The sequence below is a fragment of the Lutjanus erythropterus genome, chromosome 1, assembly GCF_056507025.1.
Source record: "Lutjanus erythropterus isolate fLutEry1 chromosome 1, fLutEry1.hap2, whole genome shotgun sequence".
Lineage (NCBI taxonomy): Eukaryota > Metazoa > Chordata > Actinopteri > Lutjaniformes > Lutjanidae > Lutjanus > Lutjanus erythropterus.
In genome coordinates, this window is record NC_139317.1 from 41,475,094 (window position 1) to 41,547,182 (window position 72,089).

Below are 72,089 nucleotides of genomic sequence, written 5' to 3' on the forward strand. Positions count from 1 at the left end.
TTGAAGTTAAAGTGAAAAACCAAAGAAAAATACCCCAGATGCCTCCATACTGCTTGTCTGGTGTAAGGCACACATGAATGTGGCCCCAAGCTAAGGATCGACAGTGAAGATTTAGACTGGAAACATGGTGGGGATGATGTCTTTCAAGTCAACTTGGCTAGTCAGAGCTTTAGGAGCATTACATCAGAGTCGAGTATGGAGGCATTTCGGTTTTTTTTTTTCAGCTTTTTTTTTTTTTTTCATTTGAAAACTGGTCACTATTCACTTTAATTGTTTGGGAGATTTTGCAAAACTGTTTTCCTGTGAAACTCCAGCAGTGTTTTGTGGACTACAACACCAAACCTGACCAGCTAGCATGAGGGTGAGCAGACAGTGACTGAATTTTCAGTTTTGGGTGAACTGTGCCTTTAATTTCACTCTATTGTGATACTGCTGGCTTACTGTTTTGGTGCACTACCAACGATCACAAAAGGTTGTGTTCACCTGTAGCAGGCAGAAAAGCTCTAAAGACCTACAATGCAGAAGCTAAAAAAACAGAGCTAAAAGAGGTTGAGTACTGGTATTACATTTGCAAACATGACTCCAGATGAATGCTAACTCTGCTCTGTAAACTGTCGGATGTGTAAATAATCAATTACTTGCTACAAAGTCAATTTTTATCAACTTTACAAGTCAATGTTATGTTCACAAATTGTTTTCACTGTCTGCAATGTTAAAAAAAGAGAAAACAGTTTAAGTCTGACATTACTGTTTTATATATTTAAAAAAATGTCCGCAGTTGAAGGAATTGAGGGGTGGTTAACTTTCTGATAGCACAAATTAACTGATACAAGCTAATATCTGTCTCACAAGAAATAATTTACCACCGAAGTCTCAGGGAGAGTAATTTTTAAGAAGAAGAAGATAATAGATGAGCATTAAAAAGACTGATATTTCTGTATGGTTTTTAATGCTAAATGATTTGAAACATAAAGTCACAGAGTTATGTTGTCAAAATGCTACAAAATTTAGGTTTAGCTGACAAAAAAATCTGGAAATATGAAGAACTTCTTGCAACCACATTGACCTGCATCAAAATAAAACAAGAATATTCAGAAGAGACTTTTGAGTGTTGGCACTTTTTACAGACTGGCCACAGAGCCTCTTTCCAGATAGTAAAAACGTAACTAGGAGCATGTTGAAGGGCAACTTTAAAATACCACTTTATAGATAAATTTGGACAGCTTTCACTACACTGGGATGTCACTCTGAAATATATTACCAACTGAAATCAAATTAATTCCAGATATAAAATCCCTTTACAAAAAAGTTGGGTACTGGAGAAAGGCAAACCCCAGCTGTACCCATTTCAGCTCATTTGTACTTTAAATTATGGGCATGTGCATTGTTGTATTGTGGTGTTTTATTATATCATTCTTTGTATTGCAGGTGATTTTATGATATTGGAAACATTATTTTAATCATACTGTACATGTGACAGCCAACCAGAGACAAGAGCTGAAAATTAGCAACAGCTATAAAGTCTCTGTTCTGTCACCGTTCTGTTCAGAACATCAGTTTCATGTTCTGTACTGGCATTATGTTAAATTGCATAATTCCATGCAAATCCAATTCCAATAAAATAAAAGAACAAATTACTGAACTAAGTAGTGCAAAAGGAATTTGTGACCAAAAATAGTGTTTCTTCTTCTGTGGTTGCATTCCATGATGTTTTGTTTCAAGGTAACAGGTTGGGTGCACCACCTACACAGACGACAGCCAGATTAGGAGCTAACATTCATCATAATTTCTTGACAGAGTGAAGTCAAACAGATTTCAGTCAAACCAGAGTTGAACCTCAACATAGAATGAGACTTTCATCAAAATCAAAAACTGAAGTCTCCTCAGTTTTCTGTGTTACATGATAGTTGTGCCGTACATGTGAGGACAAATAGATGGTCCATGTAAGAAATCAGTACCACTGCATTTTAAAAGAAGGGTCCAGTAATAGTGAAATGAACAAATAACCAGCTGGCACACTGCAGGGCTCCACTTGTCCACTTATTTATTCAATGAACCGCAGTGATGTTTAGAGCATAACTGCTCTTTATAAGACTACAGTGACACTGTATGACGACATTTACATGCACATGATACAGTCACATGAGTCTCTAATGTGATAAAATAGTATATAGATACAACATGTGTGTATACACATGTGTATAATCACTGTATAAATACACATACACATGGTAGTGCACATAATCCTTCATTCATAAAGTGTCTGACTCAATAGATTACACTCAATAAACATTCTCTAAACAACTATTGAAAAACATATATGTATATATATATATATATATATATATATATATATATATATATATGTATATATATATGTACACATATATAAACAAAATTTGATATAAAATAGGAGGAAGACACTCAATAGGGTGTCCAGAACCACCGTTGGGCTTATAGATCATCATCAAGTGCAGGAACTTACTAAAGAAGCGGAGACAAATAGTTAAAATATCACAGATGACAAGTAGTCCAGAGAGAATATTATAATGGGTAATAATGGGTTTAGGGAGTCAAAAAATAGGTGAATGTCCATTTCCCCATGGAGGCCCTTGGGTGACATTGTCTAAACTTGAGGGGGGCGAAAATATGTTTTCCTCTTTCCCTCTTTACACAGAGATGCATTTATTTAGAGTAACTATATTTTAACATGCACATGCCCTTGATCAATACAAATCTGTTTTTTACTTTCTTTTATTTTGGACAAATGGGTTGAACACAGTCGGACCAGAAATCGATGATGCATATTGGTACTTTTGCCCCTCTCTGTCGGGATGAAGGAAACAGGTGCAGGACAAATGTAATGGTTTAATAAATCGATAACAAAACAAATAAATGAAAACAAAAGAAAACCTACTATTTCTGGCATATAACAGGCAATAATGCTTCAGTTAGTCCTACAAGCAAATGACCATGTTACTCTCTCATGTGAATCACTTTATGTGGGTTATGTCAAAAGTTTCAACTTTATGAAATTAGTCCAAAGCGTCAAATTCACCTCAGAGCATAATCACCTCTTTCAGACTCTGACTCTCTGACATAGAAACAGCCTGACATGCACACATGTCTGGACTAATGAGACCTCTGTTGGCCCTCCTCACACTTTACCTCACCAAAGATAAGCTAGCATGATAAATAAAACCACTGATACACAGCTATAGATAGGTCTAACAGATGATATACATTTATAATTCTCAACTAATAAACAGAAAACAAGTTCTGTTTTTTTACTTTGCAATTTCAATGTGAAAATCAGTTTTCTACTATAAATGGCATAATTGATCAAATTGGGCTGATTTGTGTCTGTAGACTCAATGACAGGGGTTACTTCCTTACTTCCTTAACGGCATATTCTTGACATGGGTGTTAGAAGAGAGAACGTCCATGTTGCAACCTTCCCATCCCAGTCTTTTATCACTGCTTTTATCTTATAGATCCAGAATAGCATTGATGAATTCAAGGAGGGGCAAGGAGGCCAAAATGTGGCAAAGTTCCCTCTAAGGTGCACTTCCAGTGGACGAAATGTGGTAAAGTGCCCGTTAAAGTGCCTTTCCAGTGGCCTTTCTGTATCTTTAAACATGGTCCCTGTTTGTGTTTTTATTACAGAATTGTAGCGGCTGTTTTATAATAAATCAATTTTAATTTAACCCAGGAACTGGAACTTTTTCACCTGAAATGTAGAACAGTTTTCGGTGCACTTGTCCCCCACCAGGTACAGCTGGTGCCCCTTATTTGTCGCCCCTGCCCCTCAGACAGCCTAGGTCCACCACTGCAGAACAGTTGGAATTTCATGGGGGATCACGGTTTCTAATGGTGCTTGTGTTCTATAAAGTTCCTCAAATAACAGTCCCTATAGGTCACTGAGGGGTTATGAAAGTGATATTTCAAATAAAAGTGATTAATCAGGGTCAGCAGGACACATTCCAACACACATGCACACAGTCTTCTAGTAGCTAAATCTATTTGACATTTACCCCCTGCTGAATTTTTTCTGGTGGTCTACGGTATGTGTGTGTGTGAGTGTGTGTGTGTTCGTGCGTGTGGCCATGTGACAGGCCGTCCAGAGTTGTCCAGCCTCCTTTTTTTTTTGACTCCCTTGCAGTTGCGTGGATCGTATTACTGGCTTGCTCTCCCCGCACCGCTGAGCCCACCGCCTCTGCACCAATCACAGCCTGCCGTTACCTCCGCGCACACGCATGCACGGACGCAAAGGCACAGACCCTGACACACACACACACACACACACACACTCACAAACACACACGCGTACGCGTCGATCCATCGCTCCGGTTCTCCGCTGCTGCTGCTGCTGCATTCACATGCGTCCCCGACGACTCCGCGGAGCGCTGCTGGCTGCGCCAAGATGAGCGGTGATCGGCCCGGTACCGCCTGAACGCCTCGCCGCCGCCTGACTGAGCCACAGCCGGGGACAGACACAGACAGAGAGAGACCATCTTTCCTCTCTCACAACCCATCTTCCCTCCGCCAGGAAGAGAGACCGCAGCGCGAGCCGTTTCTTTCGGCATCTTTTCTTTTTTCTCCTCCACCCCTCCTCCTCCTCCTCCTCCTGTTCTCGCTGCATCCCTCCGTTCCTGCCGCTCTCCCCCGGTTTGAAGGAGAAACCGGAGGAGCACCGGTGGTCGTGATTTTGTGGAAATACATTTTTGTATTTTTTTTCCTGCTGGGTGTTGGTAGCGCGCAGTTGGTGCGCGCTTTTGCAAATTCCGGTGAATGGTGGATTTGGCAAACATGGAGACCGTGGAGAAGGAATGCGGGGCCCTCGGGGGTCTGTTCCAGGCGATTGTCAACGACATGAAGGTAAATAAAAGCTGTTTTTTACGTCTCACTGGATCTGTGATGGTGGTTAAACACATGTGCTGCTCCCTCCATGAGAATAACCACACAGCCTGATCATCATGGAGCTGCTGTCTCGCTTTATAATTTAAGATGTCTACACACACACCTCTGCTAATAAGCTGGTTTCGGTCACATTTCGCTTTGAGATGGAGCGTTGGCACCGTTTATCTGACAGGGATGCTGCGGCCCGGCGGGTTGCTGGTGTGAAACCCTCCTCCTCCACCTCATTCTCCTCCTTGAATATCGGCTGCGCATGTAAACGTCAATGCATCCTTTATCGGACATGCTTGACATGATGCCCCCATGCAAAAACAGGACTGGCACTCTCACAAAATAGTCCCTCCGCTGCTTTCACACAGGTTTATCGATGCGTCCTACGATAACCTGCGTATATTTCTGTCTGTTTGTCTCACTGAATAACCTATGAGAGCGCTGGAGCTCCTATAAAAGCCCCATGTAGGTGAGCAGTGCCTAAATGAACTTGAACTCCATTCATGAGGCAAACTGGCACATTAGAGAGGCCTCCAATCACGTTTGTGTCCGTCGATGGAGCCATATGTGCATTAGGCTGCAGCTTTGACACATTCCGTTACACATGTGGACCTGAGTAGAAAGCCTAATTGCCTGAGATGCTTCATCGTCATCATCATCATCACTCTCACCGCCGTCTTCTGAGCTAAAACGTGCGTGTGTGTGAGAGCAGACACAGACATGACTGTTGCATATTCAGCCTCGCTGGCTCGTCCTCGCCTTTTTCAATGTGCGTCTCCATCAGAGTGCAGCGTCATTGATTTTCTGTCAGCCTGATCTGGCAGCAAAACATGAAGGCGTGAGAAGCCGCGCAGCCGTCAGACACCCAGCTTCCCTCCCTGTCTGTCGGTCTGTTTTCTCTGCCCTCCCGTCTGTCTGTCTCTCTGTCTGATCGGTCTCTCTGCCTGATGGCTCCAGCATGGCACTGCCAGGCTTCAGTGGTCCAGTGCCCACCCATGCTAAATGTTCACTCGTGCCGCTGTGAAGATGCTCTCTGGATGAAAGCGTCCATCAGATGCTTCATGATACAGTCTCTGTCAATATGTCTGCCTGTCAGACGCCCATGCAGCTCTGCACGCCTCTCTGTCTGCCTGTCATTCCATGTCTCCCTTCTCTCTTTGTCTCTCCCTTTCTAAATATTGAGCATTTCTGCATCATTAATGGGGGTTCTGTGACATGAGTAGTAAGATCTGTAGTTGTTATGTCCATTAGAGATGAAATAGACAGATGTGGTTGTCCTGTTGCCTGCATGACTCCCTTCTGTGAAAAGATGAGGACTTTCTCTTCCAAATTCTTCTATCTGACTCTGTATGACCCCAAATGTTAGAGGTCGTGAGCAGTGCTTTATGTTTACTGTGCCATGAGGAGAGATTATTGGCTTTCTGTTGTTACAGTGAGACATGTAGGAGTAGGAGAAAGCATGATCCTGAATATCCAGTCAATACTAATCCAAACCATGACACATGGGTCAAAGAATATTTCCAGTGAGAGGCGTAAGAAAATATCGGAACATTTGAGTATCACTAGGACCGGGTACCATTTAAAAAATACCTGTACCCAATAAAGTACTTAATTTGATACATTTTTATTAAAGCCATTTCTGTCCAATAAACCACGCTCAACCTCACCTCACCACACCACAGACTGTCGGGGCTGTATCTACTGTGGTAACGGGCCAATCACACATCACATTAAATCAAACAATGCTGGCAGAGACTGGCTGTGAGAAAGAAAAAAAACATACAAGAAGTAGTTTTTTTTCTCCCTGATCTGGGGACAAATTGTTTGAATGCAAGGATTGTTTGACTGGAGAAGTTTTGATAATAATAGTTGGTAATGGGTTATTTCAGTTGATCCCTTATAGATATGTATGTATTATTAATTATACTGTATCAATTCTCAAAACACCGTATCGTGAAACATGCAAAGATTCATGGCAGTGGTTCATTTTGTGTTGTGTGTACACCCCTGACCACTAGATGGCACTGCTTTTATCTATCTTCACTGCCCTGATCGGCTGAAAAGGTGAACTTTTTAAACTCAGATAGTGCCACAACTAACGATCATTTTCATAGTCGATTACTTTCTCTATTAATCGATTAATAGTTGTTTGGTCCACAAAATGTCAGATGATTGTGAAAATGTTGATCAGTGTTTAGCAAAGTGCAGGATGACGTCCTCAAATGTCTTATTTTGTCAACAGCCCAAAGTTATTCAGTTTACTGTTACAAAGGAGCAAAGACACCAGAAAATATCCACATTTAAGAAGCTGGAATCAGATAATTTAGACTTTTCTTTCTTAATAAATTACTCAAACTGATTAATTGATTATCAGAATAGTTGGCAATTAATTTAATAATTGATTAATAATCAATTAATTGATGCAGTTCTACTCAATATATTGCATTAAATTGAACTTTAACTGTACCTACCTGTATCATGATACATATCGTATTGCCAGATTCTTTTCATTACACAGCCCTCTTTCCAATAGTACAGTAAATATAGAACCATTTCTAATCAGATCAATTGTGCATTGAGAAATGACTGACAAGAAAACAAGAATCCAAAATTAAGTTAACGTGAGCAGTCTGAGCCAGATTTTAAAAGACTAAACTTGTAATTTTCCAACTGGTCTGGTTTGCAAACACAAATGAAAAACTCCGTCCAGAAACCTGTGGAAATGCTGTTAAATTATCGGTTACACTGTTGGCGTGTAATAACAACCACATCATATGATGGACCTAATGTAAAATACTTATTGTAGCCCCAAACTTCGGTTTATCCGGAACCTACCCAAATAGCTTTTGTGCTGACACCTACCCAAACTGTTTCACAACAAGAACTACATGTTAAAAGTGCTCTCTGGCAACATTTGATACAGCCACCAAAAGGTACAGGTGGGTGGGTCAGTAAGTGTGTGCCTGACGTCGAGGGGCAGTAACAAAAGCCATGTTTTCATTTATTTGTTAGTCACAGAATAAAAAAAACCCCACCTCAACCAGGAGCTGTTGCCTGGGTATTGTTTTTTTTTTCTGGTGCACTGCTGCTAACTGTGCTATAGCTTCCATATGCAAGTTAGCTCAGTTAGCGGTCCTATGGGATACAGCCTCTTAGGTCAACGGACAGGGAACACAGCACCTGAGGAGATTTAACGTTACAGCGGCTCTGACTGACTCTGGGGACGATGTAGACATGGTGGGTTCAGACAGGGACAGGAGGCACGCAACGTCAGAGGAGCAAGTTTGTAACTTAGCATTTTAATTTGCAAATACACATTACCCATAGTGCTGATGAGTTGGAAGTTATCGTAGGCTTTGGGAATCACTGATTGATATTTTTCATAGTTTGCTGACATTAAACAATAAAATAATATTAATTGATTAATTGAAGAAATAACCAACCAATCAATCGACTATGAAATCAACTACGAATCATCTCAAGCTGATTGTTCTAAAACAATCCGAGTCATCACCGTATTTAACAGGCAGCTGGCTTTGTGCCCCAGAATTAAATTAATATAAGAACAATGCAGCGACTTGTCAACTGTTGGCTTAACCTAACAGCTACTGGTCGACTAGGAAAAACTTAAGTCAGGGGCAACCCTAATCTTTTCTTATATCATCCCTGCCTGTTAACTGCCCTCATCTTTTAAGCTCAATTCCACCAGTTTGTATCACACACTTTCAGTTAAAACCGTGTACAAGCAAAAGCCAAAATAATTATATTACATAACACATAATTTTTCCCCAAAACTTGAGAAAAGGCTACTTATTGCAGTATGAACAGTCATAGTGTATGTATTGTAGCATAGGGATAAAGATTTTGGTTGTTAATCAACAGGAAAAACAAGATCCATGAAAACACAGGTCATTAAAAATGACTTTTGTAAAGGAAATGTGCAAAGAATTATAGGAATCAGCACTCACAACACTCAGAGGTGGAAAGAATACTGGAAATCTGTACTCAAGTACAAGTACTGTTACATTTCTAAAATATGACTCAATTACAAGTAAAAGTACTGGTGTTAGAAATATACTTAAGTAAAAGTAATATTCATAGTAGTAGTACATAGTATTTGTCACAAACTACTCAGAGTATTAGTTACTTTGAACCTCTCAAAATAAAGGTTGCAAATTTTGTGAAATTTCCTTTAACGTATAGTTGAAAATGCTAACAATCAATTGATCATTAATTATTTAAGATACAAAAACTATTTTTTTTTCCTGGTTTTCATTTTTTCCCCCATGTTTTTGTCATTTTAAGTCAAAGTTTTAGTTTCCTTATTCAACAAACAGTTTTGCTGCTTTGCCCGGCGTGTAAGGTTTAGGGTATCTATCACCACCACTAGATACTGCTAAATACACGCTAATCCTTTTGTTTGTTTTATATGATTGTAAATTGAATATCTTTGGGTTTTTTTCTGTTGGTTGGACAAAATAAGCATTTTCATGACGTCATTCACAGGCTCTGGGAATTTGTGAATGGAACTGTCCACGACTACAAGAAATCAGATTAAATGATTGGAATGATTTCATTGGGTGTGACAGCGTCTTCGTGAAGTCTAAATGAAGGTGTGCTCAGTACCAGGGGTGTCTGCCGTGCCTGGACTGTTGACATGGCAACGATAGAGATATTCAGAATCGCTGGCCCTGTGATTGGAAATTAGTAGTGTCAGCTACCTTGGCCATTCATCTGTACTTTGGTAAACATGGAGGAGATTCCTCTGAGGACTGTATGATGGGAAGCACCATCATGCAGATTATACATCAAGGCTGTTTTAAGGGTTCCCTCTATTTCCAAATGAGTGTTTTGCCAAATATAACAATTTTGAGATGATAACAGACACAAAATGCAACAGCAAAAAAATGTTCATTCCTGTGAAAACCATCTGGACTGGTTGCATAGCAACATCAGCACCTATGACACAGCATCTGTACTGCTCTTTAACCGAGTGGAGGATAAAGTGAGAGGCACACAGACATATTGCGGTACTGTGAGATGTCAGATTTGTTTCAGCACACCACATCTCAACTGATTCTCGTCAAATTACCTTCAGTAATGGTGGATTCTCAGCAGTGGTGGTGTTTTTGATAGGCAACATTGCACTTGCTGAATTGCCCCCTGGGTGACAGAGCAGCATGATGTCACGCTGTATTAGGGGTGTGCGATATGACGATATTAGATCGTGAAGGATTAGAAAGTGTAGAGATCGTATGGATCGTCTAGGTCACATTCTATAAATTGCAGTTCTATGCTGATGCACCGACGCACCACACGTATTACGTCGTCAACCTGACCGACCAATAATAGCGAATTATGGGCAGTGATGCAATTTCTTACCCACCTCCTTGTTTGTGTGTGTAGTGGTAGCCGCATGAAGAGCCGTGGCTGAAAGCCAAACGGAGGAGTTGGTCGCTAAAAAAACTTCACTTCCACTATATGGAATTGGTTTGGCTTTTTCCCAAATGACAAAGCGCAAACAAAGGTAATTTGCAAAGTTTGCACAGAGACAGTTCGCACATCGGATGGCAACACGACGAACTTGTTCAATCACTTGAAGAGAAAGTACCCTAAACAGTAGCAAAACAGCGAGGGGACCACCGGCTGCACCACAGCCAGAGGCAGCAGCTAGACCCAAACAGACAACATTAACACAGGCATTTGATAAAGGCACTCTGTATGAGAAGACAAACAAGCAGTGGAAAGAGGTAACAGAAGCAGTTACCTTTTATCTTGCAAAAGATATGGCTCTGTTCAAGACTGTTTTACATACAGAAATGGTTTGGTTGCACTGACCAGAAACTTGCAAATTAGTCTCAAAAATACACGTAAGTTTGTGATAAAATAAAAAAAAAAAATCATGATATGATATTTTTGCCATATCGCCCACCCCTACGCTGTAGTTTAAAGAAAGCCATAGTTTCAATTGACTCTTTGACCTTCCCAGAACTGGCTGTTAGCACGGTTATAGCTAGGCCTTCTCCACATAATCCTGTTCATTGTGGCACATCTCATAGGCAAATATGTTAAGAACAATATCACCAAAGTGTCCAGACTAACAGACAATGTAGAACAAAACTGGATAGGAAATTTTCAAGGAATACCACTTTAAAGGCATGTCCCTGCTTCCCCTCCTCTTACACTGTCTCTGTTCTCATCTATTATTCATTTGATTTCTAATGGTCCCGTTGTTTATGTTATCCAGGTCACTCTGAAAGATATGGGTCACTACAACCTGGGCCAAAAAACACTCCTGCCCCAGTCAAGTCTGGAATAGATAAATTCCTAAATCCCTGAAGAGGCACTGAGTGAACATCACTGAGTGGATGAGAGTCATTGAGTCATCAGCCCCCAAACTCACTTTGACTCAACAGGAAACAATGTGGTTTAATAGACGTTTATAGAAGAAGCCATTTGTCAGAAGAAACAAATGGATAAATAGTTTTTTTCTTCAGTGGTTCTGGGAAACAGGCTGGTTTTGACAGCTTTGGTTAGATGCAAGACTATCACACTAGGGTTGGGCTTCATGTTAAAATTCTCCAGCCGACCATCATCAGCACATCCAATGGCGGCTGACAATATCTTCGTCCCCTCCTCCCACCTCCCCCTGTCCTCTCGAGTCTCAGCTGGGAGATGTGCGCAAGCGGTGAATTCATTATGTTACAGACGCTGCATACGTTCACTATGTCCAGTAAACAAAATAAACTTACAGTGTCAAGAAATGAAATATTCTCACACCTGTTTGTCTTTTTAAACAGAGCACACCATCTGAATCTAAGTTTCTCTCTTTTACTGAACTAAAATGAGCTTAATTGGCTTGTTAACTCCTCATAAAACACACTTCACTCAAACTCGACAGAAAAACATGTAAAACTCACCCAAACCATCTACGTTAATCTGTCTGCTCTCCCAACAATGACCAGCTCTTACTCCTCACCCAGCTGAGCGCACTCGTGGTCCGGCTGAGATGCTGTGCAATGTGCCACTGGATGAGAGTGCAGCACGGAGCAGCTGCTGTCACTCTGAAGACCATTACATTAGCAAAATAAAATTATAAATACCATCCTGAAAATCATCCAAAAACAAACAAACAAAACAACCGGTGATAAATTTAGCCCATCGTCGATAGGTAATAGATTCGTCCAATCACGCAACCCTAAATCACACAGAAACTACACAGGATACATCTTTATAAAACCATTTGTGCACGGCACAGTCCACATGATCCATGTTCAAATGCACTATGTAATGATAATGGCTACAAAGGCTGACAAATGCTGAACATGCAGACTTGACAGTGTGGTAATTCATGATATGAATGTTCAAATATTTATCAAATCAAAATCTTTCATATTTAAACTGTTATACTTTAGGTCTTGGTTTGTATATTCTATATGTGCAGAAATGATTCGAATCAGTTTAATTTCTCCGTAAACTGACTGCATGTTATCAGTAATATTGACGTCAGTGTCATCAATGACATTAGGCTAAAATCGAGGAGTTGGCAGCTGAAACAACTGTTCCATTAATCAATAAATCAACGGACAGAAAACCAGGCAACAGACAACCATTTTGAATTTTTGAAAAAAAATCAATCTTATCTTCAGTAGTTCTAACTGAATAGAATGGCTTGACTTTAAAAGTTTTAATAGTTTAACAGCTGCTTCCATTTTCTTAATTGTTATTCGTTTAAGCTGAACTTCCTTTTGGTCAAAGTAGTTTTGACACACACAGTCCACTCAGCTGTGAATGTTAAATCAAGAACATTAAGAGACCTTGAAATCAACACCTTAATGGTCCAGTGTGTAAGATTTACATTGATTTATTGGCAGAATATTGCAGAAATTGATTCATAAGTATGTTTTCATTAGTGTATAATCCCCTGAAAAAAAGGATTGTTGTGTTTTATATATACAAGGGGCTGGGGTCCTCTTCCATGGTGGCCACCATGTTGCACCGTCATGTTTCTACAGTAGCCCAGAACGGATAAACCAAATACTGGTTCTCGAGGGGGCCTTTTGCATCTTTTGTGACTTCCACGGCCACCGTAGGTTCTTCTACACAGATGGAAGGGGAGGGTTAGGGGAAAGTGCTTCCAATCTGCAAGCTCACTGCTAGATGCCACTAAATCCAGCAAAAGGGGTTTATCCCAACTTCTCTTAATCAATCAACCAATCAGACTTTATTTATATATTAAATATTAAAAGCATGTTCAATCAATTTAACACTGAACTCTTATAACATTGTTGGACTAGAGATAGACAGTGTAAATAAACATTTTTCACCATACATTTTTCCTTGTCAAAACATCGCACCTACATCGCCCACAATGCAACTCAACTGCCAACAGTTTGGTCCAATATTTGGACGTGTTGTGTTAGTACTCACTAATGTAGCTTCAAGTTGAGACAAGGCTTTACACAGCCTTTTCACACGTGTAGTCGTACTCTCCAAGAGCTGCAGGCTCGACTTCCAGACAACAGGAATGATCAACATACTCTAATACCAGGACTATTTTCTCTTCGGGGGTGGGATGCAGGATCAGCCAACTAGTCAACATTCTTGCTGCATTTAGCAGTGAACTGTCTCATTCACTGATACCATAGACATTCTGTAGCCAGTTTGCCACCCAGTCATCCCATCTTTATTATATGCTTTCATCTCTGCTAGTAAACCTACTACTGTACTCGGTGCTTTGAGGTGTTGTGCACACTCATGTTCACAACAGGAGCCAAGCTAAATGCTGCCGTCTGCCAGTGTCAGCAGACTGAGTCCACGCTGTTAAGAAAGCACTTTTTCTTCCTCTTTCCCCATCACCTTCCTCTTCCTCATCCTGCTCCTTGCCAGGTCCTCCCTTCCTCTTTCTCTCCTCAGCAGATCCTCCACCCAAGGCAACGGTTACTCCTCGTGTGTCCGCTTTGTGTGTGGGATCTGCGTGTATGTGATATATGCAAATTGACCTCGGTCTGTTTTGTGTTGCACAGACCTCATAATTGTAAATGAATAATAGTGCACAGTGGGAGTTGTAAAGGAGCGTATAGTAATATTCTTGAAATTTGGTGGATGCTGTTATTCCTCCTTACTGTGATTTAAAACAAGGATATTTAGCATTTATAATATACCTACAGTGTGATATATTCCCGTATGCTCATGCATTAAATTGTGTAATGTGTGTGTGTGTGTGTGTGTGTGTGTGTGTGTGTGTGTGTGTGTGTGTGTGTGTGTGTGTGTGTGTGTGAGGGCATAATGTAGTTGTCTGCCAATGTATATCCCTGCAGGCTATGTCTCGCAACTTTCTAGTGAATTACACAGCCGCACACACACATACACACACGCAGGTCACAGCGTAATATGACGAGACGCAGAGGTCATGTTTACGGTCAGCTGGCTATATGGACCAGTGGTTTCTGGGTAATAGGATGGAATAAAGAAGAACATGATTTCCCGGCGCTTTAAGGAACAGGACAGGAAGGTTTTTAAAGGCTTTTTAGTTTGTTTTCACCTTGTTGTAATCCTGTTCCTTCATCTTCATACTATTAGTGCATGGATTTGTACTTAAAATGTCAATAGGCACTTTGAAAAGGGATCTTATTTAAAAGATGCACGTAAAATATATAATGCTTTGTCTTGGTTGTTAAACACTCCAGGGCTGCACGATACAGTAGAAAACTCGTATTGTGATTATTTGACTGAAACTGTGACTGAGATATGCAATACGATTCGTGGAAATGATAATTTTTGCATTACAATTTTCATTTTGACTGAAAAAAATCGACATGTGTCAGTACTAAACTCTTTCATCTGGAGAACAAGATTTTATAGGGCAGAACTACAGTACTTTAAAACAAAAAATTGGCTCAGGTTCTGCTATTTGGATATTGCACTTGGCCATGCTGCGATTTTGATAATTTTGCGATTAATTGTACACTGGTGCGTTTCTTTGACACAGCAGAACATACTTAGATTTCAGCGTCTAGGCACTGATCTCATCATTCCTCACAGATTATGTTAACATAGAGATACTGAGGAGTGATGAACACATATCTTGGACCCCCTGTCGGAGCCTGCTGGTGGATGCTGGGGTGGTGGAGGGGCTGAATGAACAGGCGGTGACGCTGATGCAAACCAGCAATGGCACTGACAGACAGAGGGAGAGATGGGAAGTTTTAGTGGTTTAAATAGACCGCCAGATCAGAAGGATGTGTTTGGTATGTACATGAGGTGTGTCACGTGTGATTGCAGCGCAGCTCGAGGTGACTGCCTGAACTAGCTCGCAGGTGTCGCTAAATATTATTAAAGTACAATATACAACAGTGAAGTTTCATTTACAGGCGATGACACGTGTTATAGAGGCTATTTTGCACAAATACATGTGTGCCTTGAGATTTTGTCTTGCCTTTTGATGTACCTTGGGCACAAAAGAAATGCTCTAGCATTGAATAGTTATTATCGTTGTTTACTGTGTGTCCCCAAGGATGGAGTTGTAGCAGCGCAGGTGAGGCACATGTGCAATTTTATTCCCACATGCATGCTTTTTGTTCACTTTAAATATGCACCCTGCTGGGAGGGTCCTATGTATCTACCGGCACCGGAAGGAGTCTTGAGACCTACAAACAACAGTAGGCCTTCATTTGTGCACAGTAATGAGCAGGGAAGAAAATCATGTGATTTGACAAACAAGCAATTTGTTTCTGTGTGACAGTCTCACCACCTGGGTGACCGTTTAAATTCACTGGGTGTGGATGTGAACGGGCGCAGACTGGAATCAAACCCAGAGCTGCTGCTGAGGACACAGCCTCTGCCCATAGGGTGCACACCCCACCAAGGGAGCCACAAGGGTGTCCCAATTATTCATTCTTAACTGCCCTTTTTATCAATCATTGTTAATTTACTCATATATATACTGTATGTAATGACATTCAGAGATTCATGATAAAATAACTTAGATTTCTGATGTTTCTGTAAGGGATTCCTTTGTTACATTAAGTAGTATGGCATACAGCGAAAATGAAATAAAGCTACTGTTTTATGTTCTTCATGTTCACTCGGTGATTCATAGCGAGGACTGGTGCTGTGTAAAATTATGGGATATAAGCATTTCAGCAATTCCTTGGACACATATCAGCCACAGAGGCCAGCGGCCTTGTTTTTGCTTTGAGTTCAGTGGTGCTCAGCTCAGTGATGGTGGGAACCAGGAAGAGCCTGTGGCTTGTGTTGGTCAGCCACATCTGCTTTGCTTATATTCTCTGGCCATGACCATGCTTCACACCGCGGTATGTGTAAACTTACCGCATAACAACACAAAGCATAAACACAACACAATGTGTGCATGTGGATTAGTGTTCTTACAGTTAAGCTGTGTCCATGAATGTTTCATACTGGCCTTATAGCAGTGTTTTCATATAGATGACTGTCCTGTGTCATGACCTGTACTAAATTATTGCCTTTACAATTACTATATGACAAGTTCAGTTCCAAAAAGGAACTGAAAACGGGTGACAGGAGCCTTTGTTGCTGTCATACCCTCCTAACTTTCTGTCTATCACAAGTATCTGTCTAATAAAGGCAAAACATTTTCTGAAACGTTTTTGCAATGCATTGGAGAATTGAACATATACTTTGAAGTTTTACATCTTTCTTGAACTATCCAGAAAGACAGTTGATTGTTCAGTCTCATTTCCAGAACATCAAATACTGATGTTTTGAGTTGGTAAGGCATCCCAGGCATAGTGATATAATGAGAAAATAGGATGGGTAGAGGGTGGGGTCTCTGTGGACAAAGCTGCTGCCACTGGTGGCTTGTGGGTGAGGATTGAGACGGATTATTTTTGTATGCATGTTACATGCATGCATGTATTGTTTTTTGGGGGAAAATACTGCCTTTAAGGCTGGATTAACTTCAAAACAGACATGGACAGTGGACATGCATGTGGTTCTGTTTTTACTGCTTCAGATGTCTGCATAGGCAGATGTTTTCACATGTGTGCAGTCTGCATTTTGGCTAACTGTGTACTGCCTGTCTTAAATTCTGGCCTGCATGTGGACGTTCCTCATGCACCTTCGCTCACAGGGGCAGAGGATGAAATTTCTGTGGAGCTGCTGACCCTGACAGTACAATCTGCTCATCAGGTGTGCCTCTACGAGTGTAACATGCCTGTGTTTGTGCAGTTTTTCCAATTTGTTTCTCTCAAACCCCGTCAAACTGGTTGGCAGCATCACTGCATTGGAGCTGCAACAAACGATTCATTTCATTATCTATTAATCTAACAAATATTTTTTTCAGTTAGTCCATTGATAGCATGTTGTCAGTGAAAAATGCCCATTATGCTTTTCTGAAGCCCAAGGTGACATATGTTGTGACATTTTTAAACAACCAACAAGCAAATTGTCATATTTGAGGAACTTATTATTGATTAAAAAATGACTTCAACATTTAATCAATTAAGAAAACTATTGGTGATTCATTTTATGTTGATCCGCTGACCAATTAATCAACTAATAATTTCACCTGTACACTGCATTGTCATTTTAAGGTCTTTCTTGTTTTCCTTGCTACTACAAAAAATAGGGGAGAACTGGCATGAGAGTAACATTTTTCAGAAAATATCATTTTAAAAGATAACATCACAGGCAGAAAGTAATGCTTGTTGTGATCAGCAACTCACATGTGTGCTCTATCAATACACGGTACTGTTTTGTATAAATGTGAAACATCTTTAGTAAAATTTAGTTTTACACAGTAAGCACATCAACGGTGGGGCAAAAGAAACACTTGTTACTGAAGAGGGACAAAAGACACAACCGTTACTTCCATCCTGACAATGACTCCTGACTTGCTTCTATGCTGAAAAACTCAGACATGGCAAACAAAGTGCTAAACAATCTGGTGAATCTGTGCACAATAAACACAATTTATTATTAAAAAAACATGCCAGCTCGAGTGTATTTGAATACCGTCATCCAAAACAGTCTTGTGGATAAAACTCTGCAACAGTAGGCTCTGACGAATCCACAAGGTTTGTAGTGGCTCTGGTTAGTGTTGCATGCTGCATGCGCTGACACAGTTTGGCATATCTGATTTGTATGGGATTGGATTATAATCACCACGTTACTTTTGGACCCGCTCTCCCCTACTAAACATTAAAGCCATATTTGCTCATATGGTAATATCCAGGTGATCAGTGGCACCTTTTTTTCTTTTTTTTGTTTTCTTTTAATAAATTCACTATACTGTAGCACCTGGCATTCAGCCCACAAGCCTGTTGCCAAACTCCAGGTGAGCTGTCAAATGCTTTTTACACCATCCTAAAGGTTTAGCTGCTGCACAGTCACCCTGGTTGTCACATTACTATGGAGTTTTAAATTAGGCTGTTGAAAAAACATACAAAGTAACCAAAGAACTTGTTGCAAATGCATGATGCATTGTGAGCCTTCATGTCTCAATTCATTTTAAGAATGTAGATCCTGCATGTTTTTGAGTTGAGTTCAGTGTCCGAGGCTCTTTTGCCGCCTCATTAAAGTACTAAACTGGAAAAACAACAACGTCAACAAACCAGGAGAACTGGAAGTAAACCGGTCAGTATCCTCACAGAGACTGCTCATTGTTGTCCAGCCCTTTAAAGGCCTGAGACAATTAAGTCCTATGACTCTGGGCCATTCTGCAGAACTGAAGATTCTCTGTGGAAGCGTATCATTAGTCCAATCTGTGGTGTGTTTGTGTCTGTGTGGTCCAGGGGACTTCCCACCACGGTGCTGTTGTTTGAAACGGAGACTGGGATGCGTGTCAGTGGGAAAAAGGAAGACAAAGACAGGGACAACTCTCTCATCATCACGGCTCCTGTATGTCCATCAGATGGACATTTAAATTCATTCACTCTCAATGTTTATGTTTTTCTTGTAACAAATGAAAAATTCAGAGAAGATGATGGGATAGTTTACGGTCTAGTCACTTTACATCCAATTTTTGAGAATAGGTCTTTTCCACAGCACACATTTTCACTTGTCATGTTTAAATTTTATTTACACCTGGGCTTTTCCTACTGTGCACTAACTGCTGCATTCATGCGGTGTTGAAATAATGGGAAAAAAACAAGATCCCGGCTGGGAAAAATTCATGTGAACGCCCCCCTCAAGTCAGAACAACAACTCAGAAAGTGGCCAGAAAATTTGGTACATGACTTGCAGAAACACGGCAGACAAAAGTAATGCTTGGTTTGTAATTTGTTATTCATTTAGTTTTGGGTCACACGCAAGTTGTAATATTTTATGAGGTTATAACTATTTTAGTGGTTTTAGAGAATGTACTGGTGTGGCAACAAGTTCTGGGACAAAATCACTTTGTATAGCAACATGAATCTGCACTGGGACGCTGGTCTCAGCCAACCCATCACTCAGACGCTACAACAAGCACAACAACAACCCTATCCTACCATTTGTAGTATCTGTTTTGTTTCCACATTATGACTTAAAAGCTCATGAACACACTGAAGTTGGAAGAATGAACATCCCAATTCAGGAAATGGGCCCATCCAAGGAGCACATGGAATGCAGCCTTTATCATGTGAGGGTGTGCATTTGGAAGATTGTTGTATTTCTGCAGTCTTTTAATGCTAAAATCTTTGCTTTAGTAACACAAAAATGATTTCAGTAAATGTCTGCTGTGTACAAAATCTTCATGTATAACAATGTCCATACCAAATGTTAAAGCTAAGTTTCTGTTTGGCACCCACTCAGACCGGTGTTGTAGAGAAAATAATTTGTGTATCCTTGCAAAGTGAACTGAAGCAGAAGCTTGCTGATGTAGTGACTTTTTGCACGGCTAGTTTGCAAGGTACTGTGGAGGGCAAGCTAACCAGTAGTCACAGCCTGACAAACCAGCTGGCCTAGTATACTGACAGTAAGAGATGCAGATAACGGACAATTTTAAGTTCATTCAAATATTTGTAGTCTACCACTGACTTCTATCACATGACTGTCTGGTAGGGATGGGGATCGAGAACTGGAACCACTGAGAGTGGGTTCCAGATTGTCCAATTCATCAGAATTGTCTGCATCCAAGCTGATCAGTTCTTCTTATCAGTGCTGGCATGTTTTTCTGACAGTTGTCAAACTTGTGCATCTCATGCTATGGTTGAGCAATGCCTACTGAATTGGCATATGACGATGTCCAAAGTGGAACATTGTGATGGACAGTAACTTTGTACTTCATTTTGTACTTTTTACATGTACGTAAGCAGGGTAGTAGTTACTATTTGGACAGTAATTCATGCTGTTTTTCCTTTAGTAAATCAGGGGCAAGGTGCTATTATAATAATTAGAATAAACCCATCCTTTGTTTTTGTGTTCCCTGGCTGACACATAGTCACAATACATAGTCCTTCTTTCTAAGACACAATCCCAATGTCTCAATGGTAGAGGGCTTAGTGGTCAATGACTGTCAGCCATCGGTGATGTACATCCCTAATCTATGTATGCTACTGGAAACTTGTAACATGGTAGAGAGAAAGAAACAGTCCAAAGTGTGATTTCATTTCACAAAGAAACATGACAACAGTGCTTGATGTAATGTCTGTAAAAGGATCATTTCAAGTAAGGGTGGTCCAGTGATGCCATGTATTTGACACTCACACCCTACCTAGCAGCATGTATGTAACAGAGGGTAAACATCCTGTGTTATTCTAATGTAGAAGATTTTTTCTTTAACAAAGAAAACCTAAATGAAAACAATCACTGTACTGATATTTCCCCATTTCATCCATGATAGAGAGACTTGTTCTTAGGCTACAGGCAGCTTGACTAAAATTGATCAGGAATCTATATGTCAATTGATAAAGAATGGGACCAATAAGCAGAATTGATGATTACCTTGTTTTAAATGAAATGGAAATTGCCATCCTTAGTAACTGCCTGTTTTGTAGAGCTGTTTGTAAGGCTACTCTTCAAAAGAAGGATGATATATTACACATTATATACACTATTAACCTGAGTGGTGTGATCCAGCTTATATGATAACTTTCTCCTTTTTTGACTTTCTGTTCTTTCAGCTCTTAGTTTGCTGTGGTCATCCATGCAAATGTGGCTGTCAAATTTTACCAAATTCTAATTTGATGTGTAAAAATAGTATGTAGATTTACATCACCCCCTTGGCATTTACATTGATCACAGTATCCATTGAAATTAACTGAAAAAATTAAACTACCTTGCTACTGTAAATGTTGTGGTTTTGTGCCCATAGGATATTTTGACTCTGATACCCCCTTAACTTCCTTGTAGTTCAAGAATTTCCTCAGCAAATTAATTTTGAAGCTGAAAGTTGGATAAAAAAGTTGCAAGTGAAGGTGAGGACACAGTCTAGTTTTTAAAGAAGCTGATTATTAAAGTCACAGAAGAAGATGTGTCGTGTTTTGTGAGTCTTGCAGCTTGAGGGACACGCATGGTTTTGTATTTACATGATTCACATGATTTTGACCTTGAAACATTTTCATTGCAAAAACAGGTGCCAACGTGCCGACCGCATCACAGGGACGCGCAAAAGGAGCGCTCCCTCGTTAGAGCTCGTTAAAATCTCCGAGGTCGTTTGGGCCCCGGGGCTCGTTAGGGCCGGTAGAGATGAATGGGGGAGGACTGGTCGTGGGAGGCATGGAGGCTGCTGGGAGCCAGCCAAGACAGCCTCTCTCACTGAACCCTTTGTCAGAGCTGTCAAAGCCTTCTCATCACACTCAGCTGTTCACTGTAAAACACACTGATCATTATGAACAGGCCAGAGACACAGAATAACAATGACTGAGGCAAATCAATATTCGCTTGTTCATTTCAAAAAGATACTACAGAACGAGCAGAAAGTTGCCGTCACGCTCTATATATCACATCGTAAGTTTAGAAAGATATGTTTGTTTTGGATTTAACACTCTGCATGTGTCAGAGGAGGGTCTTGCATGATTATGGACAGTCTCAGACTGCAGATTGAGCAAAAGCTAATTTATCTTTATATAAAAATCAATCGTCTTTCCCTTTTCATGCCAGGAGCTTCAGAACTGAGTAGAATGGTACAGCTGTAGAGAAATTCAGAGGGGGAAAATTACTATGCAGCATCTGCATTCGGCCATAAAGAAACTCCGCCCCTCCTCTCCATCACCACTGACAGCCTGTGCATCTCACAGCACACTGTAGATCTGTGCAGCCCTGCCTGCTTCCTGTCAAATGACTCCATGCTGGAACATCTTTCAATGCATTGCACAGTGGCCAAGGAAAACTCAAGTAAGAGCAAAATCATCTCTGGAAACTGTTCTGAGCAGACAGCAGAAAGATAGTTATGTCTGAATTTATGGACTGATAAGCCACGGCGATATGTCAGTTACCACGTTGCAGATATATCGGTGTTGGTGTGAATGTCGGCTAATAAGTACCAAAAAATGTTAAGTACAGAAATTAGATGATTTTAAAAATGTGCTGTTTGAACCACAGAGTTGTTTGACAGTTCTCTGTGGGTCCGTCACTTGCAGCAACTCCTTTCAGATTGCAAATTTGATCCATTTCAAACTGTACCATTAGCGTTTTTAAGTGTGCTGCACAGGGCCAAACACCTCTATAGGCCCTCACACCTGACGCAAATGGGATGAAAATCAACGTGAATATACTCCAGCCTCAGAGTGTGCATAATCGAATATTTGTAGTGATAGTGGACCCTCCTAACACCACTTCTTAACTGGAAGTGATTGGAACAAGCAAGCAAACAGCTGATTGTTTCAGGGTTTTTTTCCATGAGGATGTCCTAATCAGCTCCGTGCATCAGCGAGTAGGCTGAGCGATGCGTTGCATGTCTGGAAAAACACTCGCCCTGGCTCTGTTCAAGCAAAGTTTCATGCTCTTGCTTTACCTCCAACATATTTTATCTGGTCAAAATTGATGCTGGCACCCTTGGAGTTTCTCTTTTTGCTCATCAAAGCAGTCAGCAGAGAGGACTTGATGATGTTGAGAAATGGCACCTTTATTATGGGAATATCTTCAAAAAAGACCAGTTTAGGAAGGAAAACAGGGAGCTGGTGGGAGTTATGAGTAAGTAAACTGTCCTCCAACTATACAGAAACAAGACTCATCTGCAGAGGGACAAATTACAAGCTGCGCTGCTGCAACATCGCTCTTATTAGATCTGGACAAACACGTATTTCACCGAGATGACACGTGCCTGGGGCCTGCAAACCAAGGTTGCATGTGGCCTCGCATCGCCCCCTGCAATAGCCCTGGATCCATTGGTATTATGAGACATTTTCACTTTGATTTGAATAGCCTTTTTTCACAGCAGCCATTTTGACATGACATAGTAGGATAAACACAATTACCAATGATACTGATTAAGGTTCAGTTCCATTCAGGTCAAACAGAGTCAGGGTGCTGCTATTGTGCATGTTGGCTCACTGGAAAGTCTGCTGCAGTACACTAAAAGGAACTGGACCTGAATTAGTATCATTGGTAATACTTGTATTTAATCTGCTGTTTTATGTTGACATATCTTTCATTAAAAAAGATATATTCTACCTGGTAGGAACGTATAACATTCCTATGTACAACACACAGTACTTCTGGAGGTCAACATCAACATCATCATTGCTGCAACCACTATTAAATCAGGCTCAGATGAAGCTTTAGTTCCTCATTTTGTATTTCAACTAAATCTGCTCAGTGTTGAGATTTTGGGACACAGTCAATTTCATCTGTTCTGGGTTTCATCTAGGGCTGCACAATTAGTTCAGTATTAATCGTGATCACAATTTTGGCTTCTCATAATTAAATTAATATGACTGACTGTTCACCACTCATAGAAAACTCTGCTGCATATCAAATCAAAGCCAGCCGCTGGATTTTGCAGCTGCAGTCTGGAGCAGGAGGACAAAAGCGAGTCCCTCGAAACAGACCATCATCTGTTATTTGGAAGTGTTTCAGATTTGGGGCTAGTGACGTTACGCAAGATCAAGTCATATGCAAAGAGTGCATGAGACGTGTGTTTGCGCCAAAAGCAACTTTCCAGCCAGTGGAAAAAACACCACAAACTGCAGTATGATGAATTAAAAAAGGACAAGAATAATAACACTGCTAATGTTACTTCAGTGTATCCACATCCTTTTTCAGCTTCAACTCTGACATCCATAAGAGCAACGCTCTACAGTACATTACTGTATCCATCCAGCTCCCAAACACAGACTGAAATAACTAATGCAATTGCATTCCATTTGCCACAGATGTGTCCAATAAACACTGCATATCCATCTTTTGTTAACCTATATTCTGGGTACAACTTTGGGTACAATATGTCTTCTAGCAGATGCACGGAATTCACGTGAAGAAACTGTATTTTGATGCAAAGATTTGTTGATTAGCAGGAATGGAGCACAATGTAAAAGTGGAAGCAGTGCTCTGTTGATTTAATTTGGGCAAAGCGTTTTGGCACAATTTTACTGCGCAATTTTATTTGAGATTTTACAATTTTATGGTGCCATCAGACAGAAGATACAGAATTATCAGCTGCCGCTCCTCCAGTGAAGAGCAGCTTTGTCCCTCAGGCTGTGACACTGCTTAATTCATCCCCAGCACTCCTCCGTATAAATTATTTTGTTCTAGATTTCTATTTATCTCCTCCAGTTCCAGTCAATAAACCAATCAAATAAGAAAGTTTCAGCTGGTAAAATTTCACTATACAACTTTGTTGTAAATGATGTATAATCACCTTGTATCCTTATTTATTGGTGTGTTTTTAGGAGCTCCACTGTGAATAAGGACCGGTCTTATTTTGAAGCACAGATTTGTGCATTAGCAGGACGGTGGAAAGTGAAGGCAGTGCTGATTTAAATGTTAAAGTGCAATAAAAATGTTTTGTCCCTAAAATTGTGATCAATAATCTCCGTCTCAATATTGATCAAAATAATCATGATTATGATTTTGTCCATAATCGTGCAGCTTTGTGCAGTTTCATCAGGATTAGCCATCAAAGTCAAGCTCCTCCCCTCCTCCTTATCTCTGCATACATATCTCTCTAAGTGCTGAGGGTCACAGTAACGGTTGCCGTCACTTACTCTAAGTGGTCTGATGGACGCACCTCCAGCGAGCATCAACAGCCCTTTCATATGATTGCAGCAGCGCAGATAATAATGACTCTCAGCCCGGCAAAAGGGAGGAAAGAAACAGCTAAGTGACATCTTTATACCTAAGAGTCTGGGTGATTGATGCCTGCTTGTGAACAGACCATCCAACGATGCAGATAGCCCTGCTTCTGTCCTGTCTTTTATCAGTGTGCTGTCTGCTTGGTGTGTAAATCTCTCTCTACATGTCATGATTCATGCCTGAATATTAACGTTTATGTATGGAACACTGTTTAGGCCTGAAGGCTACCCGAAAGGACAACTCAACATTAAAGTCAGTTTTCATGAAAATGGTTCTATGATGCTGTCTGTAGCTCTGGAGGAGCTTTTTAAAGCCTGAGAAAATAGCTGATGATGTCATTAGGTTTATGTCGAATGGGACATCTGTGTTTCAAACTGGAGGCATAGAGTTTGAAATTCACCAGGCAGGCAGCGCCTAACAATATACAGTATGTTGTGATGCATTGTGGGAAGTGTAGGATCCAGTATTTTTGGAACTTGACTTGATACTAGGACCAGAATGAGGCCTCTGCTGCTTTGATTTTGACCTTTTCCCCCCACTTTTTCTTTTTAATTCGTCTTTTGCAAAGCACCCAAATTAATAATGCTAAATTACTGAAGTAGTGTTTTTCTAAGCTGCAGTGACTTTTTTCCCATAACTGTGGATATAATGGGGTTATGTTTCTGTGAATTGTTACATGACTGTCAAATTGATGTATATTCTTATTTGATGTTTCAGTTAGGTTGTTACATTTTCATTCTTCCTTGTCTTTGGGTGGTGTATCAGTCACAGTGAGCCAAGTGACAACTATGTCAGCTTCAGTCACAGAACAGAGTCAGCAGGTGGATTTCAGCTCTTTACTGCAGATCTGTGACTTGTCATTGACAGCCTGCATTAGCTAAAAGTATTTAAGGACTAAAATGAGATCAGCACACACTCTGTGTGAATACTAAACAAGTGCTGCAGTAAACACGTTTAACTGTGCACTCACATTAATACAGTTAGCTTATCACTGGGCAAAGCTAATTTCCGAACAGGCTAATTACTGAAAGGAGTCTTTGCGGACAGCACATCAGTATAAATACAATACAATAAATACAACTAATATTGACAAGACAATGCAATGCACAATGCATAAAATATAGAGATAGATTTGAGTTACTGTGCTTCATGAACCTGCACCTGATGGCAACCTGACTTCTGCAATGTAACAACAGCAGAAAGATAGCAGAGAACGAGCAGAGCACAGGAAGCAGTGACAAGCTTGCAACTTCAAAGTAAAATTTCAAAATTAAAGTTTGAACATAAATGTCTGAGTAAAATAAATAAAACATTAAACAGGAGGGAGACACTGGAAAGTCATTCTATCATTTAGATAGACTTTGAGAATCATGATTGGTTAGACTGACTTATCTTCAAGGACAAAGACTGCTGGGTCTCAGGCGTTTCACTGTAACCAGCCTCTGTGCTCCTCAAAGTTTCCAAATACTGAGCTGAATGATCTGCAGCTTCATCAGGGATTAATGTCAAAAACAGCAGAAAGACTGACACAGTATGCATTTACTGGACACACAACATCTATGGGTCACTAGCCTGCTAGCTGAGTAGAGCTTCAAATCAGTGATACAATAACTACAGTAGTACAATACTAACCATAAACATAGCCTAAAATGACTTTGTCCTCAAATTCTTTGTACTGTTCATAAACTGCTGGGTGCAGCCCGGTGCAGCTGCAACCGTCCTTCCCCAGGCACTTGACCAATGAACATATACATGTATCTTTTCAGTTTCAGTATCAGCTGAGTGTAGAGCATCTCCCTTCTGGACCGTTGACTGTATATAAATATTGTCTCCATTCCCTCCCACTGAGCAAAAATGAAGCCAAAATATCCCAGGTACATCCTGTCTTGGTGACATCATTTGGAGCCAGAGTCTGTGCAGTGGTGATTAGGGTTGGAAACGTGGCATCAAGGTCCTTGTCAACTCATCTGTGAGCAGAGCTCAGCTGTCAATCCCAAAACCCCATTTTACAGCATCAAATAACTAATTAAAACCAAATGTATCTGAGAAATGAGCACTTGAACAAACTTCAGCATGATAAGAACTACCTAAAATGACAGAAACCACTTTATTTATTTGATGTGTATTTTGAGTTTTTAATTTGGCCGTGTCCCATCTGCTAAAATAGATGGGGTGGGGTTTATAACCCATACTGCAGCCAGCCACCAGGGGGTGATAGAGATGTTTTGGCTTCACTTTTGGGGAGCTGCCATGTTGTCCATCACATGTCAGTGCTCTGGAGACAGAGCTCTGCCCTCCTGGACAGACAGATATGACTTGAAATGTAGTTTTCAAAAATAATCAGTAAAGTACAAGCACACAAAAACAAACTTAGTTACAATAGTTGCTGTCATTCGAGTGATTTTTTTGTGTTTTATGTAATTTGTTTCTTCCACCCCGTGGCTTTAAGTCAGACGACACAGACAGTTACAGCTCCTCAGATCCAGCAAATCTGAATTTTAGCTGCGTCACAAACTAGTGCAGCTATCATTTCCCCCTCATCTCTTAACTTTCATCCCTCATGTGATACAGCAGCAGGAAATGCAGCGACTGATGTTTTATGTACATTCATGGCTGCCCCTGTCTGACATATTACATGACTGTCATGAGTATTGTTTTACCCAAAACACGGTGCAGACATCCTATTGGGCAGATGTTTCACTGATCGGGCGTCTCTGATCTCTGGCCTTGCAGCGCAGAAACACAACAGCTCACAGATGGTTTCCTCTTTCCCCTCATCACTATGTTTAGATTGGAATTAGCTGCTGCACTTCATCAATTATGCAGCGAGGCAGTCTCTGTCTCCTCATCTGCATGCTGATCCTCTTCCCTTTGAAACAAAGTGCCAGCCGATGTGCTGGGAGAAGCGTTTTACTCAGCATGGTGGAGGAAATCATGACTCCACTTATCTTGGTACTGAATGATGTTTTATGCTCCAAAATGTTGAAGCTCATATAAAACAAATTCAAGTTATGATTACTCCCATGTTAGTTCGTCGTTGTGTCTGGCAAATCCTCCAACCAAAACCACAAAATAGATCATTACAAAAATGACTCATATGGGTGGTTTATAATTTACCTCCTCTGTGGTTAAAGTTTTGTTGAATTTAGAGAAGTGGAATTTAGCTAAGATTAGGGAAAATCATGAAAAATGTGGCATTTGCTATGTAATGTAGCACCACTGCTGATCTTACCTGAAGCCTTATAAACCTAATGTTATATATCATTAAAAAAGTAAGTGATTCTGATATTATAAAGGAAAATGTGCAGGAATCCCTGACATGTCAGAAAACATAATTATATGACTTTTTAAATGTTTAATCAAAGTGAAACCACTGCTGTCGTTTTTGTTGCTGGGTCAGTCTCCATAAGCATGTGAATGTATTCTGATGAATTTTGTAGACAGGCACGTCCGATGCTGAGGAACATTTAATGATATTTTACTAACTGGCAACATCATCAGGTAATGTAACCGTGACACTAAAGCAGTGATTTTATTCCAGACCTCAAGGAGACGTTTGCTGGGTCGAGAGATCAGATTATCTTTAAAGTGACAGGAATGGTGTGTTTGAGTGTAACAGCAAATTAGCACTGTATGAATAATTTAGACCAAGACCAAGACCAAGACAAGATCTGCCTGCACCCAGAGGAGTAGTAGACGGAGGAAGAGAGGCCTTGCCCGCTAAGGCTCCAAGATAACATTATCTTCTGCCCACTGATTAGAGGCGGTGAATTTATAGCTCACAACAACTTAATATGATACAGTTTCTGATAATGTTGGGTTTTTGTTTTGGTGCTTTTAAAAACATTTAAGGGCTAAATAATATAGTGCTACTAGCACTAGCCACATGTAGCTTCTCAAGGCTCCTCAGTGGCTTTAGTGTCAGACAGAAACAGTGCCCAAAGTAAACAGAATTAAAAAAAAAAAGAAAAAAATGTGATTGTGTTGCTAGAGTAATCTTTTAGTGTAAATGGCCTGTTGGTAAAATCATGGTTTGTAGTTTTGGAACTATTCATAGAAATAATACATGGTCATTTTGCAGGGCATGTTTATAATACATAGTATATTAACATTTAACCCCATGAGTATAACCATAGATCAACAACTTCCTCCCATGTGCATGAAAGTAAAATGAAATAGTTCCAGTTTTATTGTAAATTTATTTTGCACACTCTATGGGTGGCATGGTTTTGCAGCAGTATATTGTAAGTGAGTTTTGAACAAATGTTGTTTCAGTCTAAGGTATCACTTTGGTATAGAGTACTGTGATACTTAACTGGGTATTGTTATCAAAGTCAAAAATTTGGTATTTGTTGATATCTAGTGTAGAATGTTGTTACACATTTACAATCTTTCATTAGTGTACTTAGCATACATTAGCTTACAGGCTAACTTAGCTTGTTTACTATATTACTGTCACCCTGAATGTCTGACATCTTTAATGAAGTCAAATATTTGTGTTTAACAGCCAAATGAGAGTTCACTGACAAGACTCGACTGACTGCCTCAGTATATCCTGGGCATCCAATAATCTTCAGCTCTTTAAGAGTTTGCATCTGAGGTCCAGTTCAGCTTGGAGGCCTCCATGTTTTCCAAGTAGAGAAACATACATCACACGTTTACACTGTACAATTTTCTTTTGATCAGTTTATGAAAAGGTTTAAACTAACCCCCCGCAACCTCTTCAGTTGGTTTAGGCCTGTTTATGATTGAGGTATTCATATGGAGCACTTATATTCTGATTGGGCTTTTAAACCGATTTCTTTTTGCTGTGGTATCAAAAGAGGTATTGAGTATTGTATTTTGTATGCTGATATTGTATTGTAGTTTAAAATTCTGGTATTGTGACAGCTCTATTAGGCGCCATGTATACGTAGCTGTACTGTAATGGTGCAGCTGAGCAGACAAAAGACAGCACCAGTCTTTCTGTGGAGACAGATAATATGTAGCATTTTCCTCTCTGGGTTATACATCCACTCCCAACCTTGATAAAAATGAGTTTGATCCTCTTTTTGAAAACTCCCAGCCAGTCGATTATGCATATGAAGCACTGTGAAATTAGCCCCTTTTGTTTGGGTCTTGCATTTCTCTTTTAACGTGTGAATTGGCTCGATTATACAACAAAAAATCTGGCTAATCCTTACATCCCTCTCTGCCTGCCTCCACCCGTTTTCCCTCGCACTCTGTCTCTCTTGCTGGATTTCCTCTGTTTTTCTGTCTTGCTGTGGGGGAAACAAAGGGAACAAAAGAACGAGAGGAGACAGTAAGCTTCTCATCCACTGTAGTGAGTGGTGGAGTGGAGCTCTCAATAGAGCGCTGGACAGACTGGGTGGACTGGTGGTGCTCTGAGAACTAGGCCAGAGGACTGTTGACAGCACCCCAGAGTCCAGAGTCAGGACCAGATGAAATGGAGGATTACTGGAAGAAACAGAGTAATGGGAAACGGGAAAAATAGTCAATATATTGCTCGGTATCAGGGTTGAGGGATCACTGCTGGTGAGATAGAGGTCGATGGAAGAGTCCCTGTACTCTGAGGGATTTAAAACAGAGATCAAGTAGAGGGTAAAGCACAGTTTACCTACTTTGTTATCTTTGTGTACACACACATAAAAAAATTAACATGATTGATAGAATTTGCATCAGAAATTACACTTCTTTTGGTGATTGTATGTAAATCCCTTGTTAGATTTATGGCTGACCTGAAAGCTTCTCAGTCCCTCCAGTAAGTTGGGTTGCTGCAATCGCAACAGTTAATGCAAATTCAACCAATTCCCATGAATTCTGCATAACTTTTCCACAAATTTGTCACTGTGTCTTTCTACTGTAACCAGTCATAGCAGGCCCTCGTGCAAACGTCATACATGTATGTCTGCATTAACATGCAGCACAATTTTTCAGAAAAGCTGCTGTGAAATCAGGCATTTTAGGCCCCAACAATCCCTAAAAAAGCCTGTGAAATGCTGCAGGGACTGGCTTCTGCTGTTGGCATGGTAATAGACATCTATATCAGTATTTGAATGTTGCTTTATTTTTTTTAAGAGAAAGGAGACATGATGTCATCTGCGCAAAAAAAGAAGGAAAGACTGAAAAAATGGAGCTCCATATGGCATTTAATTAATCTTAAAACCCGCACAGATGCAACCCCAATTCCAAAACAGTTGTGACGTTGTGTAAAACATAAATAAAACCAGAATGCAATGATTTGCAAACCCTTTTAATGTTCAAACTGATTAACTTGTTTGTTAAAAACATAAACTCACTCTGAATTTGATTTCTGCAACACATTTCAGAAAAGTTGGGACAGAGCCAACAAAATACTGGGGAAGTTGTGTAATGTTCAGAAAACATCTGTATAGAACATTCAGAGGGTAAACAAGTTAAAGGGTAACAGGTGATGAAAGGGGCATCCTTGAAAAGCACAGTTGTTCACAAGCATGGATGGGGTGGGGTTCACCACTTTGTGAAAAACTTTGTGGGCAAATAGTCTAGTCCAGAACATTTCTCAACACAAAACTTAAGGAATTTTGTGATTTTATCATACAATCCATAATATGATCCATGAACACCATGGAAAAGTGTATCAACAACATCCAGAAAGGTCTTCTTTGGGCCTGAGCTCATCTGAGGTGGACAGAAAGTGGAAAAGTGTGCTGTGGTCTGATGAGTCCACATTTCAGATTATTTTCAGCAATCAGGGATCTCATGTCCTCTGGCCTAAAGGAGAAAAAGACCATTCAGGTTTTTACCAGTGCTGACCTCAAAAGCCAGCATCTGTGATGGTTTGGGGTGCATTAGTGCTCATGGGATTATGGGTAACTCTCACATCTGTGAAGGCCCCATTAATGCTGAAAGGTGTGTGCAAGTTTTGGAGCAACATGTGGTGCCATTCATATCTTTTTCAGGGACGTTCCTAACTATTTCAGCAAGACAATGCCAAGACACATTCTGCACGTGTCACAACAGCATGGCTTCGTAGTTAAAGAGTTCAGGTACTAGGCCTGCCTGCAGTCCACACCTGTCTCCTACTGAAAATGTGTGGTGCATTTTAAAGCACAACATACGACAGCAGAGCCCCCAGACTTCTGAGCAACTGAAGTCGAATCGAGCAAGAATGAGAAAGAATTTCACTTTCAAAACTTCAACAATTAGTGTTCTCAGTTCAGTTTGTTTACATTTTACACCAGGGCTGGGCTGATGAATGATCTTATCATCCATCACAGTCGCCGATCACCGAGGCCTCTACCACTGTTACATCATGGTTCAAAAGTCCTCTGTATTTGGGGTAATGTGTCCTCTCAGAGTTTCCATGAGGCAGGAATTGTTAGCAAAGTTCTTTTTGACATGTGGGCGAAAAAAATACGTTTTTGCTGTTGGTCACTGCATTGTTTTCTTATTAAACCTGCCCAATAGGCAAACTTAAAAAGCTTAGATTTCTTTCTGTTAGTGCGTTTCATGTGAATTGTGTCCTTATGATTTGTGCCATTGTTAGCTTAGCTTAGCTTTCACTGCATACCTAGCCAGCTAACTTTGGTTCAAGTTTTGCTGGTTTCACACACCAACATATATATCAACATTCATTGCGATGTTTCATTGTGGACAAAATCATGTGCAATTTCGATAGACTCTTGGCTGTAGAAGGAAAAGTTGCAACCTGAATTTATTTATATACAGTATATAGAAAAACAGTAGAGATGTCAGGTGTGACTGGTTTTAACTTTGCGATTCTGAAAGCTCTCTGATTTGAGCTGTCTGTTATGCTTTTTATGAGCCATTTGCTGCTCTTGACTGAAAATGAGTAGGAGGCAGCAGAACTCCAGCTGGAAGGAAGGAGGAAGGAAGGGAGGGTATAAAGGAAGAAGGAAAGGTGAAGTATCAAGGTGAACTGTGCAAAACTGAGAATTCCCCTCATTTTATACCTTCAGTGGAGGACCAAAACAGAAGAAACAGAGGAAGAAAGCTAGGATTCATTTTAAGTCATGATATATTTACACTGGGATGAACTGGGCACTGTGTGTGTGTGTGTGTGTGTGTGTGTGTGTGTGTGTGTGTGTGTGTGTGTGTGTGTGTGTGTGTGTGTGTGTGTGAGCTTGTGTGCATAACAGGCGATCATGCATGCCCCGCTGACTTCTTCAGTGACACAGGAAGTGGTGATGTAATAGTATACAATCCTGAAGCTTTTTCACACACTCACTGTCTCCCGCTCTGCGTCTCTCACACACTCATGCATTTGCCCCCCGGCCATCATGATATTCCGAGTCCCGCAATCATGTGAGCACGGTGGTTATGGTCGCGGTCTTTGAGCCTTCTGGTTGAGACAAACACACACTCGCAGACACATTTATGGAGCGTGCAGCTCGCTGGCTGAGAGCTTAAACTGATTCCAGAAGAATTCACACAGCGGATCTTTGACCTTGAACAGACAGCCTCTGTCTTTGTGAGATGATTCAGTTTCTCCTGTGTCACCACACAGATCTTTATGGTTTTATCTAATCAAAGTAATACATACCAGCAGTCATAAAACACCAGATATGAACATTTATGACAAGTTCTATATTAATGTTATGATCTCTATGAGTACATATACATAGATAGCCAAAATCTCGATGCAATTCGCAGGCTAGCCTTTGCTCCACTAGCATCTGTGTCTAGATGTGCCTCTCCTCACTGATTGCTGCTTTGATTGGTCGTTCTGAGACAGTCAAAGGTTTCTTGGGTTTGCCATCCGTTCTATATCTACTAAAACATTTCCTATTAAAATGCAACACTTTGTGACTTTAATTATCTTAAACTAATCACAACTTTTAAAGCCCATTAAGTGTTTTGCAGTGCAGCATCACAGCATCATAATTGTTACTCACTTATAATTGTGACTGCCCACATTCTCTCCTAATGCCATATTTCTTCTGCTATCTAAGAAACCTGCAGAGCATCCCGCCCTCTCTTACCACTCCACCGGCCTCAGTCTGGCCATGTAACCAAGGAAGGTCTTAATGTCTCCCAGGCAAAACTTAGAGGCAGCATGATGGCATACAAAGTCACACACATAAAAACTAGTCCCTAGTTAGTGCTCTGCTTTGATTTTCTTTATTGAACAATGGCTTTATAATGACAAGGCAGGATAACTATATTAATAAACGTCATTAGCATGTGCTTGAGTAGTAAAATTGATCATTAATAATGAATTAACCCTGGTTAGAGGTTTTTTCATCCTTATTTCTTATTGCTTTATGAATCTACCTCATAAGGTAAAGAGATGAGAGGAAAAAGGAGCAACTGGAGAAGGAATCCTAGAGTTCCAGAGTGTCATCACCAGTGTGTCATTTATGTTGTCCCACTTTTTGGAAAGGCATGTAATGTTCCTACTAAGACAGAATCATTGCAGTATTGTCCCTCATAAATGTTGCTCAGTAACATTGTGATATCATCATAAATGAACAAACACTTCAGAAAAATACTGTTTATCAAATGTGAATTGAGATTCTGTTACTACATTGCCTGTCTCACCTCAGATGTTTTCAGAGTTACATTTTAGTGAACTGTTTAGCTTTAATTTGAAGTTTGCAACCCTTATTTGTTTCCTGCTTGGAAATGGACCAAGCACTGCCCCAGCCTGCATGCGTCACTCAGCGCTACGTCACATACACTGATTGGTTGTGGGTCTGTCCAATTGCCAGACGCGTTTTGGTCTGCACCCGCTGATAACGCCCCTTGGAAAATGAAAATGAACCGAGAGATAAAATCCGATCAGAAATCCAATTTGTTAGGCTGAGCAGAAATGCATACAAGGGCTCACTCCCACACAGACAGTCAGTGTCATTTGTTGCCAGATAGCTTACAGCTAATGTCTGCACAGCCAGGGTATTCATTGGCTGTTTGAGGGGCAAAAATTCACTTTGATTTCTGTCTAACTACATGTTTTGACTTGTGGGAAATGGTTTTTGGTAATGGTGACTAATTACATAGATTTTTTACAAATTTATTTACCTAACAGCTTCATTAAAAAGTCAAAGTCAAGTCAAATTTTATTTGTATAGCCAATTATCATACTTTTTAGTAATTTGTATCATCACAAAAGTTTGATTTCTGATTTATTTGACTTCTAATTTCTTACAGAACCACAAGCTTGTGTTTTCATGCTGGATCTCTATAGTGTGAAACAGATGAGTGATTAGCTTCCTGTAGGACCTTTTATCATATGCTCTGCTATCATGCACACAAGAAATGACATGTAAAAGTTGTAAAATCTATAGTACAGCTGTTACACTAAGGTGGCCTGGTAGCTCAGTGGCATGTGCCACATGTTCAGAGGCTGAGAGCATAAAAAAAGACATAAATTACAAAGTTTTACTGACAGATATTATTATCCAGTATAATTATTTGCATTGTTAGGAACTTCTCCTTTGGTAAATGTCTCTTTTCTAGTGTAAGCTTAACATTTTTTTTAAACAACCCAAGCAAGTAGCAAGCAAGTAGCTTATGCACACCCATCCTGATTAAAAGAATAATTATTATTCACTATCACAGAGCCTGAGAGGACAAAGAGGACAAAAATGTATCTTTTTAAAATAGTTTTATATACAGACTTCTGTATAAATTGTGGTCAGGAGCCAATGTGCAACGTAAGGAATAATGTACAGTGAGCAGGTCACTATTGTGAAGTAAATCCCAACAGGATGATGTAGGACTTATTTATTTCTTATTTAACACTTATTCTGTTCATTTCCCAATAATGACCTGCTCAGTGTACATTATACTGCTTATTTCATGGTTGCTTACCCCCCCAAAAAAATATTTGCACACAATTGTGTCACACAAAATATAAACTGAAAATGATTTTAAGGCTTTATTTCACAATGGTGACCTACTCATTGTACATTATCCTGTGTGTTACAGGGTTATGTATTTAATTAAAATCAACACTTTGAGACAAAATATTAGTTTTGAAATGATTTTAGAGTCTATCAGAACTGTGTCGACAGCAATGGTCTGCTATACAGAAATAACACACCTTGGAATTCTGTAATCGACCAATCAGAATCAAGTATTTAACAAAGCCATGTAATAAAACAACTAGACACATTCAATACTGCAGGTTTCTAACATGGCACATTTTCACATTGCAGCTGCATTTCTCCTCTGCTCTCTCACTTTAAAGTGAGTTTAGCAGGTGACTGTTAACTCGGTTTGGTTGAAGTCAGAAAATGTTTCCAGTGGTCCATGTCATGGCTACTTACTTTACCTCACTGCAGCATAATAACACAGAGTGTGTGAGTTGTGGGGGAAGACCTGCATGTTAAGGAACAGGAAGCAATCACACACATGCACACTCAATCATCACTTGGTCACTTGCCACCAGGCTCTTTTACTGGATTGAAATGCCCGAAATATGCTAATGAGATGCAGGGCGGCTCGTGAGTGTGTGTGTGTGTGTGTGTGTGTGTGTGTGTGTGCGCGCGCAAGTAGGAGGGCGTTTCTCTGTGTTATCTCCCATCCACACTACTTAAGCTCCGTAGGGCACTTCAAACAGCCTGTGATGGGAGGGAGCAGGATGAGTGAGCGTGTGTGTGTGTGTGTGTGTGTGTGTGTGTGTGTGTGTTTGGTGGATGGTGGATGGTGGAGGGGGTAGCTTTCGGTACCAAGGGGAAATAGGACTGTGATTTCAGACCAAATTAAGCCACATCAAACAGGCCAGATCAAAGAGTATACAGCCCTTACTGTCTGTGCCAGTCTGACATCACGACAGGATGCCCCACCCCCAGCACACACACACACCCCCATACACACACTTTTCCTTCCTACTGTCCTCCTTTGCCTTCATTTTTGAAATTATTCCCCTTGTTTCTTTGCATTTCCCGTCTCAGACTGGTTGATTTTCCATACCTTTCAGTTCCTGTCAGGCTATTTCAACCTCATACTGACATAAAAACAAACATCCACCCCCCATACACACATTTTGCAAGCATTTAACAGGGTTATAGGTTAACTCGGATCAAGTGTAATATAATATGTGCTGAGGCTGGGTGTGTGTGATAGAGCAGTCATCCAGTAGGATGGGAGAAGAAGGGTAGGAGGGAGGATGGGGGAGCAGCATCCATTCGAGACACAGCTCCAGCTCTGAATTGTATTAGCAAACCCCGGCTGCTCCAGTCGAACCCTTTGATGCTGCCTGATGCCAGTGGCTGTCAAAGTGTTCTGTTTCTATATGTGTGTGTGTGTTTGTGTGTGAGCGTTGGGAGATGGATTAGATGGCTGTGTAGGGGGGAGAGGAGGGGTGGCGGCTGTTTTTTTGGGGATGAAGGAAGGAAGAGGTTGAGAGAGGGTGAAAAAGGGGGGAGATGTCAGGGTAGGGATGCAGCAGACAGACAGTGGGATAGGCGTGTCTGAGGAAAGAGAATAGGGAATAGGATTGATGACAGGAGGTGAAAAAGGTAGACATACATTAATAACACACAGAAGGGGAACAAAGAGTGTGAGCTTCAGAAACACATGGAAAAAAGATGATTTCCTCCTTTAAGTGACTATTATTATCATTATTATTATTGAATACTGCACCATTAGTGCAAGTCTAAATTTTACTCAAGTAAAAATACATGAAATGCCAAATGAACCTGAATTATCAAAAGTAAAACTAATCATTATTTTAGAACTGTTATAGTATTTCCTATTACAGATGCCTTCATTTGTAAACAGCATTTAAATGTTACTGAACAGAATAGAGAACTATCTATGGCAGCAACTAACCTTTATTTTTTTATTTTACAGATTAATTAAATCATTTTTCCAGAGCCCAGTGTGACACTGAATGTGTTTACATGTGCATTAGTGTCCTGGTTTTGAGCCTTATCCTGTTTTTGATTATATTTAGGAAATGGCATAACATACAAAACCTGGATATTCATGTACACATGATCATAACTGTGTAAAGTTTTCTGGTTATCTGCCTGCAGGTGTGTCTTGCTTTTTCTCAGCCACTATGATATAGTTAAGAAACCTGGATAAGGTGTATATATGCCACATATATATATATCATATCATACTTCAGATACTATATATCCAGGCTTCTGAAACTAGGATAAGCTGCTAATATGCACAAATCATGACCAGGATGACCAGGATGTGCATATTAACAAATTAATTATGAGCTTGCTTGTTTAGTTTGACCAACAGTCCAAAACCTGTAGCTATTCATATATGAAAATAAACGTAATGAATGTTTGACAATGACATTTTTACTTAAAGGTTATAAAAATAGCTATGTTTTTCAAACAAATAGGATCAATTATTCTACTTCTTCACCCAAAAAACAGCTTGACACAAGACATGTCCTACTTCAATAGAAAACATCCATTCTCAGTTCAAGTTTTCACATTGCATTTAAGTTGCAGATTTAACTACAGTTGTCTCCTAGTGTCACAAAGTCATGCTGGTATGATCTTAAACTGAGATTTAAGGTGAACTCAGAGACACTTTCCACCTCCAGTGGATGAATTTCGTCACCGTCCTGTAAAAACTACCTATCTCCAATTGCGGTGATTTTGAATTTTTCCCTAAAACTAAAGGAGGGAATGATCCTTCATGAGTTGAGACACTTTTCCTATGTCTTAAGCCAAACAAACCATTCACAAAGCCACTGGATCATCTGAAAATGCACCGCCACAAAGCTAAAAGCATGGCTATTTTTCTCAGCTCCTGAAAAGTTGACGTTTTGGAGATAAGTGTTTTTTATTGCACGGTGACGATTTGAAAACAGCCGTCTTGTGCCAAACTCTACACATATATCATCCTGCACAGTGAGGCTCAAACTTTACAGTCAAGGAAAAAGAAAAAAACAAGACAGTCTGAGTAGAGGGGATTTACATAAATAAATATTGACTGACTAATTGATCGACAGTTAAGCTCTAGTCTGCCTGACTCATTGATACTTCATCTGAACGAGGTTTGTGCAGAATCTATGGCCCCGATCATGGCTCTGAAATATTAGTACCCTAACTGTGCTGTGTTTTGATAAATCCTTGCTGCTGTCCGTGGTGCTGAAGCAGCAGATGGATTTGTATATGTCCCTTTTTCTCTCACTCCGGCCCTTCTTTCAGTTCAGTTTGGGACATATAATAAGCAGCCTATAGAGTACTATCACCTTCATACTCAAAGTGACAAGCAGCAACATGTCACAGAAGAGTGAAAGCATCATGGAGACACACTGCTGCCTGTAGTATTACTATAATATTCCCATAATATTTCTATGATCATTCAGTAGTGTCTGTGCTGCTGACAGTACACCTCCAGACCACTAAATATTTTAGGGGAGACATGACCACTGGGGATGATAACGATTAATTGATGATTGATTAATCAAGTAAAATTGAATTGATCCACTGTCAAATAGAGATCTAAAATATAACATTATTTTTATGAACAAGCTCCAAATATTATCTGATATTCAAGTATACATGTTTAATATGGAGGCCATCACATCTTTATATGTTTGTCAGAGAACATACAATATGTTGATATGGAATTAAAGCTTTGATTGAGGAGGCAAGAGATAAATCGATTCATTGATCATTAATGTTTTCAACGATTGATTGAGGAAAAGGCTTACAATTTGCAACCTTAATGACTACAGATACAGTTTTTACTATAGGGTAAAGGGCCATCCCCCCTTTAAAAATGTACAAGTTACCTACTGAGTATACACAGTTTAGTCTGTAATAATGTATCATATTTAATCTGCAAACTAACTAATAACAACAGCAGTCAGATCAATGTTGAGGAGTAAAAAGGCAATATTTTCCCCTAAATATATATTTGAGTTGAAGTATAAAGGAATATAAACTTGAAATATTCAAATAAAGGAACAAGTTCCTCAAAATAGTTCTTAAGTACAGTACTTACTGTAAGTAAATGTACCAACACTGCTGTTAGTAATGTCACACAGTCATCCTTGTCATAATAATGTTTTTTTTTTTTTGTTTTTTTTTTTGTTTTTTGTATGATTTTGCTTTGCCAAAAACTACTGTACTTATCTGAATCAGTGTCTTGCCTGGTTAAATAAAGTTTAAACAGAAGAAAAAAAGTAAATAAATCAAGGGTCTGAGACCAGAGGGTGTGGTGCACATTTCAGATTATAAAGTCCCTTGAGGTCAACTGTGATTTGTCATTCTGCGTTGTATAAAGAAAATGGACTTGACTTGATTATTTCTTGTCAGTATATCGCTGTGGAACTGGAATTTAAAAGTGACTGAGATACATCCAGGAAGTGAGAGAGATACAGACCAGGGAACAGAGGCAGACAGAGTGGGAGTGGTGGAAAGAGAGATAATACACGAGAGGGGAGAAAAAGAGGCAACTGCTGTGGATCCAGTCACCAGTTTTTAAAATGAAGCACAGTCATGTTACCTTAAAATGTGATGAACATCTGATGAGCTGCCTGAGAGACATTAAAGTGGTATAACATGCATCTGCCAAAAAACAGTGTCACTTTCTGTAACATTACAAGAACTTCTCTTTCCTGGTACCCACTGTAAAGCCAGACACACTGTTTATTAATATATAATATCTGTAGATATTAACGTGTATTATCCTCTGTGTGTTGCCAGTGCTCCTATCCTGTGTGGGAGGACTTCAGCGCCAAGGCCACCAAGCTGCATTCCCAGCTCCGGTAAGTTTCCTTCACAATGCAACAAAATAAAACAACAAATACATAAAAAAAAGTTTAAGTGTAAGTTCTGACACCATCTGAATTGTATGCATTGCCAGAATTTTTAGATTAAAGTTTCCACTCAATGAACTGGCAAGAATTCAGTGATTCCCTTACTGCAGCTTCAGTGATTTAAATAGAATTTAAGTTTTTGTAGATCATAAAAAAAGCATTTAAATCACCACATGACATCACGCAGATGCTTTAATTTCATGGGTTGTTGCTCTTTATGGACATAATATGCAACATTTTCCAAAAAAAAAAAAAAAAAGAACATATACAGACTCATAAATGTTCATAACTTGTATAAACTTTCATAATCATAACTTATAGCCCACTAGAGGTGTGGTGGGGGCTGTATCTGGAGAATCTCTGCCCTCTGCCTGTATTTCTCATTAATTTGTTGTGCTCAGGACACTTAACCCACTCAGAATGTCAGTATTTGACATTCTGAGAATGAGAGACAACAACAAGCTATCTTTCTGGTGCGTTTACTGACAGCTCGAACAAATTCCACTGACTCTACCTTTAAACTGGAGCAAATTTTAGGGAGACATGCCTGCTTTTTTATTAGATTTTGTTTTAAATTTACGAAAAGCAACATTGGAAAAACATGTTTCTAAATAAAATGGAAATAAAATTAAATCAGTTCTGTGTTTGTTCCTGTTTTTCCCATAGCTGTGGGCAAGGAGTAACTTACAGAGGTGGATAACACTGATATCAGTTGTATGTAGCAACATACTAATAGATCAAATCTGCTATTTCACCCACCTAATTCACTGATCAAATCATAAATGCCATCGCTACATTACCAGGGCAAAACCCAACCAATGACTATGCAAATAAAGTTTATCCATAGTACCATTTTATCTGAAGTAATGAGTGTTTTCTGTTCACGTAGAACCACGGTCCTGGCTGCTGTGGCTTTCCTGGATGCCTTTCAGAAGGTGGCAGATATGGCTACCAACACCAGAGGTAGGATCATAACAACTGTATGTGTGTGTGTGTGTGATCCCCAGCTCAGAAAACTCCAAGCTGTGTGCATTTGTATGTGTCCACTTGTTGTGTTTTTGCTCCTCTGAAGTGTCCACATGGCAGCACTATTAGAAGTCCTGTTATGTTGTTGAGATATTATCAACCCTCCTACTAAATTCTCCTCTGACTGATGAAAGTGTTCCCAGCAGCCTAAAGGTTCACTTTGTCCTCAGCTTCAAAGCAGTTGCGCTGCACTGTTTACTGAAACTAAAATGACGGAAGTTTCTCAGAGAGGTCAGTAAAAGGTATTTTTGTAGCAGGATATGCAGGATGCATGGTGTGTTGCAAACAACACAGGCTTTTGAAAGTTGATGCCAAATGTTTTTGGGAGGAAACTGCTGTTTGTTGATTTTACTGTTTATGCCAGTCTGTCATATCTTTAAATTTAACAATGTGTGAAGCATAAAAATCATGAAGTTTGTTGTTGTCAGGGTGCAAAGACATATAAACAAGTAAAGCACAGGCCATTGCTTCAGCAATAACAAGAGTAATATGTAGAAGCTGATGTGAACAACATTTTCCTAAAAGATGTACAATGTACACTCAGAAACATAATTCCTGTATTTTTGGGGGGATGCTTTACCAACACAACCTTACTAACTAACTCTACCTTGAATCAAAGCAATAAATTCCTCAGTTGCTTCAGTTGGCTACATTTATTATCAACGCTGACTGGACATCCACACTTAAAAAGTGGTAAAAAGGGATGTATTTTCCTGTTAAACTGCTAACAGAGAACTACTGAAGTTCTAGAAGTTCTTGATTAGCATTACAATTGCTACTATCTGTTGTTTCTTACTGGGATTCCACATCTGATGTTAGCCAGCCACAGCCAACAAGTTAAAGAGGGCATGTGATAAAAAGTATTGAGAATGCAACAAGTGCTGCATACAACAACCTTTTGCAACCTAGTATCATGCCAAAGCATGCCGCCAATAGATCTGAAAGTAGGGTGACCACACATCTGCATTTTCCAGGGACAGTCCAGGCTCTTGGTGGCCAGTTTCCAGCAGTGGTGTCCCCGGAAATGTTCCCATTTCTAATCGTGTGTTCAAGAAGACTTGACAGAAGAGTGAAGGAGATAGAGGAGGAGAAAGCCACAACTGAAAAGGAAGCTATCATTTTCTGACATGGTTTACAAAGTTACTCCCACAGTCCAAAGACATGCATGCTAGGTTAATTGGTGAATCTAAATTGCCCGTTGGTGTGAATGTGAACGTGGTTGTCTGTCTCTATGTGTCAGCCCTGCGATGAACTGGTGACTTGTCCAGGGTGAACCCTGCATCTCGCCCAGTGTCAGCTGGGATAGACTCCAGCCCCCCGCAACCCTTCGGGAATAAGTGGTTACAGAAAATGGATGGATGGATGGGTTTACAAAGTTACCATGGTCAAAATACATGAAACTGGAATTAACCCCCTTTTTGATTCATAGATTATAACACTGGATATTTTGACAACTGAACTGAAACTTATTGAAACGTATTTAAACTTATTTAAATAGTCATGTTTTGCCTTGCCAAGATGTAAATATTACACACATTCTCATTCTGTGGTCAAGCTAGTAATAATAAATATGCAGCATCCAGTTAGACTTTCAAAATAAACCTTGCTGAGAAACATTTCAGATGATGGTTGCTCTTTGGTTAGGTTTAGGCACCAAAATGTCTTGATCAAGTTTAAGAAAACATCATCATTAGGGTTAAAATAACAGCTTCCATACAATTGTTTTCACACAGGAATCAAATGACAGCATCCTGTGTGAAAGTCCTGTGTTTGACCCATGCGTCTACCCTGTCCTCCTCCAAAAGCAGACGCTGTTGCTCATTACACCATGTTTGTCCTTTGCTCCTGTCACTATCACCCACTGCTGGTGCTGCACCTTGAACACGATTACTTTTCACACCTTGGTGAAACAAAAGGTGACACTGACATCCCAGAGGACAGGAAAAGTTCAAAATAAGAGCTTGTCTTTGTCCAGCTCATGCCTCCTAGACATAAATGACCTCAATTTAAGACCCATATGAGACTTTGAACAGTCTCTCATGCTTCTTAAATTTGGCTCCTGAGGATCACTGCATTGATCTTGAATTTGTCTTAAATAACAGATAAAAATGAGGTCATCAGGGTGAGTAGATAATGACTGAATTCTCATTTTTGGGTGAACTATCCTGTAAAGTTTTGTTGATGGTCGCCAAGGACAAACCTCTGAGACACCTCTGAGCTCAGCAAAAGATCTCCTGCTTTTCTTTTGTTTTGCTCCTTTTCTTCTCCTAAAGGGGGTGGTTTAAGAGAAACAGATGCGACTTCAGCAAAATAAGAATGTCTTTTATTTCTCATAAGACAAAGAAAAGACTATTGTGAGAAGGAGGTCGGAGGTCTATTACATGCTTTGGTGTCAGACTGATATTTTGACTAGGTTTTTTTTTCACTTCTAAACACTGAAAATATCCATTATTAGGCTTTTCAGGACAGCGTGGCAACGTTTTCTACCCTGATCCACACTGAGTGGGCATCCTGGGTTGTTTGAGATCTTTTTGGGATCTGCTCTCGACTTTATAGAATTAAGGTTAGTGGATTGTACTTTGTGTTTCTGGCTTGAAACTCTTGATATCCTATGTGTAGGCTCAAAGCTCGGCACTAGTTTTACAGTAATGTGTGTGGGCCGGGGGCTGAGAAGGTCAGACAAACACTCACCGCCCACTGAAGGCCATAATCTGAATACTACGGTACCACTGAGGGAAGAGAGGGAAACTGGGACTGTGATGTAGGGAATTTCTCCTCCTGTTGTGACTTATTAGGTGCAGCTGCCAGACAGTGTATGTGATGGTGACATGTGTGTGTGTGTGTGTGTGTGTGTGTGTGTGTGTGTGTGTGTGTGTGTGTGTGTGTGTGTGTGTGCGGCCCCAGGTGGGATCCTACAGAGGAGGATACAGGAAGAAGCTCGTGCTGCTTTTACAGGCCAGACAGGAAATTACCAGCTCATTACACATGCCGCTACCACCACCACACACACACACACACACACACACACACACACACACACACACACACACACACAAAAAAAAAGGGGAAAAATATAGCATAAATGATGCTGGCACGAAGATGCAGACAGTGCATCAGAGGCTCTTTGTACTTTCTGTACTGATGAGTCATTCCTGCTGGAGTCCATTTGTCAGACTGCTGTACAATCGCTGCTCTTTCTCAGTGTGTGATGTTCTCTAATAGATTTGTTAAATGGATGGAGGCAGAAGACGGCACCAATAATGATGCTCTCTGTCTTCCTGCCATTCGCTATATCAATGTGCCACTTATTACTGCATGTGTGTGTGTGTGTGTGTGTGTGTATGAATCAAGCCCAAAGGGTACTGATGATCCTGTGCTCTGCTCTTGTACCGATGCTCCCATTTATGAGCCTGCATTGGCTGTGTTTCCAGTCAGCGTGTCAACCAAATTTAAAGTGTTTTCATCAGCTGGCTGACAATGAAAAAAAAAATTGGCTCCCTGAACATTATATATGGGATATTTCTGGAAGTCATGGTTGGCAGAATTTTACAGTCCAAAGGCGCCGCATAACCACTAATGATATTGATATCAGGATGAATATGCCAAGTCTAAATATTATGACATATGTATTTAAACTCATTTCCAGTCAGTGGCCTCAGAGATGGCTATGTCCACTGGTGCATCACTTCTGAAATATTGGATGGATTGCCATAAAATTTGGTAGATACACGCACGGTCCCACACGCTTTGATCAACCCTATATAGTCTCGCACGGCCAGATTTATCTCCTGGCTTCACTTAATTGCTGCGCCAAATCTCGGAAAAGGTCTGGCTGAATGTTTTATCATTCTGGTATAGGGAAAAATGTTCTGGCTTGTTAAACCAACCACGATTGTCTTGTGTGGTGCTGAATCCAGAATGCAGCAATGGTGCCATTGCAAAATAAAGTCGGGGGCAACGGAAGGGAACTTGTAGTGTTGATGATGATGACGATGTTGATGAGATGGTGACAGTATTATACTTGAAAGCTATATTGTAGCACCTCGTGCAAATGCAGGTCATGCTGAATTTGGGCAGTGGGGGAGGGTACCAAGTTGGGTCAACTAAAAACTTTTTTTTTTCGATTGATTGAAGCTGCAACTTCACCAATGTAAGTTTGCCAGGGTTGAACTGCACATGAAGCGAAGATAAGAGGTGTGTGATCTGTTAAAATTCTCCAACCGGCCACTATCACCGCACCAAGTGGCGATTCATCCTCCGTCCCACCTCCTCTCATCCTCCCAAGTCTCACTGGGAAGATGTGTGCAAGCGGCGACTTATCTACATTATTTACGCTGCGTATGTTTACTGCATTCCATAAACAAAATAAACATAACATAAAGTGTTAAGAAATGTAACACTGTCACACCTGTCATTAAATAGAAAAATACAACCAAGGATTCAAGTTTCTCTCTTTTACTGAACTAAAACAGGTTTAATTGTCTCATTAATTAATTGTAAAACACAGTACTTTCAAACCATCTTTGTTAGTCTGTCCACTCTTCCAAAATCACCAACTCATCAACATAAATCCTAAATTCAGCGTGTTAGATGTTTAAAGAGTCTGACACTACAGGCTGTTTTCCTCTCACTCCTCGTCCAACTACCAACACCAGCCTCTGTCACTCTGCAGACCATTACCTTAGCAAAATAAAACAGCAAACATTGCCCCCAGAAAATTGCCCCAGAACACCATGCAGGGGATGGATTCGGCCCGTCGCCAGTGGATGATATATTTGTCCAATTGCTCAACCCTAGCAAAGATGCAAATTTGCTTTGCCACCAGAAGCAAATGTTTTATTTGTTCCTTCACTCACATGGAATGGAAGTGAACAGGCGGCAAATTTATCCAATTTTTAAAAGGTAGATTTATTTATCATTTTACAACATGATATTAAGTTACAGTTCCCTTTTTGCCATGAAAACAAATATGTACAAAAATAACAGTGGTTCAATAAACTATAAGTCACAGGAATAAAAGTAAAATAAACTATGTGACCATGCCCTTAGATTCCCTTCTGGACGAATTAAAGGTGAACTTTTTATCTAGCACTATCATCACCTTGGTTGGTTCTTTGACCAAATACCTGAAAAACTGAGGACATCCCCATGAGCCTTGGTTGTATAGTGCTAATTAGCATGTTAGCATTCTGACACACTAAACTAATACTGTATGATGAACACGGTAAACATTATACCTGCTAAACATCAGCATGCTAACATTGTTACTGCGAGCATTGTAGCAAGGTGACATTAACATTTAGCTCAAAGCAGCACTGCAGCCTCAGTGAGTCAGTGGCATAGCTGCAGTCTCATTATAACATGAGACATCATGTGCTCAGGGTGTCTCACTCCTTTTAAACAATCGTCCCAGGGGTCAGATGAGGATATTGATCAGAAGAATGATTGAATATTTCAAACACAGTTAGGAAATAGAAACAAGTGCAACTTTCTGAGTACAGTTCTTCTTGGGATAAAGAAAATGTAGAGAATAAATGACAAAAAACCACTGAACTCAACAATACTGTGTTATGATAAAGTATACTGCATAATGTACTGTGTGAGGTGGCCAGTGGGAAATAGCCCCACTGGTTTTGTTCTGCTGGATCGTGGCCAGGCCTTGTTTTCTGCTGGGTCCCTGATGTTTAGGCAGCAGACATATTGAATTTTCCTCTCAAGCTGATAAAGTTAAAGAAAGCAGCAGAGAGGGTGAGAAAAACAGTTTTTCTTGTGTCGGTGATGGTGTGTGTGCGTGTGAGAGAGAGGGATTTAAAAAGTGGGTGAAATCCAGCAGGAGGAAATGTGCAAGTGTTTGTGAATTCCCTGGTGAGGGGTGAATTTGAGTGCACTTTCAGATGTGCTCTCCACTCCCCTCTTATAGCCCAAACATTCACTTTCCCCAGGGCGAACTTCTGGCTGTGTGTGTGTGTGTGTGTGTGTGTGTGTGCGTGTTTGTGACGGCATACGCATAACAGGCCTGCTTCCTTGATGTGGCGTGGTAGAGGTTGTATGTGTGCTTCCCGTATTTAATAACCTGTCAATTTGGCACCGTTTAACGACTCCTCTTCATCCATGCTTCAGTATTAATGAGGCAACACACACACAGACACACACGTTCCCATATTCACACACTCAGGCAAACCCAGAGGAAAGGAAAAGTTCAAAATAAGATATCATCCCTATGACTATTATGAGACTTTGACCATTTTCTCAAACTTCTTAAATTCGGCTCCCGAGAAACTGCTTTTGTCTCGTCTTAGCCGAAGACTAATTAAAGCCCAAATGAATGAATTAATTTAAATTTGAGTCAGTTTGCTCCTGAGATAACAGTGAGATCTCTAAGAAAACTTGGTTGTCTTAAATGAGATCTTAAATTTGTCTCAGTGGTCAAATTAAGGTCTGGTTGCTCCATATGGTTGCTAAGGAGAGACCTCTGAGACACTTATGAGCTTTCTTTTGTTTTGCATATGAGACTACAGGAAGCTCAAAATAACAATCTCATTCATTTCTCATAAGACAAAGAGAGAACACTTGTGAGAAACAAAATCTTCTGAAGGAAAGGCATGCAGGAATATATGGGAAGGTTTTCTTCCAGGCTTTCAAAATCTAGTCACACAAACATATTATGCTTAATTTCATGCTCTATAACATACTGGGAACAGTTTGAGACATTTCTGCTAAAAAGCTGAGACCGCATGACAGAGAGGTTTTCCAAATTCAGCTGCTCTTACATCAGTAGTTTTAAGCAGCCGTGGTTTATTGGCCATTGGAGAGTCAGACCACAGACTCTGTTTTGTCTCTCAGTTCGGGTTGATCTTGTTTATATTAATCCGAAACCGGCACATACATAAAGAAAGCTGAAGTTTTAGCTTTGGTTTAGGTTTGTTTGACCATATGAGAATGCAGCAGTCAGATTTTGTATATTGTAGTTTGGATGGCATTTCTTAGTTTTCTTACCAATCCCATAGCTATGTTAGACATGACACAACTATGATGCAGCCAAAGCAGGAACCACAGACTGTCACACACTATGTGGTTGAAATTGCCTCAACTCATTTCTTAGATCAGGCCTGCAAAGGCAAAGATGCTGAGAAGGGAAACCATAGTCTGTAAAACAGTTTTCTTTTTCAAGGAAATGTTTAGGAAATTCTTCATTTCTGCATCACCAGTCATCTGTTGTGCAGTCTTTGATTAGATTTGCCTCATTCTGTCACCCTTCCTCTTCAGTCACATTAGAGTGCCATTGTAATGATATCTGGCATATTTTTAGTGGCGAGAACCACATAACAATTTGATGATGTGTTAGCTGCTGAATATTTGGCAACATCACCATAAACTTTCAGTTTATCCTTATTTGTCCCTTGAAGTAGAGGTCTAATGCCTAAAATACTGAATTCATCTGATGGCAGTGATATTTTTTTAAATATTGGTATCAGGTCTAGTCAGTGAGTCTGTAGATATCTTGAATTTTATAAGTGTTTAATTTAAAGGGATAGTTCACCCAAAACTGAAAATTCAGTTGTTGATTTTGGGTCGGTTTAATTCAGTTAGTCTGCAATACACTGCTGGAGTTTCACAGGAGAGCAGTGTTACAGAATCTCCCAAACATCGTATGTGAATGGTGACCAGTTTTCAAACATAAAAAACAACAGAGAAAAAAAAACATAAAATGTCTCCATATTGCTCGTCTGCTATAATCCAAGTCTCCTAAAGCCCTGACCTTCAATCAGCATGAGGGTGAGCAGATAATGACTGAATTGTTATTTTTGGGTGAACTATCCCTTTAATCTTGATTCTTTTTAGCTGCAGTCTAATACAGATTTTTTTTATTTATAAAATGTAGTAAGCTGAAAGTTTAGAATGTTTCAGTGAAATGACTCTATTCTGTTAATTTGTTGTTCACTGATATGATAAAAGTACAAACTAAAGTGATCAGAGCTCTTAGCTCTATGTGTGTGTGTGTGTGTGTGTGTGTGTGTGTGTGTGTATGTGTGTGTGTCTTTTTTTAAAAGTGCTGTTTTGGAGAGCATAAAAATGAAAGTCGGGAAATCGCTTTAATATTGATCATTATTGGGAAGTAGGGTCTAGGACAGTGTTTCTGTTTGTCTTTCTTCTTTTTACTGTTTTTATTCATCAGCTCCTCTCTTTGTTCCTATGATGATGATAATGTTGCTGTCTATGATGATGATGATGATGGTGATGATGATGCATTCCTTCATCTGGGCCAATCCCAGGACTCTCACTATGCACACTTGGCACAAGGAACAGCAGTAAAGCGCTACTGTGTGTGTGTATGTGTGTGTGTGAGATGATGAGGATGATGATCTGATGGTACAGAATGTCTGGCGGTTTTATTGCCAGGCTGGCTGCCTGCTGCATTTGAATACAAGCTTTCATAATGAATATCATAAATCTTATTGATGAACACACACATAACTGCTCTCATGCTGAAATCCCACTTCACTCTTTAGACTTGTAAAGCCGTAAAATGGCAGAAACAAAATGAAGAGGTACGGTGTGGGAGTATATTGCATATAAAACTCAGGCTTTGTTTCATTTTAAACATTGATTTGCAAAAGTTTAATTTTGGATTCTTGATCAGAGCATATGCAAAACAATATTGAAACAACAACAAAAGAAAAAAAATTCTGTTTCTTTACTGCTTAAAAGTTACAAAACATGTGTCTTAGCTGTTTCTGTCACTTCTCTCCTCTTGTTAGGATATGATCACAGCTCTAACTTCTGTTGTTGTCTATAACACAATGGCTGACCTACATGTACTGCATTTTTTAAGGGTAAAATAGAACAGAATTAACATTTTTTGCAGCGAAGGTCACAGCTGCCCCAAGGCGAGTATATCTGACAACACTGTTTATCAGAACCAGAAATACTTTATTGATCCCTGGGGGGAAATTGGGTTACGTCAGGTGAAAACAACCTTCATTTTCAGGTTGTCTTCTAAAAGGAACGTGGAATCTAGGGGCTCGGTGCATTTCATGTGTGGCAAAACCAAGGAAGCTCCAGAATATCAAAAGACACGAGCCGTGTTTCCATTCAAACGTATTGCAGATTCTAACCAAATTTTGAGAAACTCAGCAAAAGACGACGCAAATGAATGTTTGTGTCCATCTAATACTGTTAAGAGATTATCAGGAAGTGGTTCATTGAGATAAGCAGCAGGTGGCAGCAGTCAGGTGCCACTGCAGAGGAAGAGTGCGCAACAAGATGATGTATTATCCTATTAACGATAAGTCAAAACTCAAACAATGTAAATGAAATGCAGAAACAGGATGGACATATGGCATTTTGTTTCATGTATTCATTTGATAACCTTCATGGTCTTTTCATCATGTCACACTGATCTGATGTTTTTGTCTGTTGCTATTTTCATCTCTTCAATGGTATGGAAGCTTCAGTGGATGTGTAAGCCACATGCTTTATGTATGTCATGATTTTTTCATGAAGTATGAAGTTTCCATTGCATTTTGCTTTTATTGATGCACAGACTTTTCTACCTCAGCCAAGCTTAAAACATTCTCTGTGATTCTGTTGATTTTTTTGGCATTTCGTGCTAAGTTTTTTTCCGCACAAATTGAAAATACACATAAAACACGTGTATGAAAATGCGCCTAGTGGTCACAAACTCTAATCCTGTTTTTTTTAGTTTCACCTTTTATTTTTTTAAGGTTATTTTTGGGGCGTTTTTGCCTTTATTGACAGTGACAGCTGAAGGTATGACAGGAAAGGGGGGTGAAGAGACAGGGGATGACATGCAGCAAATGAGCCACAGGCGGGATTCGAACCGGCAGCCGCTGCAGAGGACTAACAGCCTCAATACATGGTGCGCAATAGGGGCGCCCAGTTTCACATTTTAAAGGTGCTGCAGGGATCCCGGAGGAAGATTGTTGATTGTTGAGTCTTATTTCCAGCTTGTTAAATGCTTACGTTTTGGGAATGACACTGAACAATCAACCACCAACCTGCCAAAGTCTCCTGTCAGGGGCTAGATTTTCTGAAAACAGAGCCAAGAGGAGGAGCAGAAATCTATTCTTCACCCAGACCACTTGAATTACATTACACTTAAAGATATTTGCCAGATGATGCCAAAAATAAATTGCCCTTCCCAGCTACAATACTTAAAAAATGATCTCTGTTCACCCTCAAATGCCAAAACAATAGAAAAACAGTTAAACCTCTTGTGGCTCCGTAATACTACCTGTTATCAAGATGCATTGTGATATCAATTGTGCTATTGACAATATTGGCATGCAATTGCATTTTTAGATTACCCACAAGTTTTGGGATTTAAAAAGTGAGGGCCATGCAGCCACAATGCTCCATAGCTTCACAGTTTTCTGCCTGATGATGCCACACAGACAAAGTGTCGTGATGCTTTTTCTATTACACCCCAGACACTTAATGAAGGGAAATGATCCCCATCTGGATATAAAAAGAGCAAGAGTGATTGTTTTTCTACTAAACAAGAAGTGGGCAGAAACAGGGTTTATCTCAACTGCAGATGGTGGAAAGGAGAGAAAAGAGGCTGGAAAACTCATTTCCAACATGTTTATCTTCTTCAGTGAAGCCAAAGGAAGGGAGCTGGGGGGCAGGAAGCAATGAAGTTTATGGGAAATGTGGTCTTGATTTGGAGAAACACCACCACTAATAATACCACTGCTGTGACACACAGGCTGCCACTGATCCTGGCCGTGCTCTCATGCATTTACAGTAATAGCACCAAATTTTAATCTGAGGATGGTTTATTGGTGTTTAAAGCTACTACACACAGCACGTTTAAAACTCGACACAAAGAAGAAGACCGCATTGACTTGCTGTAAACAGAGAATCTCAGATACGGGGCACAGTGGCGCTGTGTGGAGAAACGATAGCTAATGTGTTTAAATGGTAGTAAAATGATGCCAGCAACAGTCGAGGATTGTTCCAGATCTCAGAGGAATGGAGCGAAAAGACAGAGAGGTCTGAGCTTGAGAGAGCGTTGAATGTAGCGAGCAGTAAGGACAGAAAATGGACAGAAGGCTGTTGTTGGGAATTGTGTGGAAGTCTTCAACAGTAGGCCTGTGCCGTCACTGTTGATACAGGCAATAGCTAAGGGGGCCCTGGGGGTACATTAGGGGGATTTATTGGCAGAATATGGCAGAAATGGAATATTATATTTATTATATAGTCATTCTTTATATAGCTGTTAAAATAATAATAACAATAATTGTAATAATAATAAAAAAAATCACTGGAATCAGAGTGGTGCTTGGTATTGGCTGACACACAAAGTTCAGCTATCAGAACTTTGGAAGGAAAAAGTGGTATTGGAACATCTCTAGTTTCTACAGTAACCCAGAATGGACAAACCAAACACCAGCTCTAAGGAGGACATTTCACATCTTTTTGTGGGTTTCGTGGGCACTGTAGGTTCTCGTTCATGCTTGGAAGGGGAGGGTGAGGTGAATTTTAGTCAACTCTTCACTGTTAGATGCCACTAAATCCTACACTGGTCCTTTAACTCAACCTTAACCCTTCAAATGGACATCATTAAAATATTTTTTTTCATATGATTTAACTCATAATGTTGAGTTGAGTTTGGTCAAGTTTACATTTTGCACAGGCACCATCTACAGGGGTTTTATGCCCCCCCAAAGTGAAAGATGGGGCGCAAAGGTGCAGCGTCCCCCCAATTCCCGAGGCAAAGCAGGAAAAAATGTGGCTGAAAAAATTGCCATAGACTTAGATATTTTATTGCCATTTTAAAGGATCACACGTAAAGTCGTAGCATGCAAAGTGTGTGTTTTGTTGGTCTTATGTGTTACTGGCCGAACAACACTGAATGCTCAGACTAATAGACACTTCAATATGATGTCTGCCACCAGCTCTGCGTGGAAATAGATTAAACAATGACACTGCAAATTGTGTGCTGCACACTAAGGGAGGATCAAATGCACCAGACCGAGGTTTCCTGCCACATTTGTGATCTCAGACAAAATTCCAAGTGAGAGCCCAAAGCATGCAAGAACACTGGATTCATACTTGATCTAAAATACTTCTGAATGAAATACAGGGAGAGATGGCAGAATATGATGGATTTACCTTCAACAACTGGCTGTGGTGAAATGCAGCCTTCACTGAAGAAAGACGCCCAAATCTCCCAAAGAATCCATCTAAAATTTCACAGCAAGAAAGTGAAAACCTTTTTAGAGTTTTGCTTTATAACTTTGAGAGATCTTTAACTTTATTAAGCCCAGTATATCTGACATTGCAGTGCGCACAATGAGAGCCTTCTGCTGGAGACAAACCAGCAGCCTCTGAATGCAAATAGATTATGTATTTTGTCTCAGCTGAATAGTATGACTTTGAAAACACCAATTTGAATGAATTTCGTTACTTAATAAAATGAAGAATTGGAAGATATCACTTCCATGAGGCTGTTCAAATGTTAAAATAGTGTTCCTCTGCCTCAATAATTATTAATGCCATCAGATAATACACAAAAGCGGTCAGGTTTGGAAACCACATACATTGGGATAATGTGCTTCTATTCAGGATGGAAAATGTCAAATTTTTTGGAAAGAATACTAATCCCTACACCAAACCACATCATAACATCGTAACAATATACAGGCCAACATCAACTATTTAAACTTTTTATTCAGCTCTTTTTCAACCAACTACTTTTAGCTAACTATGCACCTGAAGAGCGTGTGTTTGTGTGTGAGTGAAAGAGAAGGAGAGACAGAGAAGTTGCTTGTTCAAGAGTGGGTAAGTAAAACAATAGGTGATAAATAGAGAGTAAACAAAAGTGGGTAAACAACAATATAATAAGAAAACACGATAAAAAAAAAGCAAAAGTTGCTGCCTGTTTGCTTTGCTTGAAAAGCCTGTCTGCTGAATGTGCATGTGTGTGTTCATTCAGTGTAATAAAAAAAGTATTCAACACCCCCTCATTAACTGGCAGAGCGCTCCATGCTGGCTGCACTGATGACTCCCTGGGCGGGAGGAAGAGCGCTAACGCTCAGATGTGAGGCCATTTAAGTTAATACATTTACACACACACACACTACATACAAACACACAAACACTTTCCTTTATTCAGCTTGCAGCATGCACCCCCTGCAAGGACCACCTGCTAGTTAATACCACTGCTCACACACACTCCCACAACACACACACACACTCGCCCCTACACATGCAATTCTAACATGCATGCATATTAGCTCCCAGGCATGTGTGTGTAAACATGTAGGCACTGCACTGAGCATGCTAAGCAATTGTGACCACACACACGCATGGTTCAGCCTGTTGAAATGAGCAGCGGGAACAAAGGGCAGTGGGTATTTCACCGCAAGAGCATGTGAAAGGTTGATACTCCAAGAAAACTGTCATTTAGAAGTTCTTCTGTGTGTGATGCATGCGTGTCTCCCCCTTTTCTCGCTCTGACTATGACATGGATCCGCCGTCCCTTCAGCCAATCGCAGGCGAGCGGGATCACATTTACGAGCATGGTTGCCAGGCAACAAGGAGAAAGAGAGAGCGAGTGAGTGTGTGAGAAAGAGATGGAAGTGGTGGCAGAGAAAAAATAGCCATGTTGTTGCCAAGAGGAGAGGAGAAATCTGAGCAAGATGGCTTAATTGCATTTCACAGATAGCATGCCATTCACGGTCAACTGCAGATAGCCTACATTTGATCTGATACGGTTGATCATGCAACCAAAGCAGTTGAACTGGGGTTTTGTACTATATACAAAACCGGGTTAGCATGAGGATTAGTCAGCTGACCTTACCTTAACCCCATGACCTATAACCACAATTTAATTGTCTGCATTTCTCCAAGTTTATCTCTATGCTAAGTCTAAGTCCAGACAACCAATCAGAGGATCATGCCAGTGGTTTAGATTATCTTAAACCATGTTATTTGGAGATAAAAAGGAAAGCGAGCGTCATTGTTGTACTGTAAGGCATTCCTTAGCAACTGCATGTGGTAAACTGTGTGTGCAGACAGAACGTACAGCAAAAAAAGTTGCGCATATACTGGGGCTTTATGAATAGATCAGCGAGTGTGGTGATTATTAAAAAGTCTCTCAGCCAGTCGCATCATTGGTCTGACAGGTTAGACGTGTGGCGTCAGTCCTTCTGCTTTTAGATGCTGCAGGTATTTCACAAACTGGGGAAGAAGCTTTTCATGCACTGTAAAGCCACTGTGGAAAGCAGATACTGCTTTCAGACTGACTGACTTCCCCTCTTTAACAACATTAAAAGTTATTTTCACCCCCATTAGTTACTGATGCACCCTAATTTATTTTGTTCTGGAACTGGGTCTGATGATAGGTGTGCCAAAGCACTGAAATAACTGGCATTTATCCTGAAAAAAAACATGTGTGGTGCGTGCAAAGCATATACATGTATGCATGCATGAATATGAGGTACACGGTACATTTGGGGCACATAAACACAAACAGTGCAGTGGCCAAATTTGAGTGAATGCTGCATGGTGAACATTTTTTTTAGATTTAAAATATTTTAATTCTAGGTAAAAATCTGAGTAATGCTTTGTTACTGTCACTTGATCTTGGTAGCTTGCTTTATGGTGTGCTGCCTGCAGTCACAGCTGCTAAGCTAGCTAAATGATATGGTGCTAGTACCTTCTTTTGGTCAGTTCAAACTTCAACTCAATTTCAACATGATTTATTTCAAACATTTGTTATATTTTGAACATTTTACACACCTCACGAAGTAATATTCCTCCTCTCAAACTCATTTAACACTGTGTCTGTAACATCCTTTCTGTCATGTTGTTGTTGTCATCACTAATGTAGTGCTTGCATACTGTAATATTTCCCTGTTGGTGGTATGCAATTCATGAGTAGGCCCATTGGTTTTGCACTAAGATTTTGGACAAATAAATCTAACACTGTTTTCGGGTAAAAAATAGCATGTTGGTAAGGAATTTCAGATGCGGTGTAGGCTAAACCAACATCAACAAAGACACTGAAAAAGCCCATTTATCTCCAACAACAACTTATGCAACAGGCTAATTAATCAACTGATGATGTCGATGAAGTTGTCAGTGCCTCACTGAATGTTCTGTCGTCCATGGAGGGTTAAGTTACACTGTTAAGATGCTGACTGCAGACATGCTAACGTTAGCTGTGGCTGCTGCAGCAGACTTGGCTTTCAAGCTATGAAAAACGGTGCACTCTTTCAGAAGTGTGTTTGTGTTTGGTTAGCTTGTGACTGCCTTCAGCTCCCCATCGCCCTGACTCACTGCGACTTTGGCACCAATTGATTGGTTGTTACCCATAAAAGTACTGAGTTCGGCACCCAACTGTACTAGCCATGCGTCATTTTCTACTCCTACTAAATAGATACTTGCTTTCTACTCCAACAGTGCAGATGACACAAATTTATTTTAATAATGTGCATTGAGAGAATTCATGAAGGTTTAGATTTGATGTCAGTAAGAACTTTCTTTGTTTCTCACCCTCTCTTTTCCCTCTGTAAGTAGGCCATGGCTGAGAGGCCTGTTGTTGTGGACAGCCACAAAAAAACAACATTATTGTCTTTAATTAAGCCTCAGCAACAGTGTACTTCCCTCCCTACAGCCCCCATCTCTCCCTCTCTCTCTCCCTCTCTTTCCTTCCTCCATGCCATCCAACTATTCAGTGCTCGCTCTCCCCTCATCATTCACCCCAAATGCTACCCTTCTCGTCCCTCCTCTCTCGTCCCCCTCTGCTCCCTCTTACTTCCCAACACGTTTCTCCCATCTAATCCTGCCTCCCATCATTCCTAGTTCTCCTTTGCCCTCCTCCTTCCCTCCATCCCTCACTCCGTCTCTGGCAGCTCTCTAAGGACATTTCCTCATGTCACAGTGCAGTATTGTCCCAGAGGTCAACAACACAAGACATGCTCTGTTGCACACACACACACACACACGCACACACACATGCAGTGCACTCGCTCAGTAAGCATGGGAAGCTGAGCTCAGTGAGTCTTGCTGCTCCAAGGCCAAGTCCTGTTTAATGAGACAAGAGGCTGGAGTGAGTAGTGGTATGCATGTAAGAAAGAGAGAGTGTGTGTATGTGTGTGTTATGGTGGGTAGTCAGTGATATCTTTCCTGAACGAGCTGTTTACTGCAGCGTTGAGTTCTTTTAGTCTTTTCGGTAAGTTTTTTATCATTTAAGATTCAGTAACTCTCAGTGAATTTTTCAAAATACTGAAGCCACACTTACCACACTTCGGGAGAGTTTGTGTGTGTGTGTGTGTGTGTGTGTGTGTGTTCTCGCTCAGAGTTAGTGAGTTAGGTGTTAATCCGCAGCATTAACAGCCATCAGCCAGGCGTGATAACTGGTGAGGCTGCTGCTGGCTCAGCTGTACACACACACACACACACACACACACACACACACACACACACACACACACACACAGCTATCCTTCTGAGGACCCTCCACTGCCAATATTTGACTACGTTATTCTGCAGTTTGAACGTAATGATTAGAACTAGACACTTTTCTCTAACCTTAAAGGGATTCTTTGCCAAAAATCTTTTGAGCATCACTCAGGATCTACAGGTTTGAAGAGTAGCTGTAAGTGGGATGTGTTGTTGCTTCAGATACCAGTGAGACGATACAATACAATTCAGGAACTCCAGTTTGAGGATTTAATTTAGGTTAGGAGGGTTTATCACGTGCTAAAACACTGCTCAGTGGGCTATAATGTTATAAGGAAGGGTTTCACAGCTCTGCAGCAACTGCACTGCAGCAATAATTTTATCTGTAGTCGTGACAGTCACAAGGTAAACAGTAGAAATATGCACATTACACAATGTAAATTAATACCAGTATTTCCAGGAATATGTGCTTGTATGATTTTGCTACCACTGTGCCTTGAGGGATGATTTTACATTACTGGTCTGTGTTTTTTCCAGTTGTTGTTTGTCAGAATTAACACCTGTCAACCATGAGACCTTGAAAGTTTTCGGGAAAGTTTCAGCGACTTTGTTTCAAGCATTCTGGTGACTTTGAATGAATGAAAATAACATAAGTTCACTGCAACAACATTTTTGTGTTGAATAATACTAACTCATTTTTAAATAATTTTAATTAGGATAGAATCCAGAATTTTCATACATTTCTGGCATAAACTAGTATTCATCAATTTTCTTTCATTCATTTAATTTTTGCCATGCCCCTAAAACAAAATTGATGCAGGAAATTCATAAAAATGCACACCCCCTTTTTTTTTTTAAAGCTTTTTCTTAAAAGCAGGGATTCTTCTTAGGAAGTCTGGTTTTTGTATTGTTGTCTGGGCGGTAAAAGTCAACATTTAGAGTCATATAGGGCGCATATATGTTGTACAGTGACAGAAACAGATTGTGAAAAGAAAAACTTGTCAAAAATCAGGAGAAAACACAGGAGAATTGTGATCCATGAAGGAAATAAGGAGAGGGGAATGAAAAACGGGAGTCTCCTGGGAAAACTGGGAGGGTTGGCAAGTATGGTCGGAATGCACCCTTAAAGCTCGGGTAGGTGATTCTGGAGAAAGATAGTTGATTGTTGTTTTTGTAGACACAGTGGATTCTTTCAAATGACATTAGGAGCCCTAGGAAGACCCAGAGGAACCTGATCTGATGTTTTCACACATCATCTGGCTCATACATTACGGACAGTTTCAGCAAATATGTACTGACCCTTTAAAAGTTTTTACTTGTCTGAGGAGCTGGCCAAGTTTCATGAAGGAAAATGATTATATTGTCCGTAGAAATGTCCAAATTATTATTCGAGTTTGTAACTGTTTTGTCTTAAGGTAACATCTTCAAATGTCTTAATTTGTCTGACCGATACTTCAAACCCGAAGATATTCACTTCATAAGGATTTACCAGTGTGTAGGATTTAGTGGCTTCTAGTGGTGAGCTTGCAGATTGCAAACACCTCGTCTCACTCTCCCCTTCCGGGCATGCAGGTCAACCTACAGTGGCAGCAAAACCTGCGCAAAACTTGGAAAGGCTGTATGTAGATCCAATGTTTGGTTTGTCTGTTCTTTAGAAACACAGAGGTGCAACATGATGCTCTCTGTGAGAGAGGCTGTCTGTAGATATAAACTGCTTGTTCTGAGGTAATGAAAACACAACAATCCTTATTTCAGGTGATCATGCAAGAATGAAAACACACTTATGAATATCATACTCCATCTCTGCCATATTCTGCCAATTTAAGTCCTGTAAATCTCACACATTTTACCTTTAAAACTGAAAAGAGCATCAGATTTTCACATGTGAGAAACTGAAGGCAGCTGTTTCAAGCATTTTACTTTTAATAAAGTAGTTTTTTAAATGAATTTAGTCGTCACGATACCAAAACACTGCCTCTCTGTTCTTCTTCTTCTAACCCTGAAGCCACAGAAGTAGCATCTTTTGGCATGCTTGCAACATATTCCTTCCTGCTTTCATCATGTTTATTACACATGACACATAGAGCCGCTTTCATTTGTCCTTGATGATGCACACATGTTTATTTGAATACAGGTGTGTGTGACTAAACCTAATTCTACCCTTCATCTTTGTCTCTCTGCTCTGCGGCTCTGCCACCGGGTGCGTTGCCATGGCAACAGTGGCACACAGATGCCAGTGTGTTATGTTTTGGGGGGCTCTCTGTCTAACCCCTTATTCCTCCACACACTCCTTTTCTAATATATTTCATTAACAATTCGAATATTCATAGAAAATGGAAGTTCATTCTTGACCTTCCATGACTAAAAAATGTCAGCTCAAGGTCATCTTGCGAGATGATCTTTTACCACACGATTCTAATATGGACATTTTTATGTAATCTGTGACAGCCAGTTGATGGGAAAGCTCCTAAGTGACTGGTCATTTGTTGTGGTATGTCAACAGTTCTCTTGAAAGTCACTGGGAGCTGGATGGAAGCATTGTTAGACAGAGACTCTTAGAGAGAAAGACATTAGCAGTACGAGCAGAGCAGTGTTTCCCACAGCTACCTGATCTCCTGCCAGCCAGCCTGCTCAAAACTAAAGTGTTCTCAGAGACACACTGTTACCCCTTCACCGTGTGTGTGTGTGTGTTGGCAAGTTAAGCAGAGAGATGTTTACCTGACTGTTTGTGTGTTAGTATGTGAAATTATCAGTCAATAAAATCTGTGTTACCGTGTGAGTCGTGAACCATCCCTCTCTCATTCTGCTAATTTTGTTCCTCTGTAGTGCTTCATCTGTAGGGGGTCAGGGGTGTGCACAGAAGCATAGGAGCGTACATGATGCCCAGACTACATTACCCACAATGCTATATTTAGACCACTGCAGTGTGTGACTCAGCACAGCCAAACCTAACTGTGTTGTGACAGCGCAGCTCTTACTGGTTATACTTCTACGCTACATGCACAGTTTTGTGCATCTTTAATTCTTACATCTTTTCAGAACAACTGGGCCGTTAAAGCAACATTATAGCAAAGACAAATGCTGCATGATAAAATTTCAGTAATAAAGTAAAAAATAATCAAAAATCATATTTGGCTTTTCAAAAACGTCTGCATGTAACAATAACTTCCATTACTGATTAATATATTTATTATTTTCACAATTGATCGATTAGTTGTTTGGTCCATAAAATGTCAGAAAATGGTGAAAAATGTTCACTGTTTTTGAAAGCCCATATTGATGTCCTCAAATGTAAGATATTCACTAAAGAAACCAGAAAATATTCACATTTTAGAAGCTGGGAGTTTTCACTTTTTTTTTTTTTAACAGATATAGTTATATTATAAATTACCTAAAATGATCAACTGAATAGTTGATCAAAATAAAATATATGATTGAGTGTAACCCAAGAATACAAAAATGCACTCAAAATAACATTAAAGATAAGAAAGAATGTATGATAACGGGCTGCAACTAACGATTATTTTTATTGTTGATCAATCTGTTGATTGTTTCTTGATTAATTGAGTAATTAATCCTGTCACAATCTTACCAGTTGAAAAAAACTTGTGTGCATGTGTGCTCCACATGTTTGGACCTATTTTTCAAGTCCTTCCTGTAACAATTATTTTCATTATCGATTCATTGTTGATCATTTTTTCCATTAGTCATTTCGTTGTTTGGGCCATAAAATGTCAGAAATGGTGAAAAATGTTGATCAAAGTCCAAGATGACGTCCTCAAAAGACTTGATTTGTCCACAACCCAAAAATATCCAGTTTACTGTCAGAGAGGGGTACAGAAACCAGAAAATACTCACATTTAATTGATTAATCGTTCTAGCTCAGACACTGCAGACATTCAGTGCTTCCTATCGTGTTAACGTAAATCATACAGTATGTGTGTTTGTGTATGGTTTGTCAGAATTCAGACATTTTATGATCCCAAGTTGGAATTTTAACTTGCAGTCAGAGCAAAAGATAAAAAAGACAAGACAGGAGATTAGACTACTAAATTAGAGACTAGATTAAACAGGTATTATAATTACAATAAGAGTTAATGTGCATTCAGAGACATATGCATGTTTATAATCCCGACACCCACAGATGCACACACAGACCACCTCTCTTGCCCTTAAGCAGCTCATACAACTGTATGACGCCTCCGTGCAGATGGCATGCTGCATGTTTCAGTGGATACCGTCTGTAGAATGCATGGCTACTGTTGTGCATGTTAACATGTGAATGCTGTTAAGACTGTGTGAGAATGTGTGTTCATATTGTGCATGCACGTAAGCATATGCGAGGCCATGTTTCAGTAGGTGTGTAGGGAGATGTGTTGTCTGTGTGTAACTGATGACATGAAGGGCGTGATCATGTATGTTAGTCATGTTTTCGAGCCTCTCTGTGTGCTCTGCATGCAAACCTACATGTAAGGAAGTCACGACCAGCAGCCACCCCAAAGGCTTTGTGTAATATGTGTGTGAGAGTTTCTATTTGCTCTTAATGCATTCAGCGATCAGTGAATCTTCATCATTCCCTCATAGCTGTCTGACAAACACAAATGTTGTTGGTATAGTCAGATCAAAGCCTCACGTTTGCAGGTATTAGCCTTGTGAGTGTCCTTGAGTCAGACCTCAACCTCTCGGGATGATTTCTTGACCCCTGATCTCCCAGTGGAGCAGGATTTCTTGCCTTGCTCACTAAAATATTGAAAATACATTTCAGGTCAAAGTATGAAATCTGAACTGACATATCAGTTTGTTTGTGATCAACCAAGAGGATGCTTCTTCATTCCTGGCAGCAACATAGTTCCAGCCAGAGGTGTGGACTCGAGTCACATGCTTTGGCTCAAGATAGACTGGAGTCATAAATTTGATGACTTTAAACTTGACTTGACAAGATTAAAAAATACAACTCTACTTGGACTTTAACACCAATGACTCATGACTTCACTTGGACTTGAGCCTGTTGACTTATAAAACACTTGATACCTTAATGCTGTACTTAATGCTGTTCATTCCCAGCAAGTCAACACCCATCCATCCAAACTAGAAGGTGGTCAATAAAAACAAACTCTAGAATGCAAAATGTGTGTGCAGATGCAACAACTTCATTCAACATTTGAAGATGCACAAAAGACAGTAAGTCAAGGCTAGTTTTAACAAGCTAATGCATAGCTAATAATAGCTTAACAGCTAAGTAAGTTTGTAAATCAATTGACTTGACTTGACTTGAGTGCCGAGACTTGAGACTAACTTGTGACTTGCATAACAATGACTTTGTACAGTGCTGTGTACTGTGTACTTAATAGCTGCAACGATTAATCAATCATTAATCTATTATTAAATTAATCATCAAGTATTTTGATAATTTATTAATTGTTTTGGGTTCTTTTCTAATAAGAAATGTCCAAATTCTCTGATTTCAGCTTCTCAAATGTTAATATTTTCTGGTTTCTTTAGTCCTGTTATGACAGTAAACTGAATATCTTTTACTTTTTGGACATAAGACATTTGAGGACGTTAGCTTGGGCTTTGGAAAACAGTGATCAGCATTTTTCACCCTTTATTGACATTTACTGGCTAAACCACTAATCGATTAGGAATTGATTTATTGAGAACGTAATGGACAGATTCATCAATGATGATAATACTCAGTTGCAGCCCTAGTTTTTATTCATATTCGAAAGTGGCATCAGTGTTCTCTAGTCTAGTCTAGTTTCTGAAAATGTCTGACTATTTAATGTGAATTAAAGAATTCTTGAAGATATGTGTGTCATAGAGGGATTTCATCTGAATACAAACACATATTCTTTGTTTCAAGACCATTTTTGGAGATTTTCTTTGGTAAAACTAAAGAGAACAAACCAAATTATCTCATCCTATCTGGCAAAAGTTTTTTTGTTATTTTAAGAGAAAAAAAAAAAAAAAAAACAAGACGCTGGACTAGATTGCATGAGTCATTTGACAGACATTTCAACAGTCTCTGGATAAGAATACTTGACTTGTCTCTGGTGTTAACCCTCTGTTCTCTGTGCGTGAATGTGTGATCCTTATTGGACTGTAACGAGCGCAAAGTGTGGAAATTGCCCAGCGGCCTCAACGTTGTTCAGCTGACCGTTTCAGCATGTGATACTGGAGAATACACCCCCCCCCCCCCCCCCCCCCACACACACACACACACACACATCAACAGAGTGACAAAAATATGTGACGTGGATAAGCTTTCACTTGAACATAATACTGAGTGGCTACCCAAGTATTTTACGGAGGAGTGAGAGCTCTTTAAGATCATGTGTCATGTAGCCTCGAGAGGTTAGGAAGTGCAGACAGCTCAGAAAATCAGCCACTCAACAGCCAGTACTGACTGAGAGAAGCACCGCCGCCTACATGAGCATCAAACAGAGACTTAGCCTGAAATGGAGTGTTTACTGTTCTGCATTCCTTTAAGATTATGATCAATGGCCAAGATTTTCTGAATGCAAAAGTTTTAGGTGTTCTCCGGGTATTATAATTGCTGTACAAAACAATGCACTGAGAGACTGATGGGAGACCTCAAACTGAAATTCAAACTTGCGATGAGAGGAAAGATGTCAGATCAATATCAGGTTGCTAAGGTGCACAAATGTATTTTTAATTGATTTTCCTTTTCATTGATTCTGAAGTGTCAGGTTGCTGGATTAGACTAAATGGAATTTAAAACAGTAGTGTGCTGTATGTTGCTCTTTCGTGATAAAGGATAGGATGTTTTTAAAAGCATTCATAACGTCATCTACCCTGAAGCTGGCAAGGATTCATTTTCTTGCCCAAGAACATTTAGACAGGATGGCTGCTTGCACACAACCCTGATCTTAACAGTCTTCCTCTACAATCTGATTCTTTAGTGCCGTTTTATAACCCATCCTGACATCATTTTAAGGACATCTTCAGCTATAAATGCTGTGGATCAACAGAGCCACACATGTCTATCAGTGTGGCCCAGAAAATATGGTAAAAGTTACCAGACAAATCAAAGCTACATCAGAAATTAAAACAGTTAGTCAAATGATCAACGTGGAGTGTAAATACTTTGTATTATTCTTGTAAACTCTAATCACTTTGTAAAAAAAAAAAAAGTAAATACCTATATGTTTTTCCTTTTCCAACAATCAGCTCTTCTATTTATTTTTCACTTGTGTATTCCTTTTAATTTCTTCATTTTCTGTTTTTTTGGGTCTTGGCACACATTTAGCCTAATCATTTATCCACTCCCCATTTCCTCCCACATTTACCAGTTTCCTCATCACCTTTCCAATCTTGTTAATGCTTATGGTTAGAGCTTCAATGACTAATCGATTATTAATTGATTATTAAGTTAATCACCAACTATTTTGATAATTGATCAATTAATTTAAAAATAAAAAATGTAAAAATTGTCTGAATTCTGCTTCTTAAATGTGAATATTTGTTTGTTTCTTTACTTCTCCATGACAATAAACTGAATATCTTTAAGTTGTGGGTAAAACAAGACATTTGAGGACGTCACCTTGGACTTTAGGAAACACTGATCAATATTTTTCACCATTTTCTGACATTTTAAAACAAACAACTATTAATTGATTAACCAAAACAATAATCGACTGAGTAATTGACTATGAAAATAATCATTAGCCCTACTTATGGTAATGAAAAGACCCTCTCCATGTTGTGTGTCCCACGCAACGGACAACTGTGAACCCACTATGACGTCACACATGGTTTGGACTTCCTTTTTATGGCTCAGGTTTGGCATCATGAGGGTCACCAACTTAACTTTTTTGCAATCAGAGCATGCACAGTACTGACGACATCCTTGATTCAGTAAGGGACAGTCCATTTGATCTTTCAATAAGGGACAATCGCACACTGTGCAGCGTCATCAACACGCCCACTCGCTCGCCCTGCTCTAGTGACACATGCAGCTCACCCTAACTTCGGGCCAGGAAGCTGGCAGGGTTAAGTCTGGACCAATAATAGATGATTGCAGAGTCGCTGTGCATGTGTGAAAGTGGTTTAACAGTGTCTTTTACTGTGTTTTGTTATATTTTTGACTGGTCTCCTGAACTTGTACTATATTTTATCTGGCTTGGGCCTCCATAGAATTCAGATAATTGCGGTAGAGAAGCAGTAACTACTGGCTGCACAGCACCTCCATCAAAGACACAGCCATGATTTCATTCTAGGAGACCAAAGGGCCAATATAGCTGGTATTTTATTCACATAGTCTATGATTTGTGCTCTTGGTTAGAGGCTACAACAGGTAACATCAGGCAGGAATTGTTTATACAGCACTCCTATCTCTATCAGCTTCTCCTTTCTATATTTTTCTCCTTACTGGTGAACACAGACAAGGAGACAGATCCTGGGGAAAGCCTGAACTTTTTCTCATATTTCTCTTTTTACATTTTCCACTGTGTAATGACAGTCAAGCCGGCCTGGCCGTTCTCACTTTATGTGTCGGTATTTTTAGCAGCAGCTGTCCTTTGCCAACAACCCCCCATTTTTGAGTAAATATGCCCTGTCTGGAGGCCTGTAGTTCAGTCCTCCCTCAGTCTCTGGGGAGAGAGTGTGTGTCTGTATTTCAGTTTGTATATTCGTGTGCGTCCTTGTGTGTGTGTGTTTTAGTGTGTAAGAGAGATTTAAAGCCTCTGTAATCAAAGCCAGAGAATGTGCATGCTTTCCCAGGCCCAGCTGACTCCACTCTAACCCATTACACCAGCACACTGACACTTCTGCAGTACCCTGCGTCTTAATGGGTCCAAGGCGCTGGGCTTTGGAGTTTGTGTGTGCATGTAAGGAAGTTGTCCAGCAGTAATGTTAATGTTGTTTTCCAGAAGGGAACAGTGACGTTTTCTTGCAGGTATTGCTGCATCGTGATGTTACTGAACAGAAAGTGCAGTGTGCACGCAGAAAGTGGATGTAAGTTCAGCTGTATGTGAGTATAAAGAGAATAACTGTACAGCCAGAGAATACTGAAAACTCCTATTATGCTGTTTTATGGATTCTTCTCTTTCAAGTCTGTGCTTTGAGCTGTCGAGTTGTTTGGATGGTTATTCCCATATGACAGGGAAGCAACACATCTCTCCCTTAGACAGCAATCTGTGAGTTTTAAAGAGAGGCAGAGATGAAGGGAAGGAGAGAGACTAAGACAGAAAATGAATACATAAAGCTGGCAGAATTTAACCTGCTTTTATTCCCGAGAACAATTCAAATACACACAGCAGGTGTCACCAGCTCAAGCTTCTGTGTCTGACCTTTGACCTCTTTCTGTCCTTAACCTGACTCATCAGATTGTTTGTTGCACAGAACTATCTGAGAAGTCATTTAGAAAAGGGCAGACACTTTCAAAAAAACACTTGTCAGGTGATTCTTGTCTGTCACATCTAACACAGGCTTATTTCAACCAATCAGATCAACTCTTGCCAAAGCCAGTTGGGAGAACAGCGAAAATGTCTTTTCCAACAAGAAAAACCTTCAGTGATGTTCTTTGCTCTTCTTTCAATGAAGAAATACTCCCCAGTTCTTATACAACTGATGCTAATCGCAGAATCTACGCTAACCTCTTCAGGAGCTGCCACTGTTTGTTCAGGACGAGTCACTTTCACAGACGCTTCTTGCTCCTCACACCTAAAACCATACCCATTGCTGCAAGTACCAACACCACATTTGGTGCAGACACAAACAATAACTTGAATCCCGGAAAGATGGATTCTCATGTGATCTCACATAATTCAGCTGCCACACAATAAAATCTGGCTTCCATTGCTCCTGTCTGAGCAAGGTGATTTTTATCACAACTGTAGATTCCCTCCTTACTGAGATTATCATTTTGCTTCTCTCCCACTCTAGATACAATCTTCTCACATTTCGTACATTAACTTCTTTTATTGCAAAATCAATTTATTCAATAATTTATTATAGTAGATTTTCTGGATGACAAATGGAGACTCTGTTTATGGCAAAATAACCAGATAGCAATGTCTGTTTAATTTACTAAACCAATAAACATCTCTCTGACACAATGACAACAAAGAATGTAGCATTATAAGACAAACCTACAAAGCAAATATACAATTTACTGCATCTCTTGACTGTTGCATGGGCTTGCATCACACAGTTGTTCATGTTATTTTGTCCACCTTCTGTGGATCCATATGCCCTATTTCAAGCAGCAGTCTTGTTTTGAAGGACAGGCCTCCAGGCTGCTGCCAAGCCAACTCGTTCACAGTCTTAACCTGTCAATTATGGCAGCTCAGTCAGTGGCCCTACATTTTTAACTATGGAACTGTAGGTACCGCTCTAGAATCAGTATTGCACAAACAGACAGCCAAAGCCAACGTAGCAATAAAGAATATGCAATATCTGGATAGACTTTCAAAGTAAAGGCGCAAAAAAAAACATGGCTAAGTTTAGAAAACAATACTTGGTTAAGTTTATGATCATTGTTTCGAAGTCCACCGAAAAACTGATCATGCTGGACCTGACAGTGTCCTGGGAGGAACATATGGATGAGCCCAACAACAGGAAGTGTGCCAAATGTCAGGGGCTTGTGGATGACTGCAGAAGACAAGGTTGGTGGCCTTGGTGTGAGCCTGTGGAGGTGGGCTGCCGAAGAGTTGCAGGACGTTCACTCTGCAAAGTGTTTATGTTACTGGGCATCACCGGGCAGGCAAAGATAAGGACTGTCAGATCAGCTACTGAAGCTGCAGAGAAAGCCACTAGGTGGCTCTGGATCAAGAGCGCAGATCTGTGAGTGAATGCTGCTGGGATGAAAGTCGGGATTTGATTTATCTCAGCTGGGTCACCTGGGCGAGGGAGTCTGATGCTGAAATACCCGAAATACCCGATTAGGTTACATCACTGATGATGCATCCTGACACATCTGCGAGATGTATCTGTCATCATCAGGAAAAAATCATGGCCTGGATTAAAATAAGTACGTTAGGTACATAAATTAACTTAGCATAACACACAAGTTACGAAAGTTACGTACAGTACGTTACTCACATACTTTCCGTGAGTTATAAAGAAACCGCGGACTATTGGTCTCAAATGCAACATGAACCTCTGTGTCCTGAGTGAAAGTTCTGTACTCCTTTATCCCATCCATCCACCCCACCTTGTCCATACACAGACCTTCTTGCTCTTTTTACCATGTCCCATCTTCAACAACACATTAAAACATAATTCAAGAGGAATACATTCAGAAATGACACTAGTGGGGTACTTACACTGTCACAGTTTGAAGCATGGGGGCACTGACAAAGCTGCTGTATTTGACTTGTTCGAAGTGAGAACAGGCTGTTGTTGTAACTATACTTCGAAAAAAGTACTTTCTAACAGAATGACAAAAAAATGTTACATTATAACATAAACATACAAAGTAAGGATAACATTTCTTGCAGGACTATTGCATGGGATTGTATTACACGGTTGGTTGTGTTATTTTTTCTACCTCCTGTGGATCCATATCATCCTTTTTCAAACAAGTCTTGTTTTGTAGAACAGGCCTCTTGGCTGCTGCCAAGTTGACTTTCCAACAAAGAGTGACTCAAATGTTTCAATTCCCTGTCTACTTATTTAGTTTGAGTTCTCACAGTCTAAATCGTCAATACTGGGATGAATTTACAGTTTTGGATGATGTAATGTCTAATAGCTCTTAACTCTTAAAGAACATCAGGCTTAATTTGCAGTGATTAGAGCCTGGGTTTTCCTACTGGATGATTTTAAAAGGCTGGATAAGATGTGAGATTTTTTTTTCTGGCAGTCTTGTCCTGTTATTATTGGTATTATCACTGGTATAAAGTGTGAAAGGCCAATATCAGCTGATGATGTTAGCAATGTCGAAAATCTTTTACCACAACTAACATTTGAAATGTAGCTTGAGCTGCCACAACTCTATCAATCAAGTGAATGTGTTTTAACACAGGGAGCCAACATCAGACATCAAACATAAAGTACAACATCTAAAACAAAATGAAAGTTACAGTATTATACTTTTATGAAGTGCCTAATTACATAGTACATGAAGAAAAAGACTGAAGTGTTTAATTACCATAAAGGGTAATTTGAGTATCCTGAAGCAATAATAGTAGATCATCAGAGTTGAATAAGCTATAATCACTACACAGTTTACAGTCGCTCAGTCTAAACTACGGCGCACTCAGACTGATGACGTGGCATTTTGGCGCAGCTCTTAAGAGACCAATGAACAGAAAGTGTCTGAGGACATTTGCACAAGTTTTTCACTCTCAGGTACACTTAAAAAAAATGTTAAAAGTCAAATGACTGGCAGCTGTGGCTGTCAACAAAAAATGTAAAATTAAAGTAAAATATCCTGATTCAAATAATGTGCAAAACCAACACATTTACAGAGATTTTTATTAAAGGTTTTACAGAGATTAAGGTGTTGAATCCTAATAAATTATTACGATTCAACACCTTAAAACGAAGTGATAGCACTAATAGTTTTATAGAACAACTGTACGCTGTAATTTTACAGATTTTTCCTATAAATTTGTTTTTGAACTTAATATGAATGAGGATACTTTAATTTTATGTTTTTGTTTGCCAGCTGTTGCTGCCAATCATTTGACTATTTTTTAGAATTCTTTTCTTATAGTATAATAAAATAAAGTGAGTGCATTAATAGCTGTGTAAAATATAAGCTTTAAAATATCTGTTACATATCATAAACCTAAAACATACTGATGAAATTATACATCTTTATTATCTCTATTCAAGTGTTTAAGTGTAATTTTGCAGTTAAATTTCATTTAATTTTGTGAATGACCAAGCATGTAACTTGTGTGGTTCCTTTTCAAAATAAGAGTTGATTTTTTTTGTCAAAGTGCGACCTTCAGCTCTGGGTTTTACATCATTCCAGACATCAGGCAACATCACCAAGACAGAAATGTGAATGTGCAGCTCACATGGTCTGTCTTTTCTTCTCCATGACTGAAACCAATGTAGTATGTGAAATCAGTAAGATGACTATTTTGTGAAAGCAGCAGGTGAACCCAGTGTGTTAAACACACACATGTACAGTATATACATTTAAATTGGTTAGATGAAAAGATTCTTGTTGTTTTTATAGTGGTCACACAACTTCATGATGATTATTAATGGTGTGCGCTGTTTGAGGCGACTGGGGACGGAACTGACTGGCCGTGGAAATCAACCAGACTGGACCAGAACATCGATTGTTCAGGTTCATCACAGCGGACACTCATCTGGGTCACACTCTCAGCATGATGGGTGGCTGAGGACAGTGTCCCATAAGCAGCAGCAGTAGCAGTAAACAGCAGCAGGACTTATTTCCAAGAATGTGACAGATAAACAAATGATGCATGTGTTTTTCTCAAAATTGTTGAAAGATTTTTGTGTTAACTGGAGGACTATGAGGATTTAGTTGTTAAAACAAATCTGACACGTCCATTTGACAAAAGGATTTAGCAAAAGCAGTAACACTTGTTTGCAACACGGAGAATATTTAAAAATTGACCAGATGTGTGAATTTATAAGAACAACAATTCAGCTGGCTGTTGTAGGGAAACATAATTTGTGTTATCACTGTTTTAGCCTTGACAGCATGCGTCACTTCAGCTGTCACCAGCAATCCTACCCTCTTGTCACCATGGCAACAGCAGTTGGGGGTGGAGAGTCGTGCTTTGACAGGAAGTGACCTCGCCATGACCTTTTGATGTCATGAGTCCAGAGA

The 72,089-nt window shown here is 39.9% G+C and overlaps 1 protein-coding gene across 1 annotated transcript; it reads left to right on the forward strand.

Moving 5' to 3' along the window:
* The first annotated feature begins 3,938 nt into the window (after positions 1-3,938).
* On the forward strand, positions 3,939-41,922 carry LOC146333307 (protein MTSS 2-like). Its single transcript, XM_084725271.1, has 3 exons — positions 3,939-4,878; positions 40,740-40,801; positions 41,742-41,922. Exons 1-3 carry the CDS (start codon positions 4,792-4,794, stop codon positions 41,920-41,922), a joined length of 330 nt encoding a protein of 109 aa, XP_084581397.1. The 5' UTR covers positions 3,939-4,791.
* Positions 41,923-72,089: the final 30,167 nt, after the last annotated feature.

Coding starts and splice junctions, on each gene's coding strand:
- LOC146333307 (XM_084725271.1), top strand. CDS start 4,792: ATGGTGGATTTGGCAAACATGGAGACCGTGGAGAAGGAATGCGGGGCC. Junction 4,879..40,739: donor CGATTGTCAACGACATGAAG/GTAAATAAAAGC, acceptor GTGTGTTGCCAG/TGCTCCTATCCTGTGTGGGA. Junction 40,802..41,741: donor AAGCTGCATTCCCAGCTCCG/GTAAGTTTCCTT, acceptor CTGTTCACGTAG/AACCACGGTCCTGGCTGCTG.